At 47.8% G+C, this 69538-nt stretch overlaps 6 protein-coding genes, 1 long non-coding RNA gene and 1 pseudogene across 7 annotated transcripts; 4 read left to right on the top strand and 4 right to left on the bottom strand.

The window, feature by feature from the left end:
- The first annotated feature begins 18792 nt into the window (after positions 1-18792).
- LOC100834494 (tubulin beta-2 chain) lies at positions 18793-21444 on the top strand. Its single transcript, XM_003568403.4, has 4 exons — positions 18793-18937; positions 19105-19526; positions 19638-19907; positions 20476-21444. Exons 2-4 carry the CDS (start codon positions 19133-19135, stop codon positions 21144-21146), a joined length of 1335 nt encoding a protein of 444 aa, XP_003568451.1. The 5' UTR covers positions 18793-18937; positions 19105-19132; the 3' UTR covers positions 21147-21444.
- Positions 21445-29369: 7925 nt separating this feature from the next.
- LOC100834794 (isopentenyl-diphosphate Delta-isomerase I) lies at positions 29370-32659 on the top strand. Its single transcript, XM_003568404.4, has 6 exons — positions 29370-29744; positions 30058-30113; positions 30779-30870; positions 31690-31792; positions 31904-32041; positions 32178-32659. The coding sequence occupies exons 1-6, from the start codon at positions 29494-29496 to the stop codon at positions 32426-32428; spliced, it is 891 nt and encodes a 296-aa protein (XP_003568452.1). The 5' UTR covers positions 29370-29493; the 3' UTR covers positions 32429-32659.
- A 4938-nt stretch (positions 32660-37597) lies between these two features.
- On the bottom strand, positions 37598-41053 carry LOC100834194 (probable mediator of RNA polymerase II transcription subunit 26a). Its single transcript, XM_003568402.4, has 9 exons — positions 39938-41053; positions 39762-39830; positions 39572-39654; positions 39271-39323; positions 39049-39176; positions 38919-38946; positions 38452-38831; positions 38232-38373; positions 37598-38130 (listed from the first exon to the last, which is right to left on the bottom strand). Exons 1-9 carry the CDS (start codon positions 40535-40537, stop codon positions 38006-38008), a joined length of 1608 nt encoding a protein of 535 aa, XP_003568450.1. The 5' UTR covers positions 40538-41053; the 3' UTR covers positions 37598-38005.
- Positions 41054-41172: 119 nt separating this feature from the next.
- LOC112270909 lies at positions 41173-42109 on the top strand. Its single transcript, XR_002963522.1, has 2 exons — positions 41173-41291; positions 41863-42109. It is a non-coding gene; the product is annotated as an uncharacterized LOC112270909 (long non-coding RNA).
- A 3600-nt stretch (positions 42110-45709) lies between these two features.
- On the bottom strand, positions 45710-48149 carry LOC100839596 (F-box/FBD/LRR-repeat protein At1g13570). Its single transcript, XM_014899187.2, has 4 exons — positions 47290-48149; positions 46869-47024; positions 46495-46783; positions 45710-46083 (listed from the first exon to the last, which is right to left on the bottom strand). Exons 1-3 carry the CDS (start codon positions 47977-47979, stop codon positions 46520-46522), a joined length of 1110 nt encoding a protein of 369 aa, XP_014754673.1. The 5' UTR covers positions 47980-48149; the 3' UTR covers positions 45710-46083; positions 46495-46519.
- Positions 48150-50730: 2581 nt separating this feature from the next.
- Positions 50731-52399, bottom strand: LOC100839290 (annotated as a pseudogene).
- A 3210-nt stretch (positions 52400-55609) lies between these two features.
- LOC100833574 (putative disease resistance protein RGA1) lies at positions 55610-59581 on the top strand. The gene has a single exon (XM_003568400.4). It carries the CDS (start codon positions 55936-55938, stop codon positions 59272-59274), a length of 3339 nt encoding a protein of 1112 aa, XP_003568448.1. The 5' UTR covers positions 55610-55935; the 3' UTR covers positions 59275-59581.
- An 821-nt stretch (positions 59582-60402) lies between these two features.
- On the bottom strand, positions 60403-63977 carry LOC100833264 (probably inactive leucine-rich repeat receptor-like protein kinase At5g48380). The gene is made up of 3 exons (XM_003568399.4): positions 63683-63977; positions 61912-62777; positions 60403-61789 (listed from the first exon to the last, which is right to left on the bottom strand). Exons 2-3 carry the CDS (start codon positions 62728-62730, stop codon positions 60794-60796), a joined length of 1815 nt encoding a protein of 604 aa, XP_003568447.1. The 5' UTR covers positions 62731-62777; positions 63683-63977; the 3' UTR covers positions 60403-60793.
- Between the last annotated feature and the right edge of the window lie 5561 nt (positions 63978-69538).

Below are 69538 nucleotides of genomic sequence, written 5' to 3'. Positions count from 1 at the left end.
TTGAGGTCGCTGCCCGTCCTCGTCGCCCCCAAGCCGGGCGAGCCGCTGCTACTCTACCTAGCGGCGACTGACCAGGTGGTCAGTTCGGTGCTGGTTGCCGAGAGGGAGGAAGACGTCCCGGGGACTGGGGCTGCGGGGCAGGGGGCTGAGCGGCCCCCGGCAACCGCCTCGCACCCGGAGACCACCCCCGAGTCGGTTGCCTTGGCGCCGTGGAAGCGGTTGGTGCAGCACCCGGTGTACTTCGTTAGTACGGTGCTGCGCGACGCACGGACGAGGTACCCCCAAGTGCAGAAGCTCCTTCTGGCGATTCTCCTTGCGTCCCGCAAGCTGCGCCACTACTTTCAAGCGCACCGCGTCACGGTGGTATCAGGGTTTTGCCTTGAGCGAGCCCTCACCAACCGTGAAGCCACCGGGAGAGTGGCCGAATGGAGGATGGAGTTGTCGGAGTTCGACCTCCACTTCGCCAACTCTAAAAGCATTAAGAGCACGGCCTTGGCGGACTTCGTCGTGGAATGGACGTCCACGGGCGTAGAAGAAAGTGAACCGGAGACCAGCCTGCCCGGCAAGCTGCACGAGGACAACTGGGTCCTCTACTTCGACGGTGCGTTCAATCTTCAAGACGCAGGCGCTGGAGTCATCATCGAGTCACCGACAGGGGACCAGTTGAGGTTCGCTGTCCAACTCAACTTCGCTAACTCCACCAACAAAACGGCGGAGTACGAGGGCCTGCTTGCCGGGTTGCGGGCGGCGGTCGCCCTCGACATTAAGTGCCTAGTTGTTCGTGGCTATTCCCAGCTTGTGATCAACCAGGGGAACAAGGACTACGACTGCCCTCAAATGGAGCCATACGTCGAGGAGGTCCGCAAGCTAGAACGAAAGTTCAAAGGTTTGCGCTTCGAGCACGTCAAGCGGAAGGATAACTTCGCTGCTGACGAGCTGGCCAAGATGGCAGCAGAGCGCCGGAAGCCTCCGGCGGGGGTGTTCTGTCAGAAGCAAGCGGCTCCTTCAGTCGCCCCACAGCCGGCTGCCGGGGACGCCCCTCCGGCAACCAAAAGAACCCCTGCAGCAACAGGGGTCCATGCCGCTGATATAGCGGCATGCGTTGGCAGGGAGATTCCCCCCTGGGCGGAGGAGATCGCCCGCTACTTGAAAGGGGAAGCTCTCCCGGAAGATGACGTCGCCACGGAGCGGGTAGCGCAGCAAGCCAAGATGTACACTGTGGTGGATGGGAACCTCTACCGCAGGCGTGCGAACGGTGTCAAGCTTATCTGCGTGCCGCAGGATGAAGGGCGCGCACTGTTGGAGGACATACACCGGGGCACATGTTCGCACCATGTGGCCTCCCCGGCTTTAGCAGGCAAGGCATTTCGGCATGGCTTCTACTGGCCCACGGCCCTGGCTGACGCGGAGCGGTTGGTGAGGACGTGCGAAGCGTGCCAGTTTCATTCGAAAAAGAGCAACCAGCCGGCGCAGGCCTTACATGTCATCCCGTCCTCATGGCCGTTCGCGGTCTGGGAGCTCGACATCGTCGGCAAGCTACCGAGAGCGGTTGGTGGTTACGAATATTTGTTCGTGGCCATCGACAAGTTCTTCAAGTGGGTGGAGGTGGAACCAGTGCGGAAGGTGACCGCCTAGGCGGCCATCAAGTTTTTCAGAAGCATTGTGTGCCGGTTTGGTGTGCCTAACAGCATCATCACTGACAACGGCACGCAATTCAAAAGCGCGGCGTTTCAAGCCTACTGCGAAGGCATGGGCACTAAGCTGCGCTTCGCGTCCGTTGCTCACCCGAGGAGTAACGGACAAGCGGAGCGAGCCAACGTAGAGGTGCTGCGGGGGCTCAAGACGAGAACCTTTGACAAGCTCAAAGGCCACGGGAAACACTGGGTCGAAAAACTCCAGCCCGTGCTGTGGTCCATCCGGACCACACCTAGTCGGGCAACGGGCGAAACTCCATTCGCCCTTGTCTACGGGGCAGAAGCGGTGCTGCCCCTCGAGCTCAAGCACGGATCTCCCCGAGTACGCGCGTCCGGCGACACCAGCCAACGCGAGCAAAGGGTCGACGATCTAAACTTCATCGAAGAGCTTCGATGTCGGGCTGCTGTGCGAGCCGCGCGCTACCAGCAGGGACTCCGTCGTTATCACGACAGGCGGGTCCCTCCCCGGGGGCTCGAGAACGGAGACCTTGTCCTGCGCTGGATACAAGGAACGAAGGCCGGGAACAAGTTGACTCTGAAATGGGAGGGCCCCTTCTGGGTAGTGCAGGTGACCAGGCCGGAGGCTGTCCGGCTGGAAACCGAAGACGGCTTGCCGGTTCCCAATAGTTGGAATATTGAGCACTTGCGCAAGTTCTACCCGTGAAGCGGCGGAGCCCGACCCTCAGGTGATGCCGCCGATACATACCTCCCGAGCTAGTGTAGTCGGGCAGCCCCCGTGTGTAAACCACTAGTTATTGTGAATAAAGATAAGTATTTCGCACCTGAGCTTTGAATTTGCCCTATTTATTCGCGTGTTCCTCCCTATTATGTCTCCTGCTTTAAGTGCACAAAGGAGTCTTTTCATACTTGGTTGTGAGCAAGGGGGTTGTTGGAGCCTCGAAAACGTTAACCCATTGCCAGACCGTTCCGGCACAAGGCATGCAGTTGCCGGGCTTTCCGCAACGTGCATCACTGGACATGCGGTTGTCGGGCTTCCCGCAACGTGCATCACTGGACATGCAGTTGTTGGGCTCCCCACAATGCGCACCGCGCAGCCGCTGCGCCTGGGAAAGGAAATGCTCACATCCAAACCTGGCATCGACCCCTTTGTGCTCGGGGGCTGGGAGGCAGGAGGAGTTTCTCTGTGTTGCTTTATGTATTTTCGTAAATTTCGAAAAAAATTGAAGCACCTCGGGCCTGGTAAGAATCTAACCTGCAAGAAAGGATGGAATTTTGTGCACTATGAAACCCGTGGGCTGCCCACGGGTCGCACTATGCACCGGTGCCTTGTGGTGCGGGATGACCGCAGCACAAGGGGCTCACCGCACTCCGGGGCTTCTCACTCGGGAGGACGCCGCCACGTGTGCCACAGCTGCCTGGTAAACATGAGGCGGAGATTGTACCGCGTTTCGAGGAAGGGGTGCCACGGGTGCACTGCCGTCGTGCTCCTACCGCGCCTCCTCAAGTGGGTGGCTCCTGGGCGAGGGTCGCCGCAGAGGCACTGTGGTGGTGCATCCCATCAGCGTCCGCCGCTGACGGGGTGCATTGCTGCAGTGCCCTTGCCGCGCCCCTCCATAAGACACCTCCGCAAGGAGCAGGGGCTGCCGCGGAGACTCTATGGTAGTGCATGCCCTTCGTGCCTTGTGCCGACGGGTGCACTATCATAGAGACCCGGCCGCATTCCCTTTGAGAGAGCTTTTTTTCGGGCGCGGGTCGTTGCGACTACGCTATGATGGCGCCGGTGCCGGCACCCGCCGCCCGCTCCGGCCCATCACCGCGTCCCCGCCGCGGCCCTCGAGCAGTTTTGCTCCCGGGCAACATGGGTTGTTACGCCCCTCGGGACGAACTCCCCAGAAAAACCAGGTCTCCCCGGTTGCGGGGGCTGTCGCCGGGAGGCTATAACTTCCTCGCCACCCGGGCCCGCCGCTCGGGGTGGGGCGCCGCTGGCGGCGAGGACGTTATAGCCGTCTTGCGGCTGCCCCCGAGGTGGAGTCCTCCTAAGCCAGGGTTCCCTCCTGAAGCCGAGGGTCGCCGCATGAGCGTGGTGGTAGCATCGTCGTTGGCGGTTGCCGCGGGTGGCGATCCTGCCCCCGCGCTCCTGCCGCATCCCTCAGGAACCATTTTCCTTGAACAGGTATCCAAGGTGGGTCCCTACCAAGGCAGTGCCCCAGCTGCACTTTACCGCGAAGCATCACGAGGCATTGGACTGAACGGAAAAGCTAAGTGTCTGCACATGAACGCTGAATTCACTAAGGACTGAACGAAATTGAGCACTGTCTCGTTGGGTGTGGCCCCAGATCCTGCGCGTAGCCAGAGTGTTAAAAGGACGCTTGCGGGGGCAGTGCGCTCCCCGTGTGGCTTCGCGGGTCCGTCCCGGAAGGGCACGGCTTGGAGTAGTTACCCCGCAAGCGGAGTGGCTCCACGTTGCCGCTTGGCCCCAGGTCAGCACCGCGGGTCCGTCCCGGGTCCCTGGTCTCGTCAAGGGCGAGGCGTGCGAGTCCCCCGCAACACAAGGCAAAGCACGCAAAGGCTAAAGGGGCCACCCTGCTAGACAGCACCGGGAACAATGAATATGTCGAAAAAGTTTAATTAACTAAGAGTTGAACGATTACACGGGCTAATCTAAAATATGATTGTTCAAACGGCGCTAAGCGCCATACTTGCAGGGAAAACAAACTAGAGAAGCTACATTGGGAGCAACGAGCACGGCTGGGGGCTACGGCAACTAGTTGTCGCCGTCTTCGGCCGGGGGGTCGGCGGGGAGATCAGGCTCCGGCTTCATCTACATCCGCTCGACGACCTTGTCGACGAACTCGCGCACTGCTTGGGTATGCGTGGGCTCGTCCTCGCTGTCGGACCAAGCATCCAGCAGGGACTCGAAGGGAAACTCCGGGTCCCGGAGATGAATCCGTGGGAGGATTGTCCCAGCAACCTCCCGGGCGCTGTTGGTGACTTCGTTGGCGCCGTACCGGGCGATCCAGACGTCGAGCGCCCCAAGCTTCCCCACCAGGTCGGAGAAGAAAGGGATCAGCGTCGTGACGTCTGTCCCGTCCACTTCCACTGCCTGCAGCTCGAACTTGGGCAGCAGGTCGCGCAGCGACTCGGCGACCTTCAGCAGCTTCTCCGTCTCGATCTGGAGCTGCCCGATCAGCATACCGTGATGGAGTCGAGCATCGTGCGCAGCCTTTTTAGCCTTGCGGACGTTGCCCTCCATCGCCGCGAGCTCCGCGGTCTTCACCGCGATCTTGTTGACGGCCTTTGCAAGCTCCTCCCGGACGGCGGCCAGCTCAATCTAGAGCCTGGCCGCTCTGTCCTTGGCGGACTTGAGCTCGGTCTCGTGCCGGGCCGCCGCTCCCGCCGCGTCCTTGGTGGCCTTGACCGGCACCTCCAGCATGACGCGGAGGCCTTGGATTTCGCCGCGGTAGATGGCGATCAGGACGCTTTTTTCGTCCAGCCGGGCGTGGGCCGCCGCGACAACCTCGGCGTGTTACTTCCTGGTCGCCTCGAGGGTGGCCGACATCGAGTCGAGCTTCCCTTGGAGCTCCACGCGCTGGGCCTCCAGTTGCCAGTGGAGCTCGGCCTCCGGGACCACCGGCTCCCGGGCGTCCTCCAGGGCTTGCCGGGCCAGCCGCGCCTCCTCTTCAGCGAGGCGCGTCTCCTCGCGCAGCCGGGACAGTTCGCGCTGTTCTCTCTCCACGGCCTCTCACACCTCACCGAGCTAATTCTTGGCGGCGGTGTGGTCCTCCCTCACCTCGTTGAAGGAGGTGACGAAGGGCAATTGCTGGTCCCTGACGGCGTCCAGGAACCGGTGCCCCCACTCGAAGATGCTCGGATCCCAAGTAAGGGGGTTCGAAGCGACCCCGGTGAGGGTGCCGAGGTCGGTACCGGGGAGAGCCGCCGAGGACGACAAAGCCCCTGCTGCCGAAGTGGGGCTGGGCGCGGGGTCACCAACTTGCTCCCGGGGGTCTTGCTGTCCTCCCCCGACAACTTCCCCGGCGTCTGCGCCCGGGGACCCCGGGACTGGAGAAGTCTCCCTGCTTCCGACGGGGGCTGCCCCCCGCTGGGCGACAGGTAAGCCCGCGCCGGCCGCGTCCGCAGCTGCGGGCGTGTCGCCAGGCGCACTCACGACGCCGGCGGTATCCACTGCTGCCGCTGTGTCCGCCGCAGCGGGGCTGCACGTGAGAGCCAGTTCCGGCTCCACCTCCGCCCCCACGGCCTCGACGACCGGGTCAAGATCGACCACGGTCGCGCCTGTTCCGGGCATGGGCTCACTTGTGCCTGCAACAACGAAAAGCATCAGGATCGGCGAAGGATGGCGCTATTGAAGACGTGCAAGGGTGACCGGCATGGTTACCTTGTGCGGCCGCCGGGCTTGCCGGGGAAGCCTCCCCTGCCGCGCCAGTGCCGGCGGGAGCGTCCAAGAGGCTTGCCGCGGGCGAGCTGCCGCTCACTGTAAAAGAAAAGGAAAAGGTACGCTCATGAGTTTAGCTAAAAAAATTGCAATTGCAAAAGAGTGACGAAGACATACCGGCTGCCGGCCCTGCCTCTGTTGGGGCTGGGTCGCCAAGGGGCACGCCCGTGTCGCTGCCGACCACTGCGGCGGTCGGGTCGGCGGCGCCGCTGGCATCGGCGCGCGCCGCTGGCACCCGCCGGCGAGGAGGATCTCGGGGGGTTACGCCGGAGCGCGAAGCCCTGGAAGACCCCCCGAGCAGGTGGCGTCGTGGGCGCCCGCGGAGTCGTCGTGACCCAGAGATCCCCGGGTGTCGACGGCGATGCTGCCGCGGTGCCAGAAGCCGAACTCGCGGAGTCCCCCGCTACCGGGGGGAAGGCCGTTGCCGGGGCACCGGCGACCCCTGCGGGCGTTGGCGTTGCCGGAGTACCGGCGGACGCCTCGGGACCGGTTGCTGCCACGGTGCTGGAGGCTCCTGCTGAGGCGGAAGCCGCGGGCTCTGTTGCCGCGAATGCCGTCGAGGTGCCAACGGGCGCCCCTGAAGCAGCCGCCGCCGCGAGGTCGGTGGCCGCCGCCGGGGCGGACTTTGCCGTCGAGGAGATGGTTGTGGCCGCTGCAAACGCCCTCGATCTCCTCACGATCAAGGGCGCGCTGTCGCTGCTTTTGTCGTTGTCGTCCACGGCGACGACCTCCGGGGACGCAGCCTCCTGGCCCGCCTCATCGGCCAGTGACTGGAGGGAGGGCCAGCTGGGCTCAGACCCCCCCCCCCCCCCCCCGCTCTCCTCGAGCACCTGCTTCTCGCGGGGTGCTTGCGGGGGAGCGTGCGGGACCCGGGTGGGGGTGTCGTCCATCAACCCCCACTCGTTGCAGGGCGGGAAGGCACCGACGATGTCGCTGAGCGCCTGGACGCCGGCGTGGAGAGTGGAAACCCCCGGCGGGAACTCCGTTGATTGGAAGGTCTCGCCGGAGATCCCCTTCACCCATGTCCTGAGGGTCTCAAAGTCCACGCCGTCCTCCTGGAGGCATGCCCTGTCCCCGGGGCCCGTGTACATCCACGCGGGCCGGGAGCGTAGCTGCAGCGGGGCTATGCGCCGATGGACGAAGGTGCGTGCCACGTCCACATTGGTGAGCCCCGCTAGCCGCAGCGCCTTGATCTTCTCCACGATGGGAAAAAGGTTGACGTCGTGGTGGTATCTGTCCTGCCAACCGTTCTGGGGTAGTGGCAACTCCGTCGGCGACTGGATGAACTCCTGGGGGTCCTCCACTCGGACCCAGCACCAGTCGCTTTGCCACTCTTTTTCAATCTTCTTCCCCGACCGGACGATGAACTCGGACTTCATCTGGTCGTGGGCGCGGAATACCACCCCCGACGACATCGCCTTCGCGTTGTCAATGCGGGGGTAGAAGTAGTGGCGGAAGAGCCTCACCGACGGCATCACCCCCGCGAACGCCTCGCAGAGGAACTGGAAGGTGGCGAGGAGAAACAGCGACGTGGAGTGGAGCTGCGCCACCCGCAACTGATAGGACTCCATCAATGCGTGGAGGAATAGGGAGAAGGGCGGCACCATGCCGCAGAGGAGGAAGCGGGTGAACACCCGGAAGTCGTTGTCCTGGTGCTCGACGCCCGCCGGGAAGATCCGCGTCTCCCCGTGTTCGTTGAAACTGGAAGCGACGGCATGCCGGAGCTTCCCCAGCGGCTCGCTGTTATAGCCGGGGCAAAAGAAGGCGACTGTGGCGTGCATCTCCCGCCTCTTCTGGTCCTTGGCGGCGGCCGCCTTGATTGCCGCCTCGCTCTTGCTTGTCGCGGCCTTCTTCGAGACTTGGACCTCCTTCCCCTTTCTGGTGGTGGGGGGCGCCATGGAAAGCGAGGGCGGAAGCTAGCAGGAGCGCAGGGATGCGAGATGTGGAAGGGGATGGAGACGAAGGCAGTAGGGGCAGAGTATTGTTCCCCTTTTGGCAACAGTGATGGCATCCCGGCAAGCTACCAGCCCGGAAGGGGATAGCGGGGCTTCAGGGAATATTCCTACCCGGGCACCTCCCGGGAAGCTGCTTCCCGGGGGGGTTCCCGGGTGCGTTGGGCCTGGGCGCTTCCCGGGGTCGACTTGCCAGGACAGGGGGTTCCCGGGCGCATGCCCCCGCCTCAGGCGCGGGGCCCAGTAGCCAGATCAACAGCACCACGAGGACGCGTGGCGGGCGTGGGATGCGCGGTCCCACCAGGGCGAGGAGTAAGGCGCACGGCTCATTAAATGAGCCGACCGACGGGGCGTTACCCGTCCGATCAAAGGAATAGTGGCTGTCCAATCCTACTCTAGGGGTTTTAGACCCCTAGTGGCGGAGGTGGCATCCATGCGCGCCACCAGCTCACCGGGGGGAGTTGTATGCCTCCCCACCCGACACTTGTAGCTCATGCACCGTGGCACCTGTGGCATCCTCTTGAGTACAAAAGGAGGACTCTCGCCAGCGGTCAAAGGGTTGGGCATAAGATTAGTTGGCTCCAGTAGACGGTTCGGCATAAGATTAGTTGACTCTAGTAGACGGTTGGGCTGAGTTCGACCAACTCATAGTCAGCTTCCAGCACTAGCAAAGAGTAGTAAGGAGTACCTAGCTAGTGAGAGGAAGCCCGAGAACTTGCCCGGCAACTTGTAAACACCCGATTCTAAACTAATACCAGTTCAGACAAGCAGGACGTAGGGTTTTACACCTCCGGGTGGCCCGAACCTGGGTAAAAACGTGCGTGTGTTTGTTCTTGGATTAGCGCGCACCTCTAGTGCTTCATCTCGCCGGCCCAACAGGGCCCCATCGGCCGTGCCGGCGATCGCCGGGGCGAACCCCGACGCCCCTACCGAACCTAAAAGGGGGCCGTGGCCGCACGCCCCCGGTGTCGGAGCACCGTGCGACGACACATCTCTAATTCTGCAAATATATTTTTTTTATCAGTATACTATGATCATGTTCTCATTTCAGAATGCTCTCTATGAAAGAGGTGCTGGTAGTGACATCCCATATGAATCAGAGCATGAAGTTTAAGAATCATATCGCAATCCTCATGCTCCACCTAATATTATGCAGGTGTTGTTTGTAGTCTATTTTTAGGCTGTGTTGTTTGTAGTCTTTCAACGCTGGGTCTTTAGTGTTTAAAAGAAACATGAAGTTGAAGAATTATATGGCAATCCTCATGCTCAACCAAATATTATATAGGTGCTGTTACAAAAATTCGAAACAAAAGATTGCCTAGACCATATGAAAATTGTCAAATGCTACAAGATGCTATTGGTTGTGTTATTTTTGGGCCTTGGTCACACATAAGTCTATTTTAATTCAAGCATGAAACAACTTAGTATTGACATATCTGATAGGGTATTGTGATGTACAGGTCAAAAGAGTTCGTAAGGGAATGACTTCAAGCTAGCCAACAAACAAGGTATTTTAATTTCATCACAAAATTAAACATGTCATTCTACACTGCCAAAAGAGCTTATATTTTTATGTAGTTTATTCATTTTATATGCCTACTTTACAGGACTGTTGGGGCCAAGAGGCATGGAAAGATGGATGAGCAAAAAAGATTTAGTTCAGCAAAAGCTTATAGATATTACAACTATTTAGAAAGAAAATGTACAGATATGATCTTTTCTTGATGTATTGCACCTTCATCTGTATGGATGTTTGATTCAGCTGTGATTTGTTGCAGTCAATCAAAAGATGTAGTATTTTGTAGTCTTGTTATGAGAATATGGTCATATATATGAAAGGAAGATGCAGATTATATATTACAATTGATTGTGTGTCCTTGTACAACTGATTGTGTGATTGTCCGTCAAATTTAAGAAAACATCATTTTCCTAGAAAATTCGAAATTTAAAATAGGCTATCCAAATATATTTTTACAGAAATGGGCTTGGCATGTGCCATGAGTTTTCAATTATGATGGGCCGGCAGAAAGGTGGGCCCAACTACAGCCCAACCCAACCCAATACTGACTCATAAGATGGGCTAGGCCAAATTTGTAAAAGCGTCTCTATCTTTGTTGTCACGCAAATTGAGCGTGTCAAAATGTTGATAGAGACATGATTGAAACGTGTCAAATAAAACGTCCTTACATGTATACACACGAATTTGAACGTCTCTATGAAACGTCTCATATCTTGTAGTCACGCTTAGCTAGCGTCTCTACGTAAGTTGACACAGTCCCAGAGGAGACGCTCCGAGGACGCTTTGTGAAAGCGACTCTATAATCCACTAAAGATGAAATATCATGTCTTTAGCCTGCTAATCCAGCGTCTCTACACGCATGTTTTGTTGCAGTGGAAGATCTTCCGGGCTTGGTCGCCGGGGGCCTTTTTCCCCCACCTCCTCTTCTTCTTGGAAGATGAAGCAGGTGCAGGCGGTTTGTCGGATGAGGGAGTTCCTTCGAAAGTGGCGCGTCCTTCTTGGCAATGTCGATTCGATATGTAATGCTGGAGAGATGAACTATATATATAGTCTTCGCCCTGGTGTATTCTTGCAAGATTCGATAGAGCTCCTCAGTCGTTCTTGGAGGGTTGCGACTTAGGGCCCGATTCACTTCTCCTTGGAGAAGGCCTTGCATGCATGCGTCGATCACGGTGGTCGATGGTGGGTTGGCGATTTGGCTTCGTACCTTCGCGAAGCGATGGAAGAAACTTCTGAGGGATTTCTCCGGCTTTTGTTTCACGGCGTATAGCTCGTGAGCCTGCACGAGTTCTTTGAAGTTTCCTTGAAAGTTGGCGATGAAGACCTCTTGGGGGCGCTCCCACGAGTGCACGGAGTTCTTCCGCAGGTTATAAAACCAAGTTTGCGCCATCCCGAAGAGCACGAGCGGAAAGAGATTGCACATCTCGAAGAGACCTCCCCCAGCGGCCCGTATGGTGGTGGAGTAGACATCCAAGAATTGAAGAGGATTTGCCTCCCCGTCGTACGGTCGTATTGTAGGCGGCTTGAACCTTGGCGGAAAAGGCGCGTCTTGGATCTCCTGCGTGAGTGGGTTACAAGTCGGCCGGTCCTTTCGGTTCTCTCGGCGGCGAGGTCCTCCCTCGTCGGAGTTGCTTTCGTCGCTAGAAGGGTCGCTTGGAGAATGATCTCGGCGTTTCCTTGGGGGGTCGGAGCATCGACGGGAATTCCTTTCTCCGCAAGCACGAGCTCCGGACTCCGCCACTTGCTCGTTCCCATGCACATTGGGGTCTCGTTCCTCGCGAGGCGCGGCTTGAGGCGGTACCTGGTTGCCACCTTGCTCGACCCCGACGGGTGGAGCAAGGGGCGCTTGCGGGGCGCTCGCAAAGCAAGGTTGGTGTTGAGCGTGCGCGACTTGGAGAACGCCTTGCGGCGGAAACCCCCAATAAGGATGATACCAAGGAGCTCCATGGGCGATCGTGGCGAGCGCCAGCGGAGGTAATCCTGGGTCGGAGGGGTCATATGCTGGGACTCCTTGGTTTTCTGACGCGGATCCTCTTGACGCCACATTGTTTTCTCTTATAGGTTCCGAGGGCAAGGTCACTACCGGTTGTAGGGAAGGTGGCGCGAAGCCCATCGAGCGAGGCATGCCGAGTTCCGTATCCCCTACGGGGGCGGCAACCGTAGGCAGCTCGCCGATCCTTGCCACCATGTCGGTGAGTGTCGAGGGACCGCCTACGACGGTTTCGAGCACATCGGTCCTTTCTGGGACGGCCCAGAGCAGAGGGGCGACCACGACTTCCGTCGTAGCGACCATGCTCGCGGCGACGTCCGGATTGGTGAGGATTCCTTCTTCCTCGGGAGCCCCCGAGGCACTTACTTTCTTCATTTGCAACCGTGTAGACTTCGCGGCAAGTTGGACACCCGATGAAGTAGTCTTCGTCAGAGCCATTGCAGCGAGGGTTCCCCACGGTCGGCGCCACTGTTGTTGTTCTCGACAACAATTAGAGCAAGGGATGCCAAATCTTGATGGCACAAGAGCCTAAAAGTAGGGCCTTATAGCGAAGGTCAACGTACACTTGGACAAGTTGACACGTCGATATTTTTTGAATAGGTTCGGTCGACCCCTAGTCCTATGTTAGGAGAAGCTTCGAGGAAATCGTTAGCCAAAGTGTTTCGGGTCGATCGAGGCTTCCCAAATCACTTAGCAAGAGATCGAAAGGGGCCGCCTCGTACTTGGGCCGAGCGAGGCTTCCCAAGTAGCGAGGTCAAGATACCCTTAGAACTCTAACCCGATTCTCTCTCTTTCGGGCTCGGGCCGAACGAGGCTTGCCGAGATCCCGAAACTAGAGCTCCTCTCAAAGAGGCTCTCTAGCCCTCTCCTCTTGAGTTTATTCAAGTGAGAGTGAATGGTACATACCCCCATAGGGGGTATTTATAACCTAGGGGTCCATGACAAAAGACCATGGCTACCTTGAGGGAGAGAGAAAAGTGGGGCAAAATGGTAACAGTAGCTTCTTGATCCATAACTTTTGTGTGCACCAAGTGAGAAAAGTGGGGTTAGTCTATGGTCCATCATGGACCAAGGGTCCCCTCCTCACACCTTTCTTGCCCCCTACTCAAGCTCAATTCTCCCTTTGACCATGTCATGGGAGGTTTGACTTATTGGCTTGTCTTCTTTTGGCATGTAGGATTGACCACGTCACGTTGGCGTCTTGACTCGTGCTTTGAAATGTTGACTTAGCCGTCGCCACGTAAGATTTACGGTCCGGCTGATATAAGGGTTTTATTTTACTACAACATAAAGCATTGGAGAATCTGTATCTAAACCGTCATTAATGTATAAGATATTTTGTTTAGATACAATGCACTGTAAATGCCCTAATGGAACTGAAGCATCAAGGAGGTGTAAACTAGAACATGTAAAGTATGATGAATTGAAGCATTGAGAAGATGTTAAGGGAGAATGTTTAATAATATTAAAGAGAATAATTCTGCAATTAGGAGAGTAATTAGTGCCTGTCGAACTAGATAAGTAATTATAGTTGGATCAACTCTTTTGGTTGGCCCTGATTGATTAGATCAAATACAATCCCTGCTTTTATAATCACGGGTGTTGGGAATGTTTCGAATTGAAGACGTGACAAAGATGATGAAGAATACGACTATTTATCCTGTGCAAAATAACAAGATCAATTTATTCGTTTAGTCATGAACTTTGGCAAAGCTAAGCGACTCGGAGTGGCAGAAAACACAAACATTTCATTCATTTGAAATCCTTCTAAGAGTCGAAGCACGAACATGACCAGCAGTGTATTGCATGTAATTCAACATTTGTCGTTAAGCAATATGCCACACCGGATAGAAGTTAGGTTTGATTTCCCTTGACTTCGACACCAAAACAAAAGTCAAGTGGTCCCGTTTTCCCATCTTGGAAAAAGGATTAAGTTCAGAATGGGAAGAATAGCTCAGTTCGAGGGGAAAAACCTCGAGCTATTAGGGAGAGACTTTGAAAAAACGCTAAAAACGGATCTAATCGATCCGAACTACTTCTCGATAAAAAGGACTAGTCTCACTAAATGACTGTCTCTTCCTAGCTAAGGACTGGATTTGAGTAGCAACAACAGAGAGATCCGGGCACCCCCGCCCCGAGACCAGTTTCTATAACGGGTTCCGCCTTACGTTTCGAGAGGGATCAAACCTCTCGACCGGGAGATCTAGCTGATACTTGACCTCATTCCAACCTCCGTTTCCAGTTTTGAATTTAGAAATCATTCCTATACGGGAGGTAGGAACGAGTTAGGGAGCCCTCGCGGGAGGGGGTTGGGTACTTACTCAATGGATAGCCGTTAGGGGTGTGGCATAAACAATTCTATACGTAAGAGGTCAGCTCTATAACCCGCTTGAGACCTAACCTAATACCTTCCCCTAACGGCAGTCCCTTCGGGTGTCTTGTCTTACCCTTCTCGAGTCCCAGTCTCGAAGGGCGCTTAGCCCACTACTTCTACTTCCGGATCGGATTAGCACTCCCGAAAAGACTATTCTTTTAAAAGGAGTATGTTGCCCAGGGAACAGCATCAGCAAATAGCCACTCCATAATGCCAATTTAAGAAGGGAATTCTACTCTTTTACTTCTTTACTTACAAGATACTAATCCTTAATTTCAGCTGACAATCTTACTCAAGAATAGATTCATCTAACCAGCTTGCAATCCATATAACAACTGCTTTCACTTATCTTTAAATTCTTCCCTTTGGTCAGATACTTATCTCAACTATTTACTTGATCGAAATATTTCGTATTATGGTGATCGAGACTACCCGCTGGGATTGCCTCGTGATCCACTTCTCTGATAACCTCTACTCGATCTCATGAAAATGAGTGTTTCGAGGAATGTTCTCGGGTTTGACAAACCCCATCAGATAGTATGTCAAGGCATGTCACCATTTAACAGTTCAAAGTGATCGATGGAGGTCGACAAAAATGCCATCGGGGATTGCTTTTTTTTAGATTACTGTGTTTCATTCATTAATCATTAGCCACAAGTCACAGCATTACAAAATCATGCGGAATCGACCTGAAAGATCGAGAGCAAACACGTGTCCACAGAACCGTGCAGAAGAACCTCCAAAGAACTATAATTACATAAGAGTTCATACAATTTTCTACAAGTGAACTTGACATGCGCTATATATGAACTCCATCCAGTGCAACACTCTCCGATCCCGTAATGGAAGATCGCCCAACGAATGAATCCAATTGAACGGTCCATCACATTCTTTTTTAGGTATGAATTAGATTAGACTAGAGAACCCAGCGGCATCTATTTTTGTTGTTCCTTTTTTTTTTTTGCCCGATGATCCCATGCAATTTTCCTAAGCTAAAGTTGAAAGTGTTCGAACCCACGAGCTCATTGTCTGATAGCCACGGCTCACCTCTGAATTGGGCCGGCAGCCTGGTCCTTTTTAAACACTGAACCAGAAAAACATCCACGAGTACTATTTGGAGGCGTCGTATCTTCTGCACTCCTGCATCCGTTGTTTCTCAGCCAGCTGATCATCATCGTACGTGTTACGTGCGTTCCAGCAAATTTTGCAGTAAGGCGCCCGCATGCAACCTTGTTATTTTGCAAAGTATCCCTAATTAATCCTTTTTGTCACACGTCAATACATCGTCTTCTTCGTAGAAGCACGCCTTTTGTCACGACGGGGACGAGCTTGACATACGCTTGGGATGCATCCAGAACTAAAATCTATCCACGATCACCATTACATCGCCATGGCGTGATCCATCGCGTCCTGTTCAGGTGTCTGGCCAGCCAGCTGCGTCAGTTTGCCTTCTTGTCGTAGCTTGATGTGATGGTCGTCGGCGGCAGCAACTTCCCACGGCGATGGGATTCCTACAGCGAGAGACCGAGAACTCCCATAAAGTTCTTCGAAGATCTATTCCGTTTTCCGCTGCACTACCTTAGTCTGTTTCTTGCGTTCCAAAGCAAATCCAATTGTTAGAGGCATGGCTTATTAACACCATTTTATTCAGTTTATTGAATGTATGGATTTATGAAATGGACGAGAATTTGTGATTTGGTCAACTGATTTGTCTTATTTATATGACGGTAATACCAGGTTTTAGATCACTTTACTGAATTTTTTATTTATATCAGTCATGGAATGCTTAATTATAGGGTTAATTCGATTTATGCCACTCTCTACTCCACCGATGGAAATATGACATTACAAAAACTTGATTTAAAAAAATGTCACTCTAACTGTTTTATACCTCTATTAATGCCACCTAAGACTAATAATTGTTCATAAAATACATGTATTTCAGCGTGTACAGCAGTATTCATATTTACAGTTTCTCAGAAAAATCTATAAAAATAACAGAAAATCGTAACTACTTTTATGAGCCTACTCCATCGTCGTCGCACGCGCGCCTGCCCGCGAGCCGCCGCCCACCCTGCCGCCTGCGCGCGACTCCACCGGCGCCGCCCCGCTGCCTCCGCTGAGCCCACGACGCCGCCCGGCCGCCTCTACACGAGCTCACCCCATAGCCTGGGCACGACTCCTCCGGCGCCGCCCAGTTTCCCTGCCTCCGCGCGAGCCCACTGCGCCACCCTGCCGCCTACGAGCGAGCCCACGGCGTGCCGTGGCGCCGCCTCTGCACTACCCGGCTTCCTCCGCCGGACTCCACCACGCCTGCTTGTGGCCTCCGCGCTTCCCCACCGGAGGCAGAAGACTTGAATCGAAGGAGGGAGAGGATGAGGAGGGGAATGGATCAAGGGACAGAGGTCACGGGAGGGAGTGAGACGAGGGGAATCGGGCGCGCGAGGAGGAAGATAGAATAGCGGAATCGGACGCCGCGGGACAAGACTAAACGGCACACGTGTGCCATTTATATTTTCCCAAAAAAACTGTTCGTACAGAACTATACTATGTATATACGTATTTAGATAATATACGTGATGTTATTGGACAAAATGGCATGGATAGAGATATAAAAATGTTAAAGTGGCATTTCTCCAAGTCAAGTTTTTGTAATGGCATATCTCCAACCAGTAGAATAGAGAGTGGCATAGATCCAATTAACTTTTAATTATATTATCAACCGATTCAGTACTTCTCAAGAAGCAGCAACCGTCCCAAAATAACATGCACCTGGTGCAAAAACTTGCAAAAGCCACGTCAGAAAGCGGCATCAGAGTTATATTACATAATGAACACCCCGAATTGCCAATAAGAACAAGTCAATAAGAATTTGTTTCTATCTGAAATTTCCATTCACAAGAACTTGCTTCACTTGTTTCTAAGAATCTGAAACTACACAAACACCCGACAAACAACAATTGCAGTCGATAGCCTGGGGGGCACATTTAGTAGGGCAATCTGCAAGTACAGTACTAGATACAATAAACAAGAAAAAGACAAATTCATAGATTGGTCATCGTTGCGCTGCAAGGGTCCTGGGCTGTACTCCCTGCACTCGAGTCTATAGCAGGCTGGCATTGTCGGGTGGAGGGGCACCGACTAGACAAGAGCATGGTGCTAATGAAACCGGCAGAGATGCCGCGGACGTAGGCGGCTTTGGTCTTAGGCCTCGTCAAGGTTGACGGCCGCGGAAGCTGGCCCGAGACTTGAATGGGGGTGCCGCGGATCGCGATGGAGCGACCGTGACGGTGAGTATGGATGGATTTTATTTGGAGATGCATCTTGAGCGTGCGGCTGAGCTCGTGACAAAAGGTGTGCTTCTACGAAAAAATGATGTATTGACGTGTGACAAAAAAGATTAATTACGGGTACTTTGCAAAATAACAAGGCTGCAGGCGGGCGCCTTACTGTAAAATTTGCTAGAACACACGTAACACTTATGATGATGATCAGTTGGCTGAAAAACACCGGATGCAGGAGTGCACGGAGGATGACGGATGCACAAGATATGATGCCCTATTTGGAACTTGCCAAGTGTTTGGCTGCTACATAGGAAAAACACAGGAATTTGAAGATTATATGGTACTTAATTAGAGTAAGAGAGGACAGAGATAGAGAGAAGTTGCATCGAAACTTTCAAAGGAAAATTTCCAAGAGCTTAGGGGCTCATTCCGTTTGTAGAATTTTCATAGGAAATACAAAGGATGGAGAATTCCATAGGAAATTTCACTGTAGATGCATTCGTTTTGTAGGAAAGTGGCAAAATGATTCCTACGTTTTGTAGGAAAGTGGCAAAATGATTCCTTAGGAATACTCTTGGTTTCCTGTGTTTTTGAGGAAAATGAACATTAGGTCCAACCTCTTTTTTTTCATAGGAATGAAGCAAACGACATTCTTTAGGATGGCAAGTGTCACCCTATCACAATCCTATGTTTCTCCTTTTTTTCCTATGTTTTACATTCCTTTGAACCGAATGAGCGCTAGACCTCATGCTTAGATTCCTACAAAATTTGTAAGAATACTTCATATCCTATGAAATTCCTTTGATGCCAATTCTATGATCCAAAGGCTATGTATAGGAATTATTCCTTAGGGCTAGAACCCTCTAGTTTTTCTCCAAAATTCTTTTGATGCAAAGAGGGCCTTAAGGGTTTCTTTGGATCATAGGAATCCCAAAGCATAGGGATAGGGAAAATGTAGGATTGAAATGCCATGACATGTTGAAAACCATAGGAATAAAAAACATAGAAATTACTTGAAAGAAGTGTTTGGTTGCTACATAGAAAAAACACAGGAATTTGAAGATTACATGGTACTTAATTGGAGTAAGAGAGGAGAGAAATAGAGAGAAGTTGCATTGGAACTTTCAAAGGAAAATTTCCAAGAGGTTAGACCTCATGTTTAGATTCCTACAAAATTTGAAGGAAAACTTCCTATCCTATGAAATTCCTTGGTGTCAATATTATGATCCAAAGGCTATGTATATGAATTATTCCTTAGAACTAGAACCCTCTAGTTTCCTCCAAAAAAATTTTGATCCAAAGAGACCCACCCACAACGGAAACCGCACTGATCACAATTCTTTGCTTCACACTCACGCTTGATTTTCCCTCAAAAAGAAAATTAAAAAACTACTTATGCTTAAGGGCAAACCTGTCTTTCCACTTGAAAAAATTTCAAAATCCAAAAGCCACCAACGGGCCACGCGATGCCAAGGCGGGGGAGTCGTCGGATCGTCCCATCAGACGGCTACGATCTCCTTAAGCGCGTTCTTGGAGGGAAACACCCTGGGCCGTCCGATCCAGTGCCCTAGCCGCACGCGCCGCTATAAAATAAAACGGCCCATTTCGGCCAGCCGCTCCATCCCCTTGGAAGAACACACACTCCAATCCAATCCCAACCTCTCTCGCTCCCCCAAGTTAATCCGATTCGAACCCTTCAATCATCCCCTTGAGGTAATCCCGCAACTGAATCTCCGTCTTGCTTCCAATTTTTGTTAGCGATTCTACCCTTTGAGTTGAATTTTTCGTCGGTTTCTCTGCGCTTGTTTTGCTTCGATTTATTCGTTGTGTTTGTGGGATTCCGGACGGATCTGACGCAGCATTCGTTGGCGTTTCCGCAGGTAGGAAGAGGGATTTAGGGCGGCGAAGATGAGGGAGATCCTGCACATCCAGGGCGGGCAGTGCGGGAACCAGATCGGGTCCAAGTTCTGGGAGGTGGTGTGCGACGAGCATGGCATCGACCCGACGGGGAGGTACGTCGGCACGTCGGACCTGCAGCTGGAGCGCGTGAACGTCTACTACAACGAGGCCTCCTGCGGCCGGTTCGTGCCCCGAGCCGTGCTCATGGACCTCGAGCCAGGCACCATGGACTCCGTCCGCACGGGGCCCTATGGCCAGATCTTCCGCCCCGACAACTTTGTCTTCGGCCAGTCCGGCGCCGGCAACAACTGGGCAAAGGGCCACTACACCGAGGGCGCCGAGCTCATCGACTCCGTCCTCGACGTCGTCCGCAAGGAGGCCGAGAACTGCGACTGCCTCCAAGGTACTGTTCTGTACCTTACCGCACACCTCTTTCAAGTATCACTCCGGTTACTCCATTCCGCCGTTTCCGGGTGAGCAATTTTTTGAATTGCGTTCATCTGCTTCTCGTCAGGTTTCCAGGTGTGCCACTCGCTGGGTGGTGGCACCGGGTCCGGCATGGGCACGCTGCTGATTTCCAAGATCAGGGAGGAGTACCCGGACCGGATGATGCTGACCTTCTCCGTTTTCCCATCGCCCAAGGTGTCCGACACGGTGGTTGAGCCCTACAACGCCACTCTCTCAGTTCACCAGCTTGTGGAGAACGCTGACGAGTGCATGGTGCTGGACAACGAGGCACTCTACGACATCTGCTTCCGCACCCTCAAGCTCACCACCCCTAGCTGTAAGCAGTTCTGTGATATCAAGTTTGATTACCTGCTCACGCTTATGTTAGTAATTTGAATGGTAAATGGTCATTATCTTGGCAGGGCTGTGAACTTAGTTCATGTCCTTGAAAATTAGTTAGTTTTGAGATGATGTTACTTAGTTGATGTTCTTGACTTGTTTCATCACCAAGGTTAGTAATCTGTGGAGCGATTTTTATGTTGTTCAATAATAATGTTGACTAAATATCCTAAACTGATAGATTTTCTGGATACTGGGTATGACTTGACAAATGTACTGTTGTACATCTCTGCATTTCTCAGTACCTTTATTAAACATGGCTAGTAAACTTTCTTCTGTCATGAATTTCCCTAACTTAAGAACATGGGCAGTGCCTATAAAGTAAGTGAATGCTTCTTTGTTCATCAAATTGTAGAGTAGGCTAGTATTTTTCTTGCATCCTTTTGCCAAGTTAGTGCTTTTCTCTGTCGTTAAAATCCAGCTTATATGTTTAATTTCCTGTTGTATAGTCCTAACTCATTATGCTACTATTACTGATGTACTATGTGTTGTTTTTCTGTTAACAGTTGGTGACCTGAACCACTTGATCAGTGCTACCATGAGCGGTGTCACCTGTTGCCTTCGCTTCCCAGGACAACTGAACTCAGACCTCCGGAAGCTTGCTGTCAACCTGATTCCATTCCCACGCTTACACTTCTTCATGGTGGGCTTTGCGCCACTCACCTCTCGTGGGTCGCAGATGTATCGCTCCCTCACTGTCCCTGAGCTCACACAGCAAATGTGGGATTCCAAAAACATGATGTGCGCTGCTGACCCGCGCCATGGCCGCTACCTGACAGCCTCAGCCATGTTCCGTGGCAAGATGAGCACCAAGGAGGTTGATGAGCAGATGATCAATGTGCAGAACAAGAATTCGTCCTACTTTGTGGAGTGGATCCCCAACAATGTCAAGTCGAGTGTGTGTGACATCCCCCCTCGTGGCCTCTCCATGGGGTCCACATTCATTGGCAACTCCACCTCCATCCAGGAGATGTTCCGTCGTGTTAGCGAGCAGTTCACTGCCATGTTCAGGAGGAAGGCCTTCTTGCACTGGTACACTGGCGAGGGAATGGACGAGATGGAGTTTACTGAGGCTGAGAGCAACATGAACGACTTGGTCTCGGAGTATCAGCAGTACCAGGATGCGACAGCCGACGAGGAGGTTGACTATGAGGAAGAAGAGGCGGAGCAGGAGTAAGGTCGGTGCCCGTTGCACGATGGTATCTCTCCATCTGTGCTTTTCGTTGAACTGGAGCTTGCGTATGTTATCGAGTACTTCAGCTGTTACTCGTACTATCGTTACTCTGCTGCATGTTTCTGTTGTGTGCCATGGCATGTAGTGGCAGTGAGCAATGAGTTTGTATGCAGGCATGTTGCCCGATGCTATGTTAGCTTGATTTAGGTTGTGAGGTGTGACTATTGGAGCCAGTGGTTTGGAAATGGAATGGTTGCTATTGTTGTGCAACTCCTGCCGGCTGGCCGGTCTCGAGGTTGCACACCAAGATCGTAGTCGAACACACACAATCACGGAGTACAGTAAAGTAGATGAACACCAGGAAGTAAAGTAGATGAACACCAGGTAATTCCATCCATAACCGGGGAGTAGGTTTCCTCATAATCGATCCCAGGTCGCTGAGTAAACCCCTGAGCAACTAACCTTGCTTTGTACCGTACTACCTCATTATTTTCATTTCTCTTGCGAACAATACCCACTTATAGCCGACAGGGCGTACGTCGAGAGGGGTTCGACACTGTCGCACCAGTGGCACCCGGGGTACCACCGCTGCGCGACGCGTGGGCCCCCTCCCCCGGGTTCTCGGAAAGGTCTCATCCTGAGGAGCGCCAACGAGCTTCCCGGCAAGCTACCAGCCTGAAATGGGCTAGCGGGGCTTCCAGGAATATTCCTGATTAGGCACCTCCCGGGAAGCTGCTTCCCGGGCGCGCTGGGCCCGGGTGCTTCCCGGGCCGACTTGCGGGGACTAGAGGCTCCCGGACACGTGCCCCCGCCTCGGGTCGTGGGGCCCACTGGACAGCGCCACACAGGCGCGTGGCGGGCGCGGAACGCGCGGTCCCACCAAGGCAAGGAGTAAGGCGCGCGGCTCAGTAAACGAGCCGACCGACGGCTAGTTACCCGTCGGGTCGAAAGAACAGTGGTTGTCCAATCCTATCCTAGGGTCTTAGGCCCCTAGCAGCGGAGGTGGCACCCATGCATGCCACCAACTCACCAGGGAGAGTTGCATGCCTCCGCGTTGGACACTTGTAGCCCATGCACCGTGGCACATGTGGCATCCCCTTGTGTATAAAAGGAGGACCCATGCCAACGGTCTAGAGGGGAGAGAGGGTTGACGGGTTAGTCAGTTGGTCAGTTAGTTGGTTCGGACGAAGCTCGATCGATAGATGCTTAGTGGCTCCAGTAGGCAGCCAGCAGAGAGTGGTGAGGAGTGCCTAGCCACTGAGAGAAAGCCCGGGAGCTTGCCTGGCAACTTGTAAACATTTGATCCGTAATCAATATCAGCTCAGACAGGCAGGACGTAGGGTTTTACACCTCCGGGTGGCCCGAACCTGGGTAAAAATCGTGCGTACGTCTGTTCTTGGACTAGCGCGTACCCCTAGCACTTTGCTTCGCCGGCCCAGTAGGGCCTCGTCGGCCGTGCCGGCGATCATCTGGTCTCCACCCCAGACGCCCCTACCGAACCTGAAAGGGGGACGTGGCTGCACGCCCCCGGTGTCGGAGCACCGAGCGACGACAGACACACAGGTCCAAAAACCTCTCTTTTGTGCAGAGATAATAATTCGGTAGTTATTGCCTTCTGCCAATCTTTCCAATCTGACCTCTTCTTACAATCAGTGAGCGAGTTAGGCTCGGGGTCAAGATCGATGATTGCGGCAATTTTCTTAGCAAAGTTTATGTCGACATTAGCAGTCGCTCGGTTTATTGATTCTTCCGTGTTAACATAATCTATGGCCATTTCGTCATGGGGCGCATCATGCGCATCCTCTGTCTCCACAGGATTTCCCATTCCTGGAGCGAGGTCCTTTAGTTTTCCCGTGCCAATGTGTGCGCTCACATCTCCGTTGGGTGCTTCCACTGTTGGAAGGTTAAACTCCGGAATTCCTTGCGCTGAAGATTCCGTACTTGTGCCAGGTCTCAATTGGCTCCCCTCATTCTCTCGGGGCTTTTTAGTAACCGAGTGTGATAAATCTCCTTTGTCCTTTTTCGTCGGGCGTCCCCGAGTACTTGGGATTTGAGGAACCGGATTTCTCGTCCTTTTAGGCCTTTGGACTCGAGTGGGTAGACCCACAGGATCCTTGGGTATCTCTACCCTTTCCGGTACATTGCGCGCAGGCACATGTGATTTTGTCACACTTCTCAAGTCACTAAAGTGATCAGGCAGTTGATTCGCTAAAGCATGCAAATCTATTATCTTTTGGACTTCTCTATGTGTCTCCTTGTGCGCGGGTCATTTGCGTGGATCCCCGTGGCTTGCCACGTCAATTCTCGACTTTTCTCATCAAGAGGTTGATTTCCTCCCCCTAAAGTCGGGAAGAGATCCTCGTCAAAAATGCAGTCAGCAAAGCGGGCCGTATGACAGTCTCCTGTCATGGGGTCCAGATACCTGATTATGGACATAGTCTCATAACCAACGTATATCCCCGACTTACGGAGCGGTCCCATTGCTGATCGCTGAGGGGGTGGTATCGGTACATATACCTGGGAACCGAACCTACGAAGGTGGGAAATTTTCGGTGCCGACCCTTGCGCTAGTTGGACAGGTGAATGGATGTTGTAGGCCGTGGGTCTATAGTTGATGAGATTTGCGGCGTGCAACACTGCATGCCCCCAACACGTGGTTGGTAAATTACAACCCCGAAGGGTTGGTCTGACAATGAATTTAATCCTCTTAATCAATGCCTCTGCTAGTCCATTTTGCGTATGGACATGTGATACGGAGTGCTCAACCTAAATGCCAAGTGCCATACAATAATCATCGAACGCTTTTGAAGAAAATTCTCCAGCGTTGTCCATTCGAATAGACTTTATACGATGATCCGGGAAATTATTCCTCATTTGTATGATTTGCGACATCAACTTGGCAAAGGCATGGTTCCGTGTAGACAACAAGTTAACACAGTACCATTTAGACGAAGCGTCTATGAGCACCATGAAGTATCGAAACGGCCCCGAAAGGGGCTGAATCGGACCACATATATCCTCTTGGATGCGTTCCAAAAACGCAGGGATTTCATCACTCACTTTCAATGGTGATGGTCGAAAGATTAATTTCCCCGTCGCGCATGCCGAGCACACGAAATCATCATGATTCGGGAAATTTTTAACATTCACCCCATGCCCATTTGAGTTGTTAATTATATTTCTCATCATTCTAATACCCGGGTGGCCTAATCTATCATGACATAAGCAAAATAGTTCAGAACTTCTAAATATAGTCTTTAAGGTAGTGTACACGGGCGGCGCTATAATCTTAGTGTAGTAAAGCCCGGTGTCGAATGAAGGGAATTTTTCAACAACATGCTTACCGTGGGAATCGCGCTTTGTGATAAGTAGTCATTCTTTGCCATTATCATCATCGGTCTCCACATGGAAGCCGTTTGCACGGATGTCCTTAAAACTCAAGAGAGTTCGAGTCGACTCTGGGTACAATAATGCTTCCTCAATGAGCAAAGTTGTTCCCATGGGGAGTATGATAGTGGCTCGTCCTGAGCCTACTATTTTTGACTCACCCCCTGCAATAGTCATTATACTCCTCATAGTCTTTTTAATGAACTCAAAATAACGAGTTTCTCTCAAGATGGTGTTTGTGGTACAACTATCCACAAGGCACGTTTTCTCCATTCGAGCGCCACGTGTTCTAAAATATAGCATCTAATTAATTTATGAAGCGAGGAAGTAGCAACATAATTAAGTAAATGCATTACATATTTCAGAACATAACAAGCCATCGAGATTAAATAAAGGAATTAATGGATGAACTCACAAATCATCCAAGCGTTGAAAGAACAATGTTTTGCTTGCTCAGAGCATATACAACCACCTCAGGTGATTTTGTATCATAGAATCATCAAAATCAATTGACAAATGAATCATTAGGAGGGCCAAGTCAACTTGACGATGATGTCCTCATCCTCCGCATATGTCACAGTTTGGCATGGTCTCATCCCATTATTAGCTATCACGGTAGCGATAGTCGGGAGAGACGTGTGTGAAACCACACATAGCACAAACTCAATGGGGGTTGGCCAAGCTTAATAGAATCAGTTAGTGCTTCCATTTTGCGCCTCCCCCTCTGAGTTATAGCGAGGTTAAACCTCGCGCTATTACATAGCCTGAAAATACTTATGACATGCGAGCATGAACAATACATGTGGAACCAGGACCATCTGGTAAAGCATAACACTTTCCCAACATGTATGTACTTGTCCAAAAGTACAAAGGGATGGTGAAATGCCTAAATGTTCTCCTCGCAGGGTGGTGGCGGTAGTCAACAAGACACCAAGCCGATCAACCTCCTCAAAAGCTATCAAGCTCCAAGAACAAATCCACATCCAAAACTCAAGTCCAACCATTTTAGGTCGGCTCCTCGAACTGCAGGTTCGTGATTCATATCATTAATGCGAATTTTTACGAGATTACAACATATAATCTCGAGGTAACCTCATGTAACCCATCGCATAAAGGTGATAAAATGATATAGTTGTTCATAACAACGTTCCAATATTTAAAACATGCGAGTTCATGTCTTAATGATTAAAAGTAATAAAGCATATTTACAATTAATCAACAATGGTAAAACATGGTAATACAAGCATGTGCATAGAGATGGCAAGTTAAACATTTTCTAAATGTGGAAATTAGCCCCAAAAACACATTCCCGAAGTCATTTTGAGCATAAATGTGCAGTTTCAGCAAAAATTGACACTTCCAGGGACTTACGCGCAAAAACGCAGCACATCAAACATTTGTGCGTTATTACGGTAAAATCAGGGGCTAAAACGCAAAATTGCTGCGTTAAAATGTATTTCGGGTTGCCAGCCCATTTCCCCCTCTCCCTTTTTTTTTCAGCCCAGGAGCCGGCCCACTGGCCCATCCCTCGCGGCCTAGCTGGGCCCGCCGCGCCGGCCCCTAGGGTTTCGCCTCTGGGCGGCGGCTGTTGGCGGCAGGGGCGGCCGGCGGCGGCGGCGCCCCCGCAGCAGGCGGCCGGGGCTACCCGCGCGCGCCGCGCCCGGGACTGCGGCAGTCGGGGGCGGCTGGCGGCAGCGGCGGCACCCGTGCGCCCTGCAGGGGACGGCGGCGGCCCGCGCGACCGGCACACGCGTCAGACGGCGGTGGCAGGGGCGGCCGGCGACGGCGGCACCCGCGCGCCCTACAGGGACGGCGGCGTCCCGCGCGTCTGGTGCACGTGGCGGACGGCGGCGGCCCCGTGCCAGAGGCGGCGGTGGCCCCCCGCGCGCCCGACGCACGCGGCGGCGGCGGCCCGCGTGCGTCCAAGGCGGCGGCAGCCGGCGGTGCCCTGCGCACGCGACGGCGACGATCTGCCGGGCGGCGGCGGCGCGCGCTCGTGCCCGGCGCGGCGGGAGCCAGCGCACAAGACGATGGCGGGCGCGCGCTCGTGCGTCCGGGGCGGCCGCGGCGGCTCGCGGGCACGGTAGCGACGACAGCCGCAGCCCGTGCCCGTGCGCTCCTAAGGTGGCGGCGGCACCACAGTGGCTTGGGACGGCTCGCGGCTTGAAGCCTGCGGTGGCCGGCGGTGAAGCACGATGGTGCGACACCGTCTCCCCATGGTGATGGTCAACAAGTCCCTCGTGCGGCGAGGATGATCGGCATTGGCCGGAGACTTGGTCGGCAACATCTCGCGAGGAAAATCCATACCGTGGGTAGAAAAATCTGAAAACTAATATAATCACAAAAACGGAATGGTAACACAAAGAGGAATCCATTTTTGCAATAAAATTTCGGATCCAATACCTCCGTGATTTATGTCGAGAGCCTGCTTGGAGGAGGCTCGATGAAGGCTCGGGGTAGAGGCTCGTGCTGATAACGTGTTGTGCAACTCCTGCCGGCTGGCCGGTCCCGAGGTTGCGCACCAAGATCGTAGTCGAACACACACAATCACGGAGTACAGTAAAATAGATGAACAGCAAGAAGTAGAGAGGAACATGAGCTCTTTATTAATTCTGATCTCAAGTGTACGTACAAGGAGTAGCCTCCTCTCCTTTATATACGCCCAATGGATAAGAGCCCATAACAAACTATTAGGTGAAGGAACGAGTCAATAGGGGGGGTTGGTGGGGGCGCACGACTCGGTGGCCACCCCACCCTGTCGTTCGGTTCCTCAACAGCTATAATATCATTGCTGATTCTACCTGTTTTCTTGTCCCTTATTCTGTTTACTTAGTACTCCGTAAAAGGTTTGGTAACCTTTTTTGTTGATTTTTAGATGGCGTGTTGGACACGAACTCGTAGATACAAGAATTTGAAGCAAATCGTAGCCTCGTAGGCTTGGAACCAACTCACATTTTTTATTGATTACAGAAAAAGCCGCATGGACACCGCAAGTTGTCAACCTTGACATTTCTGCTAACTGTTGCACCTAAAGAGCATCTACATCCTTGACTAAAAGCATCTGGTCCTTGGGTGATAAATTGTCTTGCGTCATAGATAACCTCCAAATAAATTACTTGTAGTCAGCTTATGCGTAGCAATTTAAAATTTTGGGCCTCTTTGATAGAGTTTTAGAAATTTAATAATAGGAGAAAAACATAGCAATACTAATAAACATGATCAAAGTACTTTCCAGTTTCGTTCATATGCCACTAAATAGTACAACATCCTTTCCGATTTAAAGGGTGCACATCACCGTGTCGATGATGCAGTTAATGTAACATGAGTTTTATATCACAAAAATTACACTACTAGAAAATATAACATTTGAAGGTTTTAATGATATGATTTTTGTGATACAAAACTCATGTTACATTAGTTAAATCGTCAACCTAAACCTAGAGATGCAGGTCACCCCTTTAAACCAGAAAGGAGGTAGTATCATTTTGTTGTCCGTGCAAAGGAATTAAAAAAGATTTTGTTGGATTGTAGAAATTCTACGCCTTTTCGGTATCAAAGGAAATTTTTATGGCAGCTCGATGGATGTAGCAAACACATGGAATTTCCTTTGATGCCCGTTTTATCATCGAGCTTTCCTTTGCTCCTTTCGTTGAAATAAAACGGGTGGAAACGTTTTCCTAGCTAGGGCTCTAGGGCTCCTATACGAGGCAACTAGCTCATGCCTTCGGCCGCTATGCCCTAGCGGCCGGCTGAAGGGTGGGGGACCCTGGATCTGATGACCGGTCCTCGTAAGGTCTTCATGTTCTTCGTCTCTAGTGTATGGACATCAGCGGTGATGGGAATAAAGGTCCTGCAGCCCGCCCCAAATCGATGTTCTTCCCTGAAGGAGCGTCGACGTGTTGAAGTTTGGAGTCAATTGTTGGGCATTAGGCCTCACATGGAGTTGTGTTTACGGCGAATCTCTTGGGATCCGGCCGGCTTTCCGGGTTTTCGGTGAATCCCTTGGGAGTCGGTCGGCTTTCATTGTTTTTTGTGTATTTCAGGTTCGGCTCTTCCGATCTACGATTCTTATCTTTGACGATGGTCGCAGCTCTAGTGCACTAGTCCTTTGGAGCCTTAGCACGACGACTACCCCAGCGTCCACTATCAAAAGCAATCATTTGACAAGGTCTGCCCGGCTCTGGTGATGGAAGGGCAAAGATGATGGCGCGCGCCTTCACCTCATTCTAGTGCCTGTTGCCGTTGCTAAGGCCCTGTTTGGTACTAGAGTTTTTGGGTGTTTTTTAGGATATAAATCACTCCAAATTGAAAAACACTACAAACTTCAAATGGTTGTTTGGTAGGAAGGGTTTGGATGTGATTATTCCTAATTTTCCCAACAAAACACTCCATTTTTGTACCAACTCCTTTTTTGTTGATTTTTTGTTTGGTAACATTTTGGATTTTTGAGCGTCCCTCAGATACCAAAACACTAGTGACTAAAAAAATACATTAACATCAAATAAGGCCTAAGTGGTCTAAAGATCTATTTGTAATTTTTAGTATTTTTAGGGTTCTTTGTACCACTGGTACTGATGATTATTAATAGACCGGTGATCCGTTTCGCAAAGAAAAACGGGTAAATTAAATTGTACCAAATGAAAGATAAAAAGAGTGAAATCCATTCGTTCACTACCGGCTCGACAAGAAGATTGGAAAGCACCATGCGGTACACACGTGGTTATGCTACAGTCAGCGCACACCAAACATGTTATTGGCATGATAAGTTTCGATAAGTTTGCCCGCTCCAAAAAAAGAGTTTCGATAAGTTTGAAGAGAAACCCAAGGTACCGAACCTAGTAGTAGTAGCGGCGGCAGAGCAGTTCGTTTCATCGTGACCGATCCGAAAGTGACCCCGAACGCAGCCAGCACACTCGCTAACAATTGACCCCCCAAATCCAGTCATCGCCGAGCACCTTTCCCCATGGCGGCCTCGGCGGCGCGCTCCCTCGTGCTCTTCTCCGCCTCCCTCGGCCTCGGCCGGGCCTCGTCTCGCCTCGTCTCGGTCTCCCGCTCCCCTTCCTCGGGGCTCCTACCCAGGCAGCAGGTGCTCGCCTTCCGTGGGCGCTCCTCTTTCGCCGCCACCGCCGTCGTCATGGGGAAGGCCGGCACCGCCGAGGCCGAGGCCGACCCAGGGATGGACGCCGTCCAGCGCCGCCTCATGTTCGAGGACGAGTGAGTGTCCCCCGGTTCCCAATCTCGTTTCATCAACCTGTTCTCACTCTGCTGTCGTTGGAATTGTGCCTGCGGTTTGTCGTTAGGTTTTGAGGCATCGGTTTGGTTCGTTGCTCCCGAGGGACAGAATTGAATTATGCTAAGTTACATTATTAGTTCGGAGGGTTGGATGACTATCATAAGCATTAACCGATGATCCTTATGCTGTATCAACAGATATAGGTCACAGTGGCACTCAAACTAAAACCGAGAAGATTGTCCCTTTCATTTCATCTTGTATCGGTATAACTGAAAAGTTCAATTTGCTATGCAGGTGCATCTTAGTGGATGAACAAGACAATGTCATTGGCCACGAGTCTAAGTATAACTGTACGCCTAAATCCTTTCCTTCGATCTTGTTTGATTGCCTTCTGTAAACTTATGCTGGCTTCTGTGTTATCTGGATACCCAGTTGGATAGTTTCTCTATGTTTGCTAAATACATCGAACTGCCATAAATTTCTTTTTAATGCCCTCATATGTGATGGATGGACACTCCAGTTTGGCTTAACTTTTCCCATAACTGCTGTCCCATGGAAGTAGTTTATGACAAGGTACTAGGGGCCATATAATGGCATTACGTTGAACCATATTTTTCCAAATAAAATTAGCAGAAAATAAAATGCAACATGGCTAGAAGACTCCGGCAACTAAATGTGTAATGCTGTTCCTAACCCCATGCCTACAGAGGTGCCTTAGAAGTGTAAAGTCCAACCAGTTAAATATTCATGGCTTCCAGAGTGAAGCAAACAATATTTCCAGCTAAAACAAACTTTTAGGTGGAGCTTTGAGGCAGATCACATGCACCTTTCAGCAAAATGAGACGAGCAGGAGCTCGTTAAATGCCTAATAGCAACCTTTTCATACGATCATATTGGAGTTTGGAATTTAGATGCTTTAATATTTCATAGCTTGTCGCCTTACTGAAAAATTAGTAATGAAGTATCTCTTTTAGCAGCTATTGTCCTGGTTTATTAACACATTCTCGTAATTTAGGCCATCTCATGGAAAAGATAGAATCTGGGAATGCCCTACACAGAGCATTCAGTGTTTTCCTTTTCAACTCCAAATACGAGTTGTTACTTCAGGTACATACATAACCATAAATACATTTGTCTTGGCTTTAAGATGTAATCTAACTTCTATTTTACCATGTATTTTGACTATGATCCAGTTATTATATTTCCCAAACAATTAGGGAATTGTTTATTAGGCTTGGAACAATCTGAGTTTGATTAAGATGATGAAGCTAAAAGTTGGGAGTAGCTAGGCCAATAATCGTGCAACACTTGCATGTGCATGTATTCAAGTATGAAGCTTATATCTTGGTCTAACTCGATTTAAACTCAAAATCAGGATTCTTAGTTTTATTTTACATCTTTCCGTTATCTGGGCCTAGTTGCTGCCTGTTGGATTTTTCTAAATGGAAAATTTTGTTTTCGGACATAGAATGGTCATACTGAAGAAATCCTCTGAAATTATTTTCAAATAACTATACTTGTCAGTCTTGAATTCTTTGAAATTTGCACGGTTAAATGATAAACACAATTAATATGCATAAAAATGCAATCATTCTTGCTCCTGATTATTTCATGAATTAGCACCGGAGTTCAGTTTACAGGAGCGGTATTTTTTATTACACTTGTTTTTACATTACGGCTATCACCTCATGGCAAAGCATGAACATATTATTATATTTATCTGTGCAATTATTTGATTCTACATAAGATTTTGTAGTTCTAGCTTTGTGGCAACAGCGCAGCACACCTAGACATATATCATGTTTTGGCATATATTTTTCTGCCTTAGCCTGCAACTTAGTTTATGGTTCTTGTACATTAACTTATCAGATAAATATTCTTAAGCATTCTCATGATAGGCAATTTGTACTATTGTACTATTTACAGCAAAGGTCTACGACAAAAGTGACATTTCCGCTTGTCTGGACAAACACTTGCTGTAGCCACCCTCTATACCGTGATACTGAGCTCATCGAGGATAAGTGCCTAGGTACATCATCTGCCCTGAAGAATGAAGACAAATTCATACCATTAGGTTCACCATCTAGGCTGTGGCTTCCACCTTACTGAATACCAGTTGCAATTTATTATTTTTGTTCAGGAGTCAGAAATGCAGCACAGCGGAAGCTATTTGATGAATTGGGAATACAGGCCGAAGATTTACCAGTTGAACAGTTCATTCCGCTTGGAAGGATGCTTTACAAGGCTCCATCTGATGGAAAATGGGGGGAACATGAGCGTAAATACTTGTCCTTTGTTCAGTACCAGTGGTGTCCAGTTTTCTGCAATTTGGTTCTATGGCATGTTTTCTTATGTGTATCCTTAAGCAGCATTTCATTGTAGATCTTATAGTTTGTTGATTTGTCATTATTCAGTGGACTACCTTCTGTTCATGGTTCGTGACGTGAAGCTCAACCCAAATCCAGATGAAGTGTCTGATGTCAAGTACGTGAACCGCGATGAGCTGAAGCAGTTGATCAAGAAAGCGGATGATGGGGAAGGCGGCATTAAGCTGTCCCCTTGGTTCAGGCTGGTGGTTGACAACTTCCTCATGGGCTGGTGGGATCATGTTGAGCAAGGGACTCTGAAGGAGGCAGTCGACATGAAAACCATCCATAAGTTGTAGAATGTAGAGTGTCAAGTACTGTTGGAGTGTTGGTATAGAGAAACAAGAACTGCTGTTGCTGTTGGTGCATGCATGCCTTCGTTTTCTTTTCTTCTTTTGTATTCTTTTGAGGATGTTAGTTTTTCTGTTTTTGCTGTTGAGAAACAAGATCTTTTAAGAACTGAGCTACCTGTACAGATAATCCGTGGAGAAATACTTGGCCAGCTTAATACGAGTTCTGTTTGTGACAAATCGAATCATGCAAGGGGCTACTTAGGCTGTGTTTTGGAGCTTTGCAGTGGATTACGATAATTCCATCTGCATAGCTAGCTTTATTTCTTTCTATTTTACCAATTTGCTAACTAAACATTCTTCTATTTTCATGGCTATTTCCCCCTTTGTTTTAAAAGTTCATGGATATTTTCCATGACTGACTACAAAGAAAGTTCAGCGTAATTATTGTTAACTTTTGAGTTTTTGGGCCGGAAACTAGAAAAAGTTAAATGGGCCAGGCACTCGACAATGGGTCATGCCGCCAACCGAAACAGTGAATTAGCCCGGCCAGCATGACAGCACAATTTCCAGTTCTAAAAAAAAGGACAGTATCATTCCCAGTCATGGATTGAATATTAACCTAGAAAAAAAAGCCATGGCTTGCATATAACTGAGAGAATGAACACCACATGTCTACAAAGAAGAATAAGAATGAACAACACCCTTATCTGAAGAGAACCATATGTCCAATTGACCCGAACGAGCAATGCCTTGTAACCTCACAACACCCTTATCTGAAAGAGTGTGCTATTTTGTGGTAACTTCATCACGTTTTCTTTGTTGCTACTATACCAATTTTCTATCGCAAGCAAATTAAGAAGTTCACATTGGTGTATGCAAACCGTGGAAGCTACTCCCGACATAAGCAGCCTCGTGATTAACGACTTGATGAACAGAAAAGGAAAAATGACACCCACTGCTGAAACGAAAAGGACGGGCGAGCCGGATCGATCTGCATTTTGCAGCGCGAGCCCACGACGCTGACGGGCACGAGACGCAGCCGACGGCGAAGCCAGCCGTCGCATTCCTTGGCAGCAGTGCGTACGCAAGAAACCTGCCGCTTTTAAGCTACATCGACGACGAAAGCGCCCCCAAGGGATAAGACCACCTATCCTCTCAGTTAAAACAACTGTTTTGTTACACACGGCTTGTATATACGAAAGGGGATCATTTCTTTTTCTCTTTCTTTATCATGCAGACGAGATGAACATACACTTGTTGACGCGATAGCACCCAGTCTCTAAAGCGAAATCCACGTACCCATTCGCAGAGATTCGCGGGAAAGAAAAAGGCTCCATGTTCGATGGATCAGTCGAGTAGTATATGTGTTCTTCGAAACGGAGGATCACTCACTAGTAAACTATTTCATGAAGCCCGAGGGGGTGAAAAAGGCTGTGAAAGGGTAGCAATTTGCAATGGGCACGCAGCTGTCGTGGTCCGGCACCGAACACCTGCCACCAACACCAGGCAGGATTACATTACGCGAGCGAGCAAAAAAGGGTGAAAGACGAAGGAAGGAAAGAGACGCGGGCCAACAACCCCGTCTCCTCCGTCCGAACAATTATCACCACGAGTTGGGTGGGGCCCCAGCCCAGGAACCTGAATTATCGATATTTTTTCTTTTCCTTGTTTTTTCGGATAAATCATATATTAAAATCAACCAATTCTTACGGAACCATCTTTAAAATAAAATAAAATTAACGTCGTTGTCTTCCTCCTACACTCGCCGGTGGCGCGCCGTGAGCGAAGCTCGATGTTGCCTCTGGACCTCCGAACCATGTCAGAGCCAGAAAACCGTTGTTGACGTACCAGACGGGAAGTCGTTGATCGGAGCCAGAAGACGCCGGTGACAGTAATCTGAGAAACAAACCACCGTTCTGGAGAAGAAAACGGTGAAGAGGGTTGGATGACCATCCCAGATCCGGACAGACGGATCCGCGAACTTGGCCGCACTAACTCCACGATGAAATCGAAACTGGTCGAATCTCATCGATCGGAAAAGGAACCGATAAACCGATACGCGTAGACGACCTGCAAAGCACAAACACAGAACCAGATCCACCACTCCAGAAGAGTAGCGACCATCCGTCCCGCACTTCTCAACGCCACCGGCAGGATCGCCGTCGACGAGGTGGATGAGGAGTCGGAAAAAGCTTATTATTGACCCCGCACAATGCCGCCATCACCACCATAGCTCGGCTGCCGGTTGACCAAACCCTAGTTTTTGAAGACATACTAAAGGACTAAACGTAAAAGAGGTAGGGATGTCATTCCCCGGCCGGCCGGCCAGCCGAGAGACGAGATCAATCTGTAGACGAGCGGCGGGTGGCTGCTAGGGCTGGAGCCTTTTTCCTATCAGGACCGAACTATTTTTGCGGCCGTGATTAGCACGATTTCCTTAACTATCCCTTCTCATCTTCTCCCTTCTTCTGCTGAGGTCGGCTGAGTGCAAAGCCATTTGCTGAGATACTACTCCTGAAAAAGGGTCATCGTCGTCTCGTCGGGGCCAAAGCAAGCAATTACCCGCGAGCTGTGAGCTTTCACGACAGGTGCTTTCCGTCAAGACGACCGAGGCTCTCCGGATTTGGGCCTGATTAATAAACCCTTTGTTACGTTCCTCAGGCACGCCATGACCGAGGCCGACGTTTGGGTGCATACGGCCCAAGCCCATAAGAGATCACCGTTGCTCTCCACATCCCAAAAGTCTGAACTGATGGGAGGGTAAAGCTTTCTCTTATAAACTGATCGCAGCCTTCTTCCGTAAGCGAGGTGGGACTAAACTCTGAGACGCTCCAACGTGAGGCCGTGACACCCTTGTACACGGGACGGAGAAGACAAACACGTAGTAGTACTGTGCATTCCACTAAACGGGGCCTTTATTTCCCGATGATCGGCTCCATCCAACAGTGACCTAACTACGCAAAGCTTATTTAGGTGTCCCGTCCTCGCACAGTGTTTGCAAATGACCTACCAGGAGAACGACTTGGAGAAATCAAAGAAGAGGGCGTGGTGCACGGGGGGATGGATCGTGGATAGCTAGGGAAGGATTGTACTAGAGGCTACTGGGTGGCTGACGTGGCTAGTGGCACAGGGCAGAGATGCTTGGCCACCGGCCGCGCACCACCGAAAACAGCGCGGGGCCCGGTCCGAACCGCACGCAAGGCCGTTTGCCTCGTTCACATTTGGGCATAGAACTAGATCTGGCTAGCTCACTGACCGGGTCCAGGCAGCGGCCACGCGGCGGCCTCCCCTGCGCCTGCAGGATCCAGTCTCAAGCGTACACGCGGCTGCGAAGCACTTCCTTGTCGGCAGTGAAGTATATAGACCGCGCGAGGCTGCATGCCAGGTGGGACCCGCTTACTGAAATTCTGAAGGTCAGTCAAAGGTTTTTTATTGCCCTTTTTAATTTCTGCAAAGGAAGATAGAAGTCAATTTAACTGCCGTTGTATTCAGGGCAAGGCTTTCCAAGGCTTCAAGTTCATGGAGCTTGAATTGACGTCTTGACGAGTAGTTTGTCCGAGGTGAGAACTCGGCGGTACACCAGTCAAACACAGTACAATTTTTGCTAAACGATTCCACTCCAACTCGATGTAAAAAAGATGTGACGATCGTCATTTCACAATGTTGATTTTGGATCGGAGTCTTCTTCAGAACAGCGCAGACTTGCAGGAAACATCTCAGATCACTGGCCTCTGTCAGAGGAGAGAAAAGAAAGAACAAGCTCATATGAGATTAGGTGGGACAAATGCGGAGCCTGCCTCAGTGCCTCTGGAGGGAAATCTTCATTCTTAACCACCAAACCAGCGTGGCGCCATGAATGTTTGCATCCGAGAGTAGACGCCGCTCCATTTAAGACCGTGGCTCCCAATAATCCCTAACAAACTCGACTTTTCTGAGTCCGGTGTCATCATCAGATACGTACTCCAACAGACATAACTTACTCGCCTAGAGAAGCAAGTACCATTGCTCCTCTCAGCACTGATCTTCAGAGTGCTCCTCCGGAGGCCGCAACGCCAGATCACATTCCTGTTCTTTTTTCCTAGTACTAAGCAGTACCAACAAGCAGGCAACAACTACACATATCTAGCCGGTCAAAGATACTGGCGATCCTTCCCGATCACGTAATATTTTATTTTAAAGATGGTTTGATTTTAATATATGCCTTGACCTTCTCGCGAAAAAAAAAATACTGGCGATCCTTCCCGATCACGTAACTAGGACCATCTCAGAGTCGCAGACGTCGTTGCATGCGTAGCGTAGTTCTTGGTCGTCCTACCAATGCAGTTTTAGATGATATAATGTTGAGCAATCAGACACCGGATCGGACGGTGCACAAAAACCGGTTTGTGCTTATTGCAACGAGATGGGAGCATTAATTCAATTCAATCGACCGGTCGATATCAGCATGGCGCTTTCGAATTTGCTTAACAACCAACACTAAATTAATTGACAGCGAGAGCATGGTCATCATCATCATCTCAAGCAAATCCGCGGTGGAAGGTGGGTGGGGACGACTTTTTTGTGTTGTGTGGGCATTGCATTACACATTTTTGGTGTCGACGGAACGGGTCAAAGAAAAAGGGTTCCCCCAACCGAACCAGCCGCACATGCATGCCCACTGGGGAGAGGAAGAATTCCAAATTCCAACGAAGAAGATAGGAAGGGTGCTCTCTCTCTCCTCTGTTGGAGCATGACGATGACCTCAAAATCCTGCTGTTACGTGTGGTAATATACAAGCCACGACATGATCCCACATGTTGATCTCACCCATGTGGTACGCATCCACGAAGATCTGTCTCTTTGGTGCCTAAAATCAAAGAAGCCGACGATGGATATGGAGGGAGGAATAAATGGTGGGGCCTTGTTGAGTAGTGGCTTGTTGCCGCTTGTGGAATCCACGCTCTCCCAATTCCCCCTCGGCGCAATACATATCTAGATCACTTTTGCTTCACTCAATTATCCCATCCTTTTCAATGGTCGACAAATAAACAAAATTTCATCCAACATTGTTTGCGTCCAACAGAGAGGAAGGTTGTTACAAGGGCTGACCGTAAGCTTGCATGTGAAGAGCAAGTAGGCCAGCCACCAGAAACATAATGATCCAGAGTTGCGAGGGAACAAGGAATGTACCAAGAATGTTCCGCTAAATCAGTTTCCATGTAAAGTTGAGGCTGAGATGGAATGTACCAAATATTGACGATTATTCTATCTGGGATCTACAGCTTCCTTTGAAGTAAAGAGGAAGAAAAATAGCCACAGCCGATACAGGACGGACTACATGTCTAATCTCTAGTTATCCAGACATGACTAAACTCTCCAAACTCCCAATGCAAGAGCAATTATCCAAACATGACTTAAAGACTCACCGAACGCAAAAGTATATTGCATCCAGCGCAACTCTTGCAACTTCAAGGAGAACTCTCCATCAGAGGTGTCTATGTTCAAAAATACGGTTTTGGTCCTGACAACTAAGTTCAGTTGTTTCCTTTGGACCAAGGGAACGGCAACAATTCATCAGGTGAAGAAAAACAAGTCACAGAAGAATTAGCGCCGACCATTTGCCCGACTTCTAATGTTATTCCTTGACTTCATAATAGGTTGCCGGTTATGATTCTTAGGCTTTGGTATGTCACCCAGCTCCATTACTTGTATCGTGCGCTGCTTTTTTGCTGTGTGGATGGAACAGGAAGCCAGTTAGGTAAACTAAGTCATATTTTACAAGCGATAAAGAGGTTTAATGATAACACAGTGGCAAAAGGTCAATACATACCATTTTCAGCTTCCTGGTAGCGTTCCTGGAGTTTACGTTTCGCTACCTCTAGCCTTCCGTTGCTTTCCAAACCATCATAGGTCTTCGGCTTTGCCGACTCAAGCCTGACCCCAGCTGAAGATTGTACAGGGGGTCTTGATTTCTAGAGTCAAGGACAGATGTGAGTCACGAGATGTTAAGCATCATCATAGCTTAGATCTCAGTAGAATGTGATACTTACATCCACACGACCCATTGCAGGTTTTCTTTCGACAGCAAAGTGATCTTGAGTCTGTTTGTATTTCATCTCACCGACAGGCTTCTGCTGAGGAGCTGCCCTTATTGGTCTTACAGATCCAGATTCAGAGCCTGGAGGCCTCGATTGCTTGTTGAGCATGCCATGGGGTTTGGCTTGCAAACTTGAACTTTGAGATTTTTGCTGGTTTGCTTGCCTCATTGACGGCGATTGCCTTGTCAATTCTGGCTTCCTGACCTGAACTCTTTCAGCAGTTCCAACAGGACGAGTAAGTTCTGGTTTTGCAACAGCTGAAATGTTTGCAGGCCTCCTGCCATTATTTTCCCTCTTGTTTCCAGGGCGTGCATCATTGTTATGTCTCAAGTCTGTCATAATAATGTTAATTATCATACAGTCTAAAGAAAACAAGAATAAGGAAGGGAAAACTGAGAAAATTGAGTTGTTTTACTCACTTCCATCTTCATCCATTTCATCAAAGAACTTCAAGTCAGGAAGACGAGCGGACAAAATAATAATACAAGATAATTAGCTTGTTATTCAACACCAAAGTCATTCGGATAGCAGGACTGAATATATTAGCACCTCAGAGAGTTGAATAGCAGTAGTCTCAGGAGCAAAGAATGCTCCTTCATCCAAAGGTGGAGAAGGAAGGCCTTGTTCTTCATCCTCATCATCCACAACAGAAGGGTTTGAAGTTAACGGGGAGTTGTCTACACACAAAAAATAGTAGTCTTAGTAAACTGAGAGGTGAGTTTCAGAAATTGATGAATCAAATGAGACATGAAGCAAATTCAGCTCCTTTACCTGTAAGGGCGACAGTAGTCATGACCCACTCATCAACCAAAATTTTCCAGTCTCTGAAACATAAAAGCAATTAAATAAATCAATAATGATTTGCAAGATTGGTTCAGAATCACATCAACAACAAGGTTTTTTTTCCTCCTCTTATGCGATGAGAAAGAAGGTAAATGATGACCATATAGCAGCGCAGCCGAACTAGTTACCAGTCAAAATTGTCTCGGAACATTTGTTTCACTATGCTCTTCAAATTCAAGCATGAATAAGCCATAGAGACCCAAACTATGCATGAGTTCGTAAATCTTACTGGATGAGTGTCTGCACAAGGTGACGAATCTGCTGCGAGTTGTGCTTCCGAAGACCATTAACAGCCCTCCCAATCTCAGTAGCCTACCATGAACAACCCAGCGGATAAGCAAAGCAAAATTGCAAAAAAACCAACAACCCAAACATCCTCAGAGATATCAGATAGCTCATATGCACTATACTGTAGGTACCTGCAGCGTGGAGACGGACAATTGCATCAATTGCAGCCTTCTCAGCGATTCAAACAGAGTAGAATCCGACTGCAGGACACAATTTTTCAGTTCAGATCAATGTTAAGTGCTACTTGGAGTTGAGAAATGACAGCTCTGGCAATGAAAGAACTGAAAAGAAGATAAAGAGTACATACGTGGTCTTGCTTGTGCAAGAGAAGCTCCTTGATGCGGAGGACCTCCCGGACGATCTGTGACTCCTCGTCCATCTCGTTGGTGAGCGCCTCCAGCTCGTCAGCAGCCGCATGGTCATCTTCAGGGTGGCCATCTTCCTCTTGTGTCGCAGCAGCCTGCTCCTCCTCTTCCTCTTCGTTGTCGTCGTCATAGTTGTGGCCATAGTTGCAGGCAGCAGCGCGGCGGAGGCGCTCGTCGTCCTCAGAGTCGGAGTCAGAGTCTTCAACTTCATGGTTGGGCAGGGGCAGGCCCCTACCGGGCGCGCCGAGGCTGCTGCTATCGACCTTGCTCTCCTTCTCAGGGACGCGGCGCACGCTGCCCTTGTCCTCCACGACGGCGGGGGTCGCGGGGAGCACGGAGAGGGTGCTGCCGGTGCAGCCGTGGCTGGAGGGCCGCGTCGCGAGGACCGCGTTGAAGAGCCTCTCAGCTATGCGGTCGCGGCGGCGCAGGAACTCCTCCGGCTGGTCGGCCGCGGCGACGAGGATGGCCTTCTCGATCACCTCGCAGATGCCGACGCCGGCGCCCCGGAAGAAGTCGCGCCACCGATCTAGCCCGTCGGACATCGCCGCCGCCGCCGGGATCGGGCTGCCCCCGATCGCGACTCCGATGGTACACAGCAGCAGCAGCAGCAGCAACAGCAACAAGAACCGATGCCTTCTTGATTACCTCCCGTTCTTATCAAATTACGTTGCACCGAGAATCTAATCCCACACAACCCGATCGCGAATCGGATGCCCCCCCGGGATCCGCCAATCGTGAAAGCGAAATTCCCCCGAGGCAAAAAATCAAATCAATCAAAGAAACAGGTCGAGCTAGAACGAATCGGGCCGGTTAGGAATCAAAGGAAAACCGTATCGCCCAGATTTCTTTCTCTGCCTCTTCCTTGGCTCCCAAGTCCCTGTTCCTTGAAGATTTCACCAACAAGAACCCGGCTCTTGCGGAAAGGGGGAGGTAGGGGGAGGGGAGGAGGGGGGAGGAAGACGACGGTGCGGCGGGGGAGAAGGCAAGGCAGAGGCAGGAGGGACGGGACGGGTGGATAGGGACGCGGATGGCAGGGTACGCAACGCAACGCAAAGCCCACGAGGACTACAGCTAACTAAACAACAACAAGAAATACTCCCTTGGCCCAAAATAATACGGGACCCTCCTCCCAGGCTGCTAGCAGTCGACCCCCGATTCCCTTCTTCCCCCCCTCGCAGCTTTCTTTGCCCCTTCGTTCTCTCCTGTCGATTCTAGAGGGAGGGTCGACACGGCGGCCTCGTGCCCGTGGCTTCGTGCTTTGACACTCTTTCCTTTACACCTTCCTTGGTGTTTCTGGTACTTTACACTAATAGCATATGGTTCAATTCTACTATTACACTATTTTCTCTTGATTACCCAAAAATAATGTTGATGTCAGCTATTATTGTCCAAATCAAAGGATAAATGTTTCCGGAGATTATGGCTTATGTAAAGCGGGCGGTTGGAAGCTGTCGTGCTGGCATAAATACCGTTTATCATATACTTGATGTGCACGACAATGTTGATGTAAGCACACTTTCGAGGGTTATGACCTACGTAAAGTGGCGTTTGGAAGCCGTCGTCTTGTTTTATTATGTTGCTTGGCGCGCACGGTGTCGTTATTTTACCGTTTATTTGGCACGCACAATAGTGTTAACATACAATGATAAATGAATTAGTCCAGTTATGATTTTTGGCGGTTATAACACACTTTGAGAACTTAGTGACCTACATAAAACGGACACTTGAAAGTTGGAAGTCTTTGAGACTTTTTCAATTTATTGCTGCTCGGTGTGTACATTATCATTATTTTACCATTTATTTGGCCTGCATGACACTAGTAACATATCTTAATATGCCTTTTTATTCCCGCTATGTTTTTTTGCAGGCTATAATACACTTCCGGAGATTATGGCCAACGTAAAGAGGACGCTTGAAAGCCAGACATATCTTGTTGTTTCTTGGCGTGCATGGTATCGTTATTTTACCTTATTGTGCTTTTTTTTGTCCTTGCCTGCGGGCTATAACATACTTCCACTTCAAGTATTGTAATAATGAAATGCAAATCTTGTATTTCGTGACGGTGGAGTTGTTGGGAAAGCAAAAAAATTCTTCCGTTCAAAAATTGATGTTTATGCCTTTGTTTTGGATGATGACTCTTTAAGGTTTATTACATACTTGGTTCCCGCGGTTGTTGCCAAATTAGCCCAAGCAACCATATCTCCCAACCATCGTAGGGGTGGATCCTATTTCGCAAGTGGCATGTCTTCTTGCTTTCTGTTATAGGGGATACGTGGCTCTTTCTATTTCTGATTAAATGCATTGTTGGTAAGCTCTTATGCCAGAACGTAGTTTTGTAGCCACCATAGGGACAAAGGTTGAATTTACTATGGTTTTTGCATGCGGGGATGGTTGAGGCGGTATTGCACGCAGGTAGTGTGTAAGAAAGGAGAATGGAAGTGGTGACGAGGTTGTCGTTGGTAGGAAAAATAAATCAACTTTGATTTTATAAAAGAAAATTCTTGTGGGAGAGTTCCCATAGTTTCGGTTTAAAGATAAAACTACTACGTTTAGTCGGGAGGAAGGAAGAGAGGGGGGGGGGGGGGATTAATAGATGGTTAAATGGTTGGTGGAAACTTAGAGCCATCTTGTGGAACTACATGAATTATTTCACTCTCCACTATAAATGGGAAAAATCCAAAGGGGTCCATGAATTATAGGAATCAACCATTTGTAAGCTAGTTTCAACATTATCTGTTGCTAATTTCTTATCTAACAATTAGGTGCGGTTAAATATCTCAAATATTAGAAAGTCGAATAAACTGGATATGATATAAGGCCGTGTATCCGAGAAAACCACCTTTACGCTGCAGACTGTGCCAACTACATAAAATTCATGTTAAAATTTTTCAAAAGATCTCTACAAAATTACCATACGTTGGAGGTGTGATGCTATACAAAGAGGTGCAAAATTTGAAGTCTAAACTCAAATGCATTTGAAAGGAATTAAAAACAGAAATATACAAATGAGTAGTGCCAAACGGTGAAGAACCACTATTAATGCTGAATTTTTCTTCTTCTAGTATTAAACGAATTGAATTTGGACTTGAAATTTTACGTGTCACATGTAGGCAAGAGATTTTTATAATAAAATAATTGACCATATATTTTCTCTTATAAACCACAGCTGGTGGTGGCCATACATCACCTTCAAAACGTGTAACTGCATTATTATTATTTTGCATCACTTGTTTTGCGAATTATGTTTTAAGTCAATTTTGTGAATTATGTTTTAGGTGTCAATATCTAGTATGAGCTTCCGCACATGTGCACTAATACATCGAGTTTTTTGTTGCCACAAAAAGCAAAGGTTGTCAAGATCCCGATTCCGTCACACCTTTGCATAGTTCTAGATGTAGTCTCCTAACGATGTTACACCGAGCTTATGGAGTACTTTGAAACATCCGATGGATTTAGGATGACCCTGACTTCTCATGCTCTTCCACGCTTGTACATTTTTTTCACGGGAATGTACTGTACATATAGCCATAAAGCCCATAGCAGAGAGTAATTCAATTCAATGGCCGCGTAGACAAAAGTGCCAAGGAATCTTTGCATTCGCTCAAAGAAAAAGTCAACACATCTCTCCCCATTGCCGCAAGGACCCGACCAAGACAACATCACAACAGGCCACCGCCGGGACCGAGTGGAACGTACACCCGAGAAAGGGGAGCGGCGCACATGTGTTTCACACCTGCTCGCTCGTACTACGCGATGGGGATAAACAAAACTCACAAAGAAAAGGCAAGAAGGGGCAGAGAGCCAATAGTAATCATCAAAGGGCAGCCAGCGGTACTGAGCCCGAAGCGGAGTGGCGTGATGCCACGTGAGCGAGCAACCGAGGGCCAGAGGCCAGACAGAGCTCGGAACTCGGGGGGGGGAGAAACCGGAGGAGCACGCGGAACACGGCAGGTTCCGAGCGAGTCGCGCGTGGCGGCGATTCTTTAATTCCGCGGACGACGACAACGCCCCCGGAGTGACCAGCGAAACCGCGGCGGCCTGAGCGTTGCAGTGACCTCACGCACGCGCGCAGGCTGCTACCTGCATGTACTAGTACTACAGCTACGCATGCGATGATGTTCATTCGGGTCTGCTGGGGGGATTTGCGGGCTACGAAAGGGTGGGCTGGATTCAATCAACTAGTACTAGGCTACTAGTAGCTCTTTGTTTATTTTTCGCTGCAGTCTCTCCGTTACAAAATAGTACGCTGACGGTCAAACTTTCTATGTTTTGATCAAGATTGCCGTGAAAAATATGAACATTTACTATTTCAAATAAATACAATATAAACATATACTCCATCCGTTTCAAAATAAGTGACTTGAATTTGTATAGATTATTATACAAATTCACTTCACTTATTTTTGAACGCAGGGTGTATTTCATAATATATTTAGTGATTTTGATTTGAGACTTTAAACTTTGTTAGGTTTTCTATAAATTTGGTCAAATTTTAGCAAGTTAGAAAATTAACAAAAGTTATATGTCATTATGTCTTGTATTTTAGCTTTCTCGAGAGGTCACAGGCAGCTGGAGCGGCTATTTTAAAGATCAAAATCGGAGGAGTCTTGTGGGACGGCAGCATATTCTAAACATAAACGTATGGACGACTAGCTCAGTAGCTCCCAACTTGGCAAACCGAGACAGTGTCTACATCCACGTCATATGTGCATGAACTTGGTTTCAGAACAGGCGCCCCCAGAGGCCCAGATTACATTTCTCACAAAAAAAAATCCGCTTGTGAAAAAGACCGATTGATCATTACCCAAGTGCGCATAACTGATCTGTTTCCCTTTACCAGCTAAAATATTCTCATAAACAAATGTTTACCAGTCATGTGTCGGCCCGCACAAGGCCTGCTTGAAACGCAAATTATTTGTAGATTTTTTTTATAATTAGTTAAAGTTTGAAGATAGCTAACCACGCGCGTGGTAATTATTTGTAGATTTTTGTTTGAGAATCGAACGGTTTTCTTTTGGGGCAAATTTACAGCTCATGACTCGCAAGACCACCCTTGGCCCAAGTTCCAAACACGAGTTTGTTGACTGTTCCGAAGTCCCCGTCCTGTTCTTTCAGAGATTGGACTCGATCCTATCCATGAGAAAACAGCAGATGCATAGATTCTAAAGGGCAGCAAAGTTGACCGGAACTATTAGCAGGTTTTTCTTTCGAGAAGGGGGAGTTCCCCGGAACCATTAGCAAGGTAGACTTTGTAAGGTACTATATAGGGTAAACAATCAGAGTCAACACGTTCATCTCATGCAAATCAAAGCGCGCACGATAGTGTACTCAAAAGCTGGAGGTATAAGTTTTAAGTCAAGGTGTATATAAGTAGTTAGGTCAATATGGTTAGGTAAAATATCATCGAGGGTTAAAAAGACAGGGATGATCTCAGAAGCCTCCTTTCGCCCAGTACCCCGAAGTGAATCGAGCAAACAGAATTGAAATTGACCGATGAGATGGGAACGAATTTCTAGTACGACCCAACTGGCAAAAGGAACAGAACAGGTTTTGCATGTACGACCCAAATGGCAAAAGAATTTCCAGTACGACCCAAATATCTTTTTTGCAAAACAGTTAAGTGAAGCGTCAGGTGTACAATGCTTGTATACAGCTATTACGAGGTTTCGAAAGTAACAACATCACTGCAAAATGCACACAATAGCAAATAGTAATATCTCATCGACAAGGGGTCTCTAATTTTAAACGGATATTCATAGCAACCAGAGCAGTTTATCATACCAACTTCATGAAGGTTCTGCAACAGACAGACCTGACGATCTAGTGTTCCATCAGGTACCTTGGAAAGCCTGGAAATAAGCTACATAGCGCAACTGTTAAGTTGGCAAAAAATACCCATAGCAAACCAGCAACCCTTAAGGCTACGTTCTTTTCCCTTTTCCCTAGGAAAACAGGGTAAGCTTCAATCACAGATCCTGACTTACAAGATTGTACTAATAGAGAGAACTAGAGTCGAAGTTCCAAGCATGACTTTGATAACTGTTCTGTGGTATCGACGGTTTGTTCCTTCAGATATAAGACTTGACACCTGTCCATGAAAAAGCAGCAAGGTAATTTTATGGTGTGCAAAGTTGACCTGCCCAGGAGAAGATCTGTCTTCATGACATTGAAGTATAAGATAAACAATTAGTTAATAGGTTCATCTTTTACAAACACGTTGGTGCTCAGGGTTCTCTTTTGCACATTATCAAAGTCAGTTAAGTAAACTGAATTTGACTGATAAAAAGGATGACACTAAATGGTAAAAGAAACAGAAGTAATGCGTCAGATGCAACGTTGTGATTTTTTGAAGGTGGCATTGATATTCCCAAATCTAATGTCTACAAAAATTTTAACATACACTGACGATTCTTAGAAAACTGAACCTGAATTTTTGTAAGCAACAGAAAAATCCGAACACGTTAAAATTATTCCTTTACTAGAAAAGAACAGACTGCACCTTTTCAGAGTGCTGGAACTAAGCCTCAATGAACCACTATTTCTGCATCCTTCGATGCTCTTCTCATCTTCAGAAGCTTCTTGAAGGCATCTTCTCTCAATTTTCCCTTGCCTCTTATCTCCACTCTCCTTAGCACTGGTGCATCTCCAAGTAAAAGTTTCAGGAAGCCCAGCTCGGCACAGGAGCCAGTAAAGTTGATCATACCAACTGCATCGACATTCTGGAAGACATGGACCTGGTGATCTATTGATTCCCACAGTGCGCATACAATGGGCTTCCTGTAAATGAGCTGCAAAGTACAAGCTGTAAATTAACAAGCAAGGGCAATGGAGATTTATAATATGTAGGAAGACAAAGATTTTCATCAACTGTACCTTTAGAACAATAGATCGCAAGTTGGGGGCATGCTGAAATAAGCAGGGAGCAAGATTTGCCTCCTTCACATTACCAAGATTGATCTCTAGGGTTATCTCCGTTAGCCGGTTAAATAATTTCGGCGGCTTCAAAACCAGGAATCCATGTTCTACACACTTGAAAATTTTCAAAACATGCATGAGAGCTTGTATATATGAAGTAGAGGGAAAGATAAAAATCACCCAAATGCGGTTAAAGTTCATCAGGTCAAACCTTGACACCGAAAGAAAAAAGGGGAAAAGATCTCGACCTACGGCCTAAGAGAAAACTGTACAATAGCAAGAGGTCCCTAAACCTACAGTCTTGGGAGGGAGTAGCAAACTATGAAATCTTAAGCAATACAGGGACAAGTTAGCCTATCAGGCTATAACAGTTTCTTACCTCAATGATCCGCCCATGAAGTTTAACTGTTTCAACATCCAAAAGAGAAGCAATAAATTGAGGAAGATCGAAGTGGCATCTGGCATTTGAAGCATCACCAGTGTGAAATATCAATCTGATGGCCGCTGAAGCAAGATATGGAGTATGCAGATTGAGGTGTTTAAACTGGCCATCAATTGTTAGTATCTTGAGCTTTGTTGAATGAATATTGATATCACCAAAGCTGATCAATTCAAAAATAGCAAGTTCCTCTAAATTTGGGCAGCTTGCCACTAAATTCCCAATACTGTTTCCTTGCACAATGGCACGTTCCAGATGAAGAGTATGCAAGTTTCTGAAACCTTTAGAAAGTGGTGGCAACTGCGAAGTGGTTAAGACACAAGCTTGCAGGTACACAGACTCAAGTTCATCACAGGAGAAAAAACAATAAGGGATATTGTAGAAGTCAGTTTTCCTTGTCTTAAGTTGAATTTCCTTAATTCCGTTTCTTGACAGCATAAGCATCCAACGATAAATGTGACCTCTAGTGGATATTATGTTGGTCCGTAGACTATTCAGTCCAAACTTCAGGATTGGGCCATTGTGGAGGGAGAGAAACATATCAGTGAACTTAAGAAACCTGCATACACCATCATCTGCATTGCCATTTTCTGAAGCAAAATCATCCAAGCTGAACATCAGTTCGGTCATTGAAGCCCATGTATACCTCCAATTCCTCCGACACTTCTTTTATTGGGAGACAGCAAAGGATTTTGTCTTTGAGAGCCTCCGGTAGATTGCTGATGATATCTTCATTTGCAACAGATTTACATTTCTTCGGTGAACATCCATGGTCCATTTGGTACACTTCTACTGTGAGAACCTGCACGCAATGTGATAAATCCAACCTATTAATCTCTAACATGCCACATATTATAAAGGGGAAATTAGAGACTTGAGCAAAAATAGAGACTGCTGTAATGTACTACTGACTCAACTAACCAGGATCCATGTGCATCTATAAGAGGCGTAGGCTTTAGAATAGGTATTATTCTTTCTATGGTATACTACCCTATCCTATTGTAATGCAAACAATACACCAAAATGTTTACAGATGTGACTTCATATGAGAGGAATTTGACATCTACTAGCATAGTTCATAGTAGCAGGACGAACAATTATGTCGAACACCCAGCAACGGTTAGTTAGGACCACTTTAATCGACTGACATCTCAACATAATCTACACCAAACTGTTGGTAGAAGTTCAGTTTCATTGTTAAGATTACAAATCTCAGACTGGCTAAACACTTGAATACATTCAGGTGAAATGAGCAGTTGGAGATGCCGCTGTTCTAAAGCCTACGCCTCTTATAGATGCACATGGATCCTGGTTAGTTGAGTCAGTAGTACATTACAGCAGTAACCAGAGATAGACTGTCCGTTTGTGTTGGAAACTGGGAGTACCAAAAAGAATGAAGGTGAAAACGTACAGCATATTCTAGCTAGCTCAAAATCGTCAGGGAGTTCTAGAAAAATGGCATAAGAAAAGAAGTCGAAGGTGTCGCAACTCGCAGCAGGCAAAGCGTATAAGAGTAACAAGACAAAACAAGGCTGGAGCAATTTAGAACAGTAATGACACGGACACAACACAGCATCGTTACCTGCCACAGAAAAGGCTCAATCTACAAAATGATTGGTTTTATCCATGCAATCCAAACTGTAATCATTTTTACCCTTAAGACCCGTGTACATCCAACTACTATGTTCGGTCATCCTATAGTTCAAACACATCAGTAAACACAAGATCAAGAATTCAAGACAGCTGCAGTGATGGTAATGTCACTTATTAAACCAGATAATTCCCTATTTGTGGTCAAGTTAAACGTCACAAAAAAAGAACAAATATTACAAAAAATAGACTAACGCTACAGGCTGTACAGAATACGGGGCACATAGTTCAGAAGTAATACGTACTCCCTACTAATTAAGAGACACTACTAATTGAAAACCTGCCACACTCAGAGTTCAGATAATAGAATTAGACATCACAATCTAAACCCTGAAGACCAAACTAAGGAAAGATGGGATACTCTCTGACACATGCCAAAGAAAACAAGATATACAAATATATATGAACCTCTACTTTGCAGTTTGTACACGCGGAGTTAATCCCAAAATTCGAGTTATCAGAGACTCGGGGTGTGGTTTAAATTAATTAAGCCGATTTGGGGAAATAAGATGGGATACATTAAAACAAAATGTGCAGCTAATTTGTTGGATCTATTTTCATCTGCAACAAATAAAAAATGGAATCAATTGCTCAGAGGGAAGAACAGAACTAGGTCATGGCCTTTACCTGAGAGGGGGGTGGAGGAGGTCTGGAGGAGCTCGAGGGAGCGGGGGAAGGGTCGCTGGAGTTTGGGGGCGAGGCTGATGGTGGTCGTTGACGAGCGTTACAGGTCTCCGGGCTCGAGGTCGCAGGGGCAGAGTCGCTGGAGCTCAGAGGCAGCAGACGTCACTGGAGCGGCGGGTCAGCAGACATGGCGGCGGCTTCAGGAAGACGATGTCGCAGCAGATTGGAGCCGCGCGTGGCCCCCGGCGAGAGAGACTATGGAGGAGCCCACGCAGGCCGACGAGCTGAAGATTGGTGTGTAGAAAGATGAGGCGGCGGCGCTGTGAGGGTTTGCTTCGGTGGGGAGTGCGGTGAAGAGAGAGTTTAGTTCCAGTGCGGCGAAAAACGGAGGTGGCCTGCGCGCGATGGGCCGAGTCCGCGAGAAAAAGGCGGGACTTGCGCCCTTCTCTGGTCGAGCGCGGATTTGCACCGGAGAAGTGTTTTCACCCGATACTCTCCCAAGAAACAACTAGCCAACGGGTTCATCTTTTACAAACACGTTGGTGCTAGAGTTTCTCCTTTTGCACATCACGAGTCATTTAAGCAAACCGAAATTGACTGATAAAAGGATGACACTAAATGGCAGTCACTCCGTTCCAAGATATAAGGCTATAACTTTTGTTGCCGTCAAACTTGATAAACGTTGACCATCCATATAACAAAGAATATAAACATCTACGGTGCCAAATATGTATCATTAGATACGTTTTGAAGTATGTTTTCATAATATCTTGGTCTAACACAGTAGATGTTGACATATTTTGATGCATGGTTGGTCAAAATTTAGAATGTTTAACAGTCAACAAAAGTTTTACGTCTTACATTATGGAGCGGAGGGAGTAAAAGAAAACATAAATGATGTGTCAAATGCAACGTTATGATTTTCTAAAGGTGTGATTGTTATCCCCAAATCTAATACTCCTACCTGATTTTTTTACATAAACTCTAATGATTCTTAGAAAACCGAACCTAAGTTTTTGTAAACAACTGAAAAGTCCGAAAAAGTACAAATCATTCCTTTACTAGAAAAGAACAGACAACACCTTTTCTGAGTGGTGGCACTAAGCCTCAAATAACCACTATTTTTGCATCCTTCGATGCTCTTCGCATCTTCAGAAGATTCTTGAAAGCATCTTCTTGCAATTTTTTCTTGCCTCTTATTTCCACTGTCCTTAGCACTGGTGCATCTCCAAGTCCAAGTAAAAGTTTCAGGAAGCCCAGCTCCGCACTGGAGCCAGTAAAGTTCTTCATACCAACTACATCAACGTTCTGGAAGACAGACCTGGCGATTTATTGATTCCCAGAAATTCGCTGTGGATACAATGGTATTCCTAGAAATGAGCTGCAAAGTACAAGCTGTAAATTAACGAGCAAGGGGCATGGAGATTTATAATACTTCCCTCTGATCCATAATAAATGTCGATGATTCATCAACTGTACCTTTAGAACAATAAATCGCAAGTTGGGGGCATGCTGAAATAAGCAGAGAGCAAGATCTGCCTCCATCACATTACCTAGATCGATCTATAGGGATATCTCTGTCAGCCGGTTAAACAATTTTGACGGCTTCAAAGCCAGGAGTTCATGTTCTACACACTTGAGAAAATTTCAAAAACATGCATGAGAACGTGTATATATTAAGTGAAGGGAAAGATGCAAATCACCCAAAGGCGGTAAAAGTTCATCAGCTCAAACCCTGTTACAACGCAAAAAAAAGGGAAAAAATCTCGACCTATGGCCTAAGAGAAAACTGTAAAATAGCAAGGGGTCCCTAAACTTCCTAGCAAACTCAACTGTGAAAATGTGAGCAATGAAGGGAAAAGTTGGCAAACTCAACTATGAAATAGTGAGCAATCAAGGGAAAAGTTGGCCTATCAGGCCACCGCAGTTTCTTACCTCAAAGATTTGCCCGTGAAGTATAATATTTTCAGCATCTAAACGAGAATCAATAAACTGAGAAAGATTGAAGTCGCATCTGGCATTTGAAGCATCACCAGTGTGAAATATCAGTCTGATGGTTGCTGAAGCAAGATATGGAGCATGCAGATTGAGGTGTTCAAAATTGCCATCGATTGTCAGCTTCTTGAGCTTAGTTGAATGAATATTTATATCAGCAATGCTGATGAATTTGAAAATAGCAAGTTCCTCTAAATTCAGGCAACTTGCCACTAAATTCCCAAAACTGTTTCCTTGCACAATGACATTAGATGAAGAGTATGCAAGTGTTTGAAGCCTTTAGACAGTGGTGGCAACTGCGAACTAGTAAAATGGCAAGCTTGCAGGTGCAAAAACTCAAGTTCATCACAGGAGAACAAACAACAAGGAATCTTGTAACAACGCTATAAACTTGTCTTAAGTTAAGTTGAATTTCCTTAATTCTGTCTCTTGACAGCATAACCATCCGACGATATATGTGTCCTCCAGTATATATAATTTGGGTCCCTCTAGTTTTCAGTCCAAACTTCTTCAGAACTGGGCCATTATGGAGGGAGAGAAACATATTAGTGAACATAAGAAACCTAAATGCACCATCATCTGCATTGCCATTTTCTGAAGTAAACTCATCCGTGCTGAACATCAGTTCGGTCATTGAAGCCCATGTATATCTCCAATTCCTTGACAAGAGGCAAGTTCTGACAGCTTCTTTTATTGGGAGACAACAAAGGATTTTGTCTTTGAGAGCCTCCTGTAGATTGCCGATGATATCATTATCTGTAACAGATTTACATATCTTCATGGTCCATTTGGTACACTTGTACTGTGAGAACCTGCCCACACAATGTGATAAATACAACCTATAATCTCTAACATGCTGCGCGTTATAAAGGTGAAATTAGAGATTGAGCAAAAGTAGAGGCTCCGTAACTGGAGATATTCTTCTTCTTTCTATGGTATACTACTCTATCCTATTGTGATGAAAAAATACACCAAAATGTTTACAGATGTAACTTCATATGAGAGAAATTTGGTATCTACTAGCAAGACAGTTCATAGTAACATGACGAACAATTATGTTGAACACCCCGCAACAGTTAATTAGGGCCACTTTAATCGACTGGACATCTCAACATAATCAACAACACGCTTTTGGTTAAACAAAAGAGGAAATTGGCCGGTGGACACCGTTAATTTGTTGCCTTTACCCAAACACACGGTCCGATTGTGGATTTGCTGGGTAGCATTACAATTATGTGGCCATTTGCTAAAACACACCGCCGGTTCAAAAACGAAAAGTTGACCTTTTCTACGTCTTAGTACCATGCTACCAGCCTACCAGGCCACAGTAAGCATCTCCCATCATGCAAAGTGTGCAGTACTACGCTTTCTTGGTTTGTTAGCAACTCGATCGGCCCGGCACAGCCCGATTAGCAAATCTTTTTTTTTTTAACAAAACTAGAAGGTGTGAATGAAACCTAGGGGCACATGACGAACAATTATGTTGAACACCCCGCAACAGTTAATTAGGGCCACTTTAATCGACTGGACATCTCAACATAATCAACAACACGCTTTTGGTTAAACAAAAGAGGAAATTGGCCGGTGGACACCGTTAATTTGTTGCCTTTACCCAAACACACGGTCCGATTGTGGATTTGCTGGGTAGCATTACAATTATGTGGCCATTTGCTAAAACACACCGCCGGTTCAAAAACGAAAAGTTGACCTTTTCTACGTCTTAGTACCATGCTACCAGCCTACCAGGCCACAGTAAGCATCTCCCATCATGCAAAGTGTGCAGTACTACGCTTTCTTGGTTTGTTAGCAACTCGATCGGCCCGGCACAGCCCGATTAGCAAATCTTTTTTTTTTTAACAAAACTAGAAGGTGTGAATGAAACCTAGGGGCCGAGCAGGGATCGAACCTGCGATCTCCGCTTCACACACGCGCATCCGAAACACCAGGCCAAGTCAATGTTTGTGATATCCTATACAACAGAAACTTTTTGACAACGATACGTGGCTGGGATGGACAAAAAAAGACAGCTGGGCCTTGTGTGACCTGAGGCCCGTTTAAAGCCCGTCGGGCTTATCAGGCCGGGCCGGCCCGAGCCGTGCCTCGTGCCATGCCCATACGTATCATTTTATTTTGTTACTCCGTTGCAACGCACAGGAATTCTCAGATTCCTTCCCGCTGTCGGTGTCCTTCGGGTCTCCTCCCTCCATGCAGTCGCATGCCGTTGCAACGCACGGGTGTTTCTGCTAGTCCTTCAATAATATTCAAAATATAGACTTTTCATTGTATCTAGCTTTCGAAGGGAAAAGACAGAGATATCTACCAACAGAAAGTAAAAGCAAACAAGGATCACATGACTGTTCCTGCGTAATTCGATGCACATGGAATACGGAATTAAGCAACAACAGAGCAATTAAAAATTTGATGAGTATTTCCATGTAGGAGTGCGTAGCCACACAACACAGCACAAGCCTAAACCGTTTGACAATGTCTTTGCGACACTGAACAGCAGAACTAAATTTAAACAAAACGGCAAAGAGAGCTAATTAGAGAAGGGGTAAGATGGTAATTTAATATGCAGGAAAGTCAATTTTCCGTTTTTGGACCAGCGGTGTGTTTCAGCAAATGGACACATAATGATAATGGTACTCAGCAAATTCACAATCGGGCGGTGTGTTTGGACAAATGTTAGAAAATAACGGTGTCCCCTGGCCAATTTCCCAAAAAAAAGTTCACATTGTTAAGATTACGAACCTCAGACGGGCTAATCACTTTTATGCATTCATGTGAAACGAGCCATTGGAGATGCCACTAAAGCCTACGCCTTTTTCAGATGCACATGAATCCTTGTCGTTGAGCCATCTACACTACAACACTAACCAGAGTTTACCAGATACATACACTTTCTGTTTGTGTTGGTAACCAGGAGTACCAAAAAAAATGAAGGTGAATCGAAATATGACATACGAAAGGAAGTCGAAGACGTCGCAACAAGCAGCGCAGGCGGAGCATTCAAGAGTAACAAGATAGAACGAGGTTAGAGCGGTGTGGTGTGGGCGGCGCTGCGGCGGCGAGGTGAAAGCGGAAGAAGATCAGACCTCACCTCACCTAGGGTTCTGGGCGGTTGTTGGCTTCGGTTTTCTTTCTGCCACCGCTGCAACTGGTGCGACGGTCAGAGTCTCAGATACAATGCCGACCCGATGCTCTGATTTACTCCTGAAACTTCAAGAGTAAATCTTAACTTTCTAATCTTTAATCCTGGAATTTCAAATTGTGACCTTTCTATTTTTTTTAAATCATCTGTAACTTTATTCAATCTTGAAAACCATTACAAATTTAGTATTTCGGATCATAGACACAAGAAATCTGAAGTAACCTCTATAACTAAGAATCATGATGAAATCTCTCAAAACCATATTCTTCATGGTATCAATCTTTGTAACACGAAATAATGTCCAGGAATAAACAAAAGACTGCGATTAGACTCGAGTGGCAACATTGCCACTCGCGCCCCTTCATGAACCTGACTACCTTCAAAGGTTTCAAAAATCTCTTGAGTTGCCCATCCGAAAAGATGAGAACTCATGCGTGTTGACCGTCATTGGGCCGGGGATGATCCTCTTGTAGTGTAGGTGGTCGAACCAGATGATCTTCACCAGAATGTCAGAAAAACTCCAAAGTCATAAAAGATCAAACCAACAAAAACATCATGACAGAGTAAAAAAACTCATCAAATCTTAAAAAACGGCTTCGGGAAGACACAAATTCAAATCCCCAAGACAGACATATTGAATCCGCGGTGAGTAAAACTTTCCGACCCGTGACACTGTCCTGTATGGCACGAGCGCAAGCAGAGAGATAACCAAACTAACTTTGTTCTTAGCCATTCTACGTGGTCAATCCTGGCCGTACGGAATTTCGAGCCGAGCTGCACTCGCATGCGACCAGGCCGATCCAATCAACCATTACATTGTTTCCCATGTAAAATTGTGCATCTAGTCCACACCAATCTTGAGCATTCTGAGCCATTGGAGTATTGGACGATAGAAGTCCTACTGTGCTGGGAAAACCGCACTCGCCGAGCACATTTTCGAGCCCGTCCGCGTCGCCGGCGCCGCTGCCCCGAGTCAGTCAATGCTCTCCGTGCCACCGGGAGAAGCCTGGAAAAACCCAAACCAACCGAAATTTCCTCCACAAACCCCACGAGCCGGGCACCGGGTTGAGCAGCGGACGGCGACTCCACCTAGCCGCTGACCCCTCGTCAACTCCCCCTAACCCCCCTACACGCCCAGGGCCTGGATCTCCGACCGGCGGGGTGAGATGGCGGAGGCGGTGGCCGGCTGGCTGGTGTGCCCCCTCATCCGGATCGTCGTCGACAAGGCCAAGGCCTGCGCCGCCGACAGGATCAGGTGGCTGAACGGCGGCGTCCCCGACGCGCTCCACCAGCTTGACCGCTCGCTCACGGAGCTCCGCGCCGTGGCGGGCGCCGTCGAGCGGAGCCGCGGTGCGAGGGGCGGCCTCGACCGGTGGCTGCTGCAGCTCAAGGACGCCGTCTACGAGGCCGATGACGTCGTCGACGAGTTCGAGTACCGGAGGCTCCTCCTCCTCCAGCCCGACGGAGGCAAGGTCGGCCGCGCGCGCTCCTCCCTCGTCAAGATCGGCAAGCAGCTCGTCGGCGCCGACGAGTCGCTCAACAGGCTAAAGGGCGTCGTCGAGAAGCTGGACTCCGTCATGGCCAGCTCCGGGCGGCTGATGCAGGCGGCGGGGCTGGAGGCCTCGTGGTCAGGCGAGCTCAGCGGCGGCCACCGCCTCACCTGGGACGGCCCCGTCACGGGCTCGCTGCTGGAAGATGGCGACGTGTTTGGGCGTGACGCGGAGCGGAAGGACTTGGTTTCTTGGTTGGTCGCCACAGATCAGCGCACCGCTGCCATCCCCGTCGCTGCGATCATGGGGCACGGCGGGATGGGGAAGACCACGCTGGCGCGCGTTCTATTCCACGACGACTCGGTGAAGGCCGCGTTTGATTTGGTCATGTGGGTGTGCCCCGCTGCCACTTACCACAAGGTTGAGCTCGTGAAGCAAATTTTGCAGTCTGCGGAGGTTCAAGTCCCTGACGACATGAAGAACTTCGATTGGCTCCAGAGACGGCTCAAGGAGGCCGTCTCGTCCCGGAGGTTCCTTCTGGTTCTCGACAATGTCTGGAACAAAGAGGGGATGGATGAGTATATGTGGAGTGAGGTGTTGGCTCCTCTTAGATGTGGCCAACCAGGGAGCAAGATCATGGTCACCACCCGGAAAAAGATTGTTGCGAACTTGCTGAATGCGAGCAAGCAGGTCATGTTGGACGGATTGCCGTTTGCCGATGTTTGGTCACTGTTCACTAGAATTGCTTTTAGTAATGACAGCGCTGCCAAGCATCCGGCATTGCAGGCAATTGGGGAGCAGCTTGTTCCGAAGCTCAAGGGGTTGCCATTGGCTGCCAAGGTCGTCGGCGGGATGCTGAAGAGTACCCGGAATATCAGTAAGTGGAAGAGGATCTCCGAAATGGAAATGTATGACAATGTTAGCTCGACGCTAGAGCTGTGTTACCGGAACCTTCAGGAGCACCTGCAGCCGTGCTTTGCCATCTGTAGCATATTCCCGAAAAACTGGCCGTTTAAGCGTGACAAGTTGGTTAAGATTTGGATGGCTCTGGATTTCATTCGTCCAGCTGATGGGAAGAAACCGGAGGATGTAGGGAAGGAGTACTTTGATCAGCTTGTGGAGAGGTCCTTCTTCCATGAGCGCAAGGAGGGCCGTCAGAATTACTATTACATTCATGACCTGATGCATGACCTGGCTGAGAGTGTCTCACGAATTGACTGTGCAAGAGTTGAAAGTGTTGAAGAGAAACACATACCTCGTACAGTCCGGCACTTATCTGTTGCCAGTGATGCAGTGATGCACCTCAAAGGCCGGTGCGAGCTCAAAAGATTGCGCACATTCATAATTCTTAAGGATTCCTCGTCTTGCCTTAGTCAAATGCCAGATGATATCCTGAAAGAATTAAAATGTGTCCGTGTGCTTGGTTTGGATGGCTGCGATATGGTTGCCCTGTCGGATAAAATTGGTCAATTGATGCACCTGAGGTACCTTGCTCTTTGCAAAACAATTACAATACTCCCACAGTCAGTCACAAAGCTGTTTCTTCTTCAGACCCTAATAATCCCTAAGAGATGCCACCTCGAGGCATTTCCGAAGGATATGCAGAACTTGAAATATTTGCGCCATTTGGATATGGACAGGGCAAGTACATCGAAAGTTGTGGGTATTGGGAAAATGATTCATCTCCAGGGATCAATTGAGTTCCACGTTAAAAGGGAAAAAGGACATACGTTAGAAGACTTGTATGATATGAATGATCTCCGAAGAAAGCTCCATATCAAGAATCTTGATGTTGTATCCAGCAAACAAGAGGCACGGAAAGCTGGCCTGATCAAGAAACAGGGTATTAAGGTGCTGGAACTAGAATGGAATTCGACTGGTAAGATCATGCCTTCTGTTGACGCTGAAGTCTTAGAAGGCCTTGAACCACACCCACATGTTGAAGAGATCCGTATTAGAAGATATCATGGTAATACTTCACCATGTTGGTTGGGCATGAGCTTCAAGAAGGACAATACGCTGCGCCTACTTAAATCTTTATATTTGACCAACTGTAGAAAATGGGAGGTCCTTCCTCCTCTTGGGCAACTTCCCTGCCTCAAGGTTTTGCATTTGAAAGAGATGTGCTCAGTGAAACAAATCGGCAGTGAGTTCCATGGAACCAATTCAATTGCATTTCCATGTCTGACAGACCTTTTATTCGATGATATGCTGCAATTGGTTGAGTGGACCGAAGAAGAGAAGAACATTGATGTTTTCCCCAAGCTCCATAAGCTGAGTCTTTTGAACTGTCCCAAATTGGTGAAAGTGCCTCCTTTATCACCGTCTGTCAGGAAGGTAACTGTCAAAAATACAGGGTTTGTTTCTCACATGAAGCTGTCCTTTTCATCATCATCACAAGCGTTCAATGCTGCATTGGAGACTTGTTCTTCCAGTATCCTTACAGATGGCTTCCTGCGGAAGCAACAGGTGGAATCAATTGTAGTTTTGGCTCTGAAACGCTGCGAAGATGTGAAGTTCAAGGACTTTCAGGCACTAACCTCACTCAAGAAGTTGCAAATCTCTCATTCGGACATAACAGATGAGCAACTTGGCACTTGTTTGCGATGCTTACAATCACTTACCTCTCTGGAGATAGACAACTGCAGCAACATAAAATATCTTCCACATATTGAGAATCCGAGTGGCTTAACAACGTTACACGTCCGGCAATGCCCTGAGTTGTCTTCTCTGCATTCGCTGCCAAATTTTGTGACACTGGAAAGCATATTGATCGAAAATTGCTCCAAGCTCACCGTGGAATCTTTCCCTAGTGACTTCAGCAGCCTCGATTCTCTGAGAAAATTGAGCATAATGAGCTGCACGAAGCTGGAGTCACTGCCAAGCGACTTCCCATCTTCACTGCAAGTTCTTGATCTGATTGGGTGCAAGCCAGCGCTGTTGAACCAACTGCAGCTCAAGGTAGGATCAGAATGGGATAAAGTAGCTTATGTCCCGATAAAGCGGATCCATTGACAAGAGGTTGCTGTGCAGGTGCGTCTGGTACCATTTTTTTTGTCTGAAACTCTAATGTGCGGGATGTGTGAGATGAAATTCGTGCCAATACCCTGCCATGGGATGGAATTGTTGTACTCCCTCCGATCCATATTAATTGTCTCAAATTTGCCCAAATATGGATGTATTTATGCTAAAAAGTGTCTAGATACATGTAATATTTCGACAACTTATGGATCGGAGGGAGCATGATGTTTCTGTACTCCGACTATTATGTGATCCGTCTTTAATGTCCATATTGACTGAAGTGCATTTTCATTTCATTTCCTATCTGTAGCCCGTGCAGTTCACCTGCATGTACTGCATATGAGAACAGCCATGTGCTGAGATTGAGTAGCAAACGGTGTATTTTATTCATTACTAAATCACAAGATATCAGATAGGCAATGTTCTTTTTGTTGCAAAAGATTCTCGTCGCCTGATTGGTAAACGAATTACAGAGAGCAAGTCTATTCAACACCGGTATTTCATGCATAGTTGTCTGAATAATTATTTTGTGCATCCACCGACGAACCTACAATCTCCTCTATATGGCATGAGAGGTTATGTGCATGCCTCAATGTAGATGCCGGGAGCAAATAAAGTTCTTGTGTTATCTAAAAATATGCAGGCATGAGCAATCTATTTATAGCGCCTCTGTTTTTTTTAAGAAAAAGGCTTTCGCCCAGGTTTTTATAGAAAACACAAGGTTCTGCTGGGGTTACCAGTGGCTCTGTGATTTACTCAAGGATAATTATTGGTACACGGTAAATCACGGCTTGTAAATTTGTTTCTTCCCACTTCTTACAATCCTCTTTACTCCAGACATGAGCATTCTGGTTTAAGTTTGTTTCAAGTTGTACACGATGGCTGAAGAAAAATACATAGGAAACACCGATCACATTTCAGTTCAGATTTCATCAGAACCTTCGTAGCCTCTGTTCAATAAATTTGACCGCAGCTTTCAATCATAATGCCATCAACGTATAATTAAAAACCACAAGTAAAATAATCTTGTAGAATAAATTCATTGATGTTAGTTTCATATAGTCAAACCATATTATTTCCCACAAATTAGTGGTTAAAGATCCAAAAGGCTGACTACATTTCTGAAGGAAGGAAATATCATAATCTCCATTTCATTTATTTGCATGCTAGCACTCGCTCATTATCTGATACAAAGATAGATAGTGCAAAATGGACACCAGAGCGCAATCCCATGAACATAGTAACGCAAGGGTTAACAAACTAAAAGCTATCTCCATTCCCAAATTGGTCGTATGAAAATTATCCTTCCTGCTACTAGCACCACCCCCTAAGGGTGGATAAGAACCAGGCTACAAGAACTATATATACAGTGCATGCAGTAATCTACAATACTGCTGCTGATAAGAGACACTTTACTCGCTTGAGCATGGTAATGCCCATGGAAAGAAGAAAGATCATAAGAGGAGGACGGCCTTGCAGTCATGTTTGCCTTCTGCAATGCATGGGTTTGCGATTACATGGCAACAATGAGCTCGTCCGGGGTTTCTCCATCTGTGGTAAGAGGTGGCAGCATCAAGTCATCACCAACCGAGAAATGATACTTCTCCCCAATGGCCCTAAGGAGCTGATAAACCTCAAACATCGTGGGTCTTTCCTTTGCCGTGGAGACTGTGCAAGAACATGCGACTTTCATGAATTGCATCAGCTCACTGTCATGATCCTTGCCTATCAACGACTTGTCGATTGCATCTTGGAGAATTGCTTTGTTTGATAGGTAAGCAATCCACTCTACTAGATTCCCTTTGAAGTTATCTGGAGCAGAGGAAACCTGAGTAGGCCTCTCGCTGGTGATGAGCTCAAGTAAAACCACGCCAAAGCTGTAGACGTCACCCTTTGGTGTGGCCACCAGAGTGCTCCCATACTCTGGTGCCACATAACCAATATCTCCAAATTCTCCGTTGACAAAGGTGCTTAGATGGGTGTCTAGGGGATTCATAAGTCTAGCAAGTCCAAAATCTGAAATCTTTGGTTCATAGTCCTCATCCAAGATGACGCATTTGGAGCTTATGTTGCGGTGAAGAATTCGAGGATTGCAAGTGTGGTGAAGATATGCAAGGCCTTTTGCTGCACCAATACCGATTCGTAACCTCAGCGGCCAATCCATCTTACAATCTTCCCCCTCTTTGTGTAACTGATCATAGAGTGAACCTTTCGGCGTGTGCTTGTACACCAACAACTTCTCCCTCTTAGCAATGCAAAATCCCAGGAGAGGAACCAAGTTGCGATGCCTTACTTGACCAAGAGTCTTCATCTCTGAAGTGAATTGTGATTCAGAATGCTGTGAATCTTGTAGCCTTTTGACAGCAAGAAAAGAACCATCAGGTAATACTGCCCTGTACATAGTCCCTGTCCTCCCAGTACCTATGATGTTTTCTTTGCTGAATTGGTCGGTAGCCTTCATAAGATCACTTAGTTTTATCTTTGAAACTGGATTCTCAAACATAGACACCTGGATAATCAAGAAAGCCATAACGATAGTATGTTGTTGTTAAAACTTTTGTGAACAATCTACTGGATATTTCTATTTGTGCTACAAGAGACAGATAATATAGTAACAACGGAGTAGTTTACCTTGATTGCTTTTGTTCCTTTGATACTCTTTGCCCACTTATTCTCATCCTCACCTTTAGCCTTCTTGGCTGGTAATTTCCGCAGACAAAAGAACACAACTATTACAACAATTATGATCACGACCACAACACCAACTATAGCTCCAACTATTGCAGAGTTGTTCTTGCTCTTTGACGAAGCTTGGCACTCATCTAATGGATCTCCACATAGCCCTTGATTTCCGGCGAAGTTTGATGCCGGGAATTTTCGTAGTGAAGACGGAATAAACCCTGATAAGCGATTGTCTGCGACATTGAATGTAGCTAACCGACTAAGAAGATCAAACTGTGGTGGAATTGTACCACTAAACTGGTTATGTTGGAGATTGAGGAGGTTTAGATATGTCATATTTGAAATATTTTGCGGGATGGATCCTGAAAAGCTATTGTAGGAGAGGTCCAATAATGTCAAATATGGTATTTCCCGGGAAATGTCTAGAGGAATGGGTCCTGTAAAGTTGTTACTTGACAAATCCAGCCCAGTCATACTGCTACAATTCTGAAGACCTTGAGGAAATGAACCCTGAAGACCAAGGTTGCCGAGGCGCAAAGAAAGAACTCGGTTCTCATCCGGGTGCCAACATTCCACGCCGGTAAATCGGCATATGTAACCAATAGTACTGCTGTTGTCAAAATTCCATGAGGATATGAGTATACGATTGGGGTCAATTACTGATCGCAGTACAGATCTCAAGCATTGGACATCAAGATCAGAAGAGAAGCAACTGGAGATCAACAACAGCAGAAGAATAACCCTCAGAGGAGGACAATGATTTGTCATGCCACCTCCCCTTGGTGAGCAACACCACTTGTAAGTTCAAGCTGCACCTACAGGTAAAATGTAATCGAATTTACAAAATCAGATATGTGCATATTATGTGGTCGCCGCAACCAATTCTGAACCGACAATTGTTATGGTAATTTTTATCTTCTAGGACTATCTAGAATGGGAATTTCGATTTTGATTGCAATATTGAAAAGCAAAAAACAAAACAATACAATAACGTGCAGCGACATCAGTGGAGAACTGATTCCCACTTTAGCCGTAGCAAATAACACACTATGCAAAGATTCTGCTAAAAGATTAGCACCAAGGAATAAGTGCAATTGGATGGACGGTAGTCACTAATCAGCATCCTTAGCAATAACCGTGTAAACTTATACCGGAGGCAGTTCCTGAGTCCTGAACCATCAATCGAGGCCTCCGTACTTTTATACAACCAAAAGGGCTTTCTTATTCAATACTATCTCGATTTCTCATACCAAGGGAAAACGGCTCGAACCGCAAAAAAGGGCGGCCTACTTTTCAGAAAGAAGAAAATCTAAGGGAGGAGGAGAAAAAAAAATCTCTAAAAAGAACGGCCACCGCACCATCCAGACACATGATATCTTTCTCCCTGATTTCCCACCCAGGGACCGGACTTCTTCCAACGAAAAGCACTGGAAAAACCCTGGCTGCTGCTGGAATCCTCTCCCGGAATCCCATCAACGAACTCTGAACACCCGAAATTTCATGCCTTCTCGCCATAGCTCACAGCTGCATGAACCACTACTGCACACCCTCCAAAGGGAGCAAGAAGCCAAGAGCCCTCGACAACCAACCAAACCGGAGCCCGCAAATATCATACGGACTATATATTATCATCATTCACATGAGAACACGCACAACAGCTACAAAATCAAGAAACCTAAACAGGGGGAGAAAGAGAAGGCAAACTTGGTGGGTGGCTTACCTGAAGCTCGGCTTCGCCGCCTGGGTGGGAACCGGAAGGACGGACCGGACCCCGAGGCAAAGCGGCGGAACGGGGCAAGGAAGACGAGTAATTGGAAGCAGCCAGGAGGAGGAAGGACCGGGGGCCGCCCGTGAAAAGAAAAGAGAAGAAAATGGAGGCTCGGGAGTTTTTCTAAGCGGGTGGGGGCGAGAGCGAGAGGGGACGCGGAAATCCACGGACTGACTTCCTGGTCAACCGGCCCAGTCAACCCGTCTGCTTTTCCATGGATGGCCGGCCGGGCTGAGCCGGAGGAGTGGCTACGGCGCCAGCGCCAGCTTGTCATTCAGACGTGTGGGAGCAACTCCAACCGGTCCTGCTCCTGCAGATGGACCGGCGCCATAGGCAAATACAGAGGTCTGAGAAAAACACATCCCCGTTAGTTGCAAAGAAATTATTGCGAAAACTGGTCACAACGAATACTTCCTCCGTCCGATATCAAGTGTCTCAAGTTTGTCAAAATATGAATGTATTTATATAAAAAATGTCTAAATACATGTAATATTTCGACACTTAATATGTGACGGAGTGAGTACAACATTGAAAACATGCACATGCAGCAACTAGAAAACATTCATACGATCTCGTGCTGAGATAGTATGTTATGCATGTGCATTCCTACGATATCGGGTGCGGAGGTACTGCAGGTGGAGGCGCTCCGTCACCACGAAGCTCAAACAAGGATTGGCAGGAGAAAGACCCGTGAAGTTGCAGAAAAGGATGACGATGCTGAAGGAGTAACCAGTAAGCGTGCGAAGAGCAAAGACGACAAGGATGAGTGATACTGCATTTATTGCCTACTCTGTACCGCATATGTTACTGACTATTCTGTTTTTTACTATCAGCATTTTAAGGCTACTATTAGTGTGAAATCATAGGTGATGTGTACCATTGGCAAGTGTTTTAGATGAAACATTGATGTGGATACTTTGGATAATATGGATATTTATGTAATGACATGTATCTTGTTTGGACTTAGTGCTTTGCTAGTGGTGTGTTGATCTATTAGTTTCTTATGTGAAAACATGGTGTGAGTTGTGTTGAAACTTACCCTGAGTCAAGTCGTCAACTTGTGCTCGTACTGGTTATTTGTGTGTTCACGTTCATGTGTTGCCGGAGCTAGAGGAACGTGGTCGATGACGGGATCAAGGGACGAATCTTGGGAGAAACTGAGGTCGAGGATCAACGTCATGCGGGACGTTCGTGCGAATGAACAATGAAAATGAAAGCTACGATGATTCGGAAGGGCACCGGTTTGTCGTACTCCCTCCGTTTTTCTTTATAAGGCGTATAAATTCTAGCGCTAATATTAACGCAAGCTACCGGACATACCGAACTGATCGATGGAAGGCATGGCGCACGTCTGGCTCCCGCACGGCAACTGGCCCTTGTTGACTCCCCGCATGGCAACTGCCTGATTTTTTTTTTTAGAAGAGGCAACTGCCTGATGTGCATACATGCATGCAACCACAGGCTGCCTCCTTTTCTCCACGGGAGCAACCGCGCGTGCGTCTTTTGAGTTAGCAGCCAAACCGCTCCAGCGCGTGAGACGGGCAGAGAATTTAGCAAATCTCGCCAGTGCATGGATGGGGCAGTCGTGCGCCTTATATTCAGGAAAACGAATGAAAATTTTATATGCCCTATATTAAAAAATAGAGGGAGTACGTTGTTTATACCGAGATGTACGGTATTGGAGATATTCGACACGTGATGGTTGAGTTTTGAAGAGATCAAAAGAAGAGTTGATGGCATGAAGTGTCATCGACGTGAAGACATGTAGGTCCGGCCGTGGCTGGATGAGAGCTATTTAAATACTAAACAGTAGCGTCATGAATATGCCGTCATGAATATGCCGTGTATTAGGTAATATTAGGACCGCCGGTGCATTTTTCCTCGCATCAGTTATGTCTAGCAGGCCCCTTTGCCTACGTGTACTAGGTCAACACGCCACGTAGGCCGGTCAAACACTCCTGGGCGAGCTTAGGACTTGTCGTGATCCACTTTACAAAATATTGAGACCTAAATATGCAGTTTAGTAATTTTAGGACTAATATTAGGACCGCGGGTGTACTTTACTCTTTGGGAAAAAAATTAATTTGCTTCCGCGCAATCATTCACCCCCCTCTGATTGCCTATCTCGATCTCACAATTAGGTCTGCATGTGTTCTTGTTAGCCGTGTACGGCGGCAAGTGTGTGAACAACTCTGTGTGTGGTGAATCATGTCTTGTTCCGTTATTGTTGGTAATAGAATCTGATCATGAGATCATTTAAAAAAACTAGAAACATGTTGCAACATGATTCTAGCATTTGCAAAATGGTCTCACAGAATCATTGCAACATCTTGGATGTTGGACGTGTGAATGTGGAAAAACATATACAAGCTCGGGCGTATCGGAACAACCTCCACAACATCAAATATCCAAAATTGACTAATCTTTCACCATCAACTAATGGGAATAATTTCCTATATGCTTTAGCCAATGTGTGCACCGCGGTCGCTTCTTTTCCTTAGTTCAGTAACATATAACATATGTATAATATTGTACACTCGCATTACTTGTGCCAATTTTTTTTACTTATGTTTTATACTTCTTACGGCTTTAAGGGATTTTTTAGATCAAATGAATCCAAAAAACAGCGTAATATAGAAAACATAGTATTGGAATACCATATTGTAGGGAAAAAAAGGAATATAAAATACTTATATTCCAGCGTGTGTTTCGAGCAGAAAAAAGGAATACCATATTGTTGTTGTTCTCGACAACAGTTAGAGTAAGGGGTGCCAATGCTTGATGGCATGCGGGTATAAAAGTAGGGCGTGTACGCCGGCCTTATAACGAAGGTCGCCGTACACTTGGACAAGTTGACACGTCGATATTTTTTAAATAGGTTCGGTCGACCCTGCGGGCGCGACTTAATCCTATGTTAGGAAAACCTTCGAGGGGGTTGTTAGCCAAGGGCTTGGGCCGAGCGGATCTTCCCAAGACACCTTTCGGCGAGAGGTTCGTCGGGGCCGTTTCGTACTTGGACCGCACGCGTCTTTTCAAGTATCGAGGTTAGGATACCCTCGAAACTTTAACCCAACCCCTTTTCCTTCGAACCCGAGCCAGCCTTGGCTGGTTCGGAACCTCAAAACTAGAGTCCCCTAGAAGGCTTCCTCGAGGCCGATCGACTTTCAGTCGAGAGCGGCGCGCGAGAGCGAACCTTAGAGGGAGCACTCTAGCCCTCTCCTCTTGAGTTTATTCAAGTGAGAGTGAATAGTACATGCCCCCATAACGGGGTATTTATAGCCTAGGGGTTCATGACAAAAGATCATGGCTACCCTTAAAGGAGAGAGAAAAGTGGGGGCAAAATGGTAAAAATAGCTCCTTTGGTTCATAACTTTTGTGTGCACCATGTGAGAAAAGTGTGGCTTGGTCCATGGTCCACCATGAACTAAGGGCCTCCTTCTCACATCTTTCTTGCCCCCTACTCTAGCTCATTTGACCCTTTGATCATGGCATGAGAGGTTTGACTTGTTGACTTGTCTTCTTTCGCCATGTAGGATTGACTGCGTCACATGTGTGTCTTGACTCGTGTTTGTGAAATGTTGACTTGGTCGCTACCACCTAAGATTTACGGCCCGGCACATATAAGGGTTTTATTTTACTACAACACATATGACATATTGAATAAAACATGAAAAAAAATATAGGAATCGTTTGAAAGATATATTTGGATGCTACATATGAAAACTATAAGAATTTTCAAATTAGATAGAGCAAGAGAGTGGAGAGATAAAAAGATGATGCATTGGAACTTTAGAAGCAAATTTTGTATAAGGTTAGACCTATTGTCCAAATTTGATGAAAAAATCCTACGCTCTGAAATTTCTTTGGTGCAAATCCTTTATTTTTCTCTAAAATTCTTATGATAAATTAAGTTCCTAAATTGGTATCCATCGGAACCATGAGCACATTTGTTTTGTACCACGTACCTGTTGCATACGAGACATATGGTTACTGGGTAGGATCTCAATTTTGTTGGACGGGTGTGTTCTTGGAATGGAAGGGGGTTGGTCGAGTCAATTTTTGTGGGTGTCTCACGTCCTTGTCTGGCAATCGAGCCCTTGAACCGCTTCGCCTTATGCTGACAAGACACAAGTCATACAACCATAGCTTGGACCAGAAACCTCTTAGCTTTTGTTGCTGGTTGTGCTTGAAGATTTTCTTAAGACTTTTCAGTACACTAGCTAGTCTTTAGGCTCCATTAGGTGTTGTGGTAGTCTTTGTCAAGCAACGATAAATAATTAACTCGGTAACCATTTCACGTGTGAACGAATATATGGAGACAAAGTGTCAAGCAGTGGTGTACGTATGTACGGAATTAGCGTTGTTCTTAGGGGAATTAGCATTGTTCTCTTTAAAAGTGCTCGGATCTTGATTCCTGAAGCACTTGCCCGTCTTTGGGGTTCCTTTTGCTGCCTGGTCAAGGAAAGACTTACTGGGCTGCCCGCTGCCCGCTGCCCGCTGGGGGCCGCGTTATCATCACTGGACCAGTAGTCAACAAAGGATGGAAATGACACCGAAGTTGTAGACCCGTTTGCTCACAATCCACACTACGAAACTGTTCGAGAGTCATTTTTCTCACCCAAGATCCCGTTCCGATTCTTTTTCTGATTCCTGTGTGAGTAAATTATTGAGTACAAAATAGGATACAAATTTGTAAGTGCATAATTATTGATTCGAGGTAGGACTAAATTTTTTACCCCATTGGATAGTAGTTTGATACTTTGATGTCATCAAATTCACGACCTTTGCTTCTTTGGTGAGTATACGTAGAAGTCCGTTGAGTTTTCACAAGCCAACACACGCGCATCGCACAACCTTGAGCATGCTTATTATTCATACAAGCGCCTTCCAGCGTGACAGGCGCTCTCAAATCTGTTGGCATGCAGATCTGACCCGGTCCTCCCTTCGGAAAATGCGTGTGCCATTACTTCTTCTCAGAAAAGTTTGGACTTCTTTTGGAGAATGAAAAGTTCAGACTTTAGATTTTACTCGTCTTGGGCGCCGACGGCTTCACTTGGCCATTCCCCTTCTGGGTAACGTCTTGGTGCCTTGCGGATTCGTTTCTGAATTGGCTCCGGCTCCACTTCTGGACTTGGGCCGCTGCTGCTGGGTAACTCTCCGCCAGGCTGGGCTTGGTCCCTAACACGATCCACATCCTACGATTACTGGCCTGAATCTCCATGGATCGAACTACAGTACGTGGCAACGTGAGTATCGCTCTTTCAGCCTTCAGCTTGTCCATCTTGCTGCTCTAATCTATCGTTCAGGCGTTCTCAAAAAAAAACAACTATCGTTCAGGCCATGCTCTTATTAATTTATGGCTACTCTGCCTAAGCCACTAGTACTGCGCTGATATAATCTTCTTTGCAGTCCTAATCCGGCATCCTTTGTTTGGCCACGTTCAGGTCGTGGTCTCGTAGCCTGATATCTCGAACAAGAGGGAACGCCAGGTTGCATTCAACATGATCCTCCTGCACCAGGTACTAATCATGGAAATTAACCCCTAATTAACATGCCGTAACACGGTCAATGCAGGCTGCAGCACGCTTTAGCTTAATTTTATGAGTTTATTATACGTACGGGTGGGCATGTGGATCGTAGAAAATCAGTTCCAGCTCACCTAAGTATTATCCTCGCCTTCTTTAAACGGGATCGGTGCAGCTAGCACATGGATATATAGACGAGGTGTTCTGGAACCGATATCAGCGTGCGCTGCATGCATCAGGAATCAAACGCTCGCCGTTTAGTGTTGAAGGCAGATCTAGGCTG

This window comes from Brachypodium distachyon, chromosome 2 (assembly GCF_000005505.3).
Source record: "Brachypodium distachyon strain Bd21 chromosome 2, Brachypodium_distachyon_v3.0, whole genome shotgun sequence".
NCBI lineage: Eukaryota > Viridiplantae > Streptophyta > Magnoliopsida > Poales > Poaceae > Brachypodium > Brachypodium distachyon.
The sequence above is the reverse complement of the archived record's forward strand: the minus strand, read 5'-3'. Positions and strand labels throughout refer to the sequence as shown.

Coding starts and splice junctions, on each gene's coding strand:
- LOC100834794 (XM_003568404.4), top strand. CDS start 29,494: ATGGCGGCCTCGGCGGCGCGCTCCCTCGTGCTCTTCTCCGCCTCCCTC. Junction 29,745..30,057: donor CGCCTCATGTTCGAGGACGA/GTGAGTGTCCCC, acceptor TTTGCTATGCAG/GTGCATCTTAGTGGATGAAC. Junction 30,114..30,778: donor CCACGAGTCTAAGTATAACT/GTACGCCTAAAT, acceptor CTCGTAATTTAG/GCCATCTCATGGAAAAGATA.
- LOC100834194 (XM_003568402.4), bottom strand. CDS start 40,537: ATGTCCGACGGGCTAGATCGGTGGCGCGACTTCTTCCGGGGCGCCGGC. Junction 39,831..39,937: donor TCTTGCACAAGCAAGACCAC/GTATGTACTCTT, acceptor TGTGTCCTGCAG/TCGGATTCTACTCTGTTTGA. Junction 39,324..39,571: donor CTTGTGCAGACACTCATCCA/GTAAGATTTACG, acceptor TTTATGTTTCAG/AGACTGGAAAATTTTGGTTG.
- LOC100833574 (XM_003568400.4), top strand. CDS start 55,936: ATGGCGGAGGCGGTGGCCGGCTGGCTGGTGTGCCCCCTCATCCGGATC.
- LOC100833264 (XM_003568399.4), bottom strand. CDS start 62,730: ATGACAAATCATTGTCCTCCTCTGAGGGTTATTCTTCTGCTGTTGTTG. Junction 61,790..61,911: donor AAGGAACAAAAGCAATCAAG/GTAAACTACTCC, acceptor TTGATTATCCAG/GTGTCTATGTTTGAGAATCC.
- LOC100839596 (XM_014899187.2), bottom strand. CDS start 47,979: ATGACCGAACTGATGTTCAGCTTGGATGATTTTGCTTCAGAAAATGGC. Junction 47,025..47,289: donor TTCATGGGCGGATCATTGAG/GTAAGAAACTGT, acceptor AAAATTTTCAAG/TGTGTAGAACATGGATTCCT. Junction 46,784..46,868: donor TGCGATCTATTGTTCTAAAG/GTACAGTTGATG, acceptor TGTACTTTGCAG/CTCATTTACAGGAAGCCCAT.
- LOC100834494 (XM_003568403.4), top strand. CDS start 19,133: ATGAGGGAGATCCTGCACATCCAGGGCGGGCAGTGCGGGAACCAGATC. Junction 19,527..19,637: donor GAACTGCGACTGCCTCCAAG/GTACTGTTCTGT, acceptor GCTTCTCGTCAG/GTTTCCAGGTGTGCCACTCG. Junction 19,908..20,475: donor CAAGCTCACCACCCCTAGCT/GTAAGCAGTTCT, acceptor TTCTGTTAACAG/TTGGTGACCTGAACCACTTG.